At 63.1% G+C, this 65,444-nt stretch overlaps 4 protein-coding genes across 16 annotated transcripts in view; all 4 read left to right on the top strand.

The window, feature by feature from the left end:
• Positions 1-10,577, top strand: part of FAM193B (family with sequence similarity 193 member B) — a 12,297-nt gene extending 1,720 nt beyond the window's left edge. For 2 of the 4 annotated variants that reach the window (XM_073355092.1, XM_073355095.1), the window contains exons 2-9: positions 354-576; positions 932-1,141; positions 2,652-3,021; positions 3,875-4,070; positions 4,450-4,686; positions 5,365-6,382; positions 6,804-6,879; positions 10,079-10,577. In XM_073355092.1, coding sequence (XP_073211193.1) covers positions 354-576; positions 932-1,141; positions 2,652-3,021; positions 3,875-4,070; positions 4,450-4,686; positions 5,365-6,382; positions 6,804-6,879; positions 10,079-10,175 — 2,427 coding nt within the window. In that variant the 3' untranslated portion in view covers positions 10,176-10,577. Of the gene's footprint in view, positions 1-353; positions 577-931; positions 1,142-2,651; positions 3,022-3,874; positions 4,071-4,449; positions 4,687-5,364; positions 6,383-6,803; positions 6,880-7,102; positions 7,169-10,078 lie in introns of all 4 variants that reach the window. The other 2 variants (XR_012160180.1, XM_073355094.1) reach the window with 2 other exon arrangements.
• A 10,307-nt stretch (positions 10,578-20,884) lies between these two features.
• Positions 20,885-33,632, top strand: DDX41 (DEAD-box helicase 41). 3 transcript variants are annotated; one of them, XM_073355096.1, is made up of 17 exons: positions 20,885-21,043; positions 21,129-21,227; positions 23,538-23,697; positions 23,796-23,870; positions 24,280-24,340; positions 25,951-26,087; positions 26,360-26,432; positions 26,623-26,776; positions 26,899-27,035; positions 27,391-27,553; positions 28,093-28,224; positions 28,403-28,474; positions 28,764-28,860; positions 31,079-31,228; positions 32,436-32,507; positions 32,996-33,106; positions 33,496-33,632. In XM_073355096.1, the coding sequence occupies exons 1-17, from the start codon at positions 21,020-21,022 to the stop codon at positions 33,630-33,632; spliced, it is 1,854 nt and encodes a 617-aa protein (XP_073211197.1). In that variant the 5' UTR covers positions 20,885-21,019. The 3 variants fall into 3 exon arrangements, with proteins under 3 accessions (XP_073211197.1, XP_073211198.1, XP_073211199.1); XM_073355097.1 differs by lacking the exons at positions 20,885-21,043; positions 21,129-21,227 and adding an exon at positions 23,067-23,077; XM_073355098.1 differs by lacking the exons at positions 20,885-21,043; positions 21,129-21,227; positions 23,538-23,697 and having other exon boundaries at positions 23,832-23,870; positions 24,280-24,408.
• Positions 33,633-34,432: 800 nt separating this feature from the next.
• Positions 34,433-43,114, top strand: DOK3 (docking protein 3). The gene is made up of 5 exons (XM_073355099.1): positions 34,433-34,495; positions 37,690-37,983; positions 39,210-39,303; positions 40,433-40,605; positions 40,794-43,114. Exons 1-5 carry the CDS (start codon positions 34,439-34,441, stop codon positions 41,649-41,651), a joined length of 1,476 nt encoding a protein of 491 aa, XP_073211200.1. The 5' UTR covers positions 34,433-34,438; the 3' UTR covers positions 41,652-43,114.
• A 5,740-nt stretch (positions 43,115-48,854) lies between these two features.
• PDLIM7 (PDZ and LIM domain 7) overlaps positions 48,855-65,444 on the top strand; it is a 17,083-nt gene continuing 493 nt past the window's right edge. Inside the window, exons 1-9 of one of the 8 annotated variants that reach the window (XM_073355084.1) lie at positions 48,860-48,986; positions 51,176-51,288; positions 60,443-60,594; positions 60,854-60,884; positions 61,842-62,014; positions 63,243-63,263; positions 64,214-64,291; positions 64,609-64,763; positions 65,243-65,279. In XM_073355084.1, the coding sequence (XP_073211185.1) occupies positions 51,184-51,288; positions 60,443-60,594; positions 60,854-60,884; positions 61,842-62,014; positions 63,243-63,263; positions 64,214-64,291; positions 64,609-64,763; positions 65,243-65,279 (752 nt within the window). In that variant the 5' untranslated portion in view covers positions 48,860-48,986; positions 51,176-51,183. Of the gene's footprint in view, positions 48,987-49,082; positions 49,100-50,202; positions 50,384-51,175; positions 51,289-60,442; positions 60,595-60,853; positions 60,885-61,841; positions 62,015-63,242; positions 63,264-64,213; positions 64,764-65,242; positions 65,280-65,444 lie in introns of those variants that run through there. The other 7 variants (XM_073355086.1, XM_073355085.1, XM_073355091.1 and 4 more) reach the window with 7 other exon arrangements.

The following is a 65,444-nucleotide window of genomic DNA, read 5'->3' as shown; positions in this document are numbered from 1 at the left end:
CGGTGCACGGTGCTGCGTTGGCGGGAGAGCTTCTCCTCCAGCACGGCTCCCGTGTTCTTCAGGCGACGGGAGAGCTCTCTTAGAGCGACAGGTGCCGCTGTAAGTGTGTAGCGTAGACCTGCTCTCATCGAAGGCTGATGTGGAGACCAAGGTGGCAGAGTGGGGGAGACACAGGATGGGCCCCCCACGGCCAGGCTCGGTCCTGGCTGGGGGAGGCCCAGCAGGGAGCCCTGCGTGAGTGAGGATAGATTGGGGGCGTGTTGGGACTTGGCTTGGCCCTGGGGAGCCCAGACTAGACCCAGAGTGTTTGGGGATTCGCCTCCTGCTGCTTCATACTGTGAGTTTCTTTCCAGGTCTCATTATCGCACACGTCCTGCAAGTCACAGTCTTGTGGGGGCGGCTCCCACTCCTCATCTTCCTCCTCATCATCTTCCTCCTCCTCGTGCCACGGGAACTCGGGGGACTGGGATCCCAGCTCCTTCCTGTCTGCTCACAAACTGTCGGGCCTCTGGAATTCCCAGCATGCCAACGGAGCCACGCAAGGCAGCCCCTTGGGGGGGCTCCCTGCTGCATTAGGTGAGTCCAGGCCAGCCCAGGACCATATGGGTCCCGGCCTGGCTACTGGCCATCTCTGGGTCCGGGCCTGAGTGGAGTGCTGTGCTGGCTGGCCTCCAGGGGCCCTGCCTTAGAGAGCAGAACCCCTGGGGTTCCCTGGGCTCTGGAAGGGCTGGCTAGGGGGAAAGGGAGCGCATGGCCTTAGTGCCCAGGGTACAAGGGGGGCTGGATCCTCCCTTGCTGCGCCGCGAGGCTGCAGCCGGATGTTGCGGGGAGCGATATGCGCTCTGCTTCGGAGCTGTTCCAGAGTCTCCAGTGCTGGTCCAGGCCAGGCTCTGCACAGGAGAAGCCGTCTCCAGCGCTGACTCCATTTCAGGTGACAAGCACCCCAGCCTCCCGCTGGCTCCGGAGTGCGTCGGCCAGGCTCCCGCTGTGGCACCTGGGCTCAAGGCCTGTCCCTACAGCCACACCGTCCCCCCAGCTTCCAGCGGGGCTGCCCCCGGTTCGCCTCTGCCTACCTCACTCGACTTCTGTACGACGCTTCCCAAGCAGTTCAAGAGCATGTGCCGCAGGCCCACCCCGCCAGGTGTGTACTTGGGGCTCCTTGGCACTGCTCCTTTCCCTCGCCTGCTCTCCCGGGCCAGCCTGCGGCAAAGCCCTTCTCCCATGGGCTCGGGTTGCCTGTGGTGGGGGAGAAGAGCATGGCAGGCCCAAGGCCCTGCCCAAGAAGGGCCTTTTCTCATTGCTGGAGGATGAAGAGTCCTGCAGAGCGTGGAAGCTGCTGGGCCAGGCCCCTTCCCCAGGATGCAGCTGTGTCCTCTGCCTGTGGCTGGGAGAAGCTCGATGGGCTGAGAAAGTCCCCTTGGCATCTCCTTGCCAGCAGGGAGCAGCCATAAGAGCGGCCAGATGGGGTCAGACCAAAGCTCCATCCAGCCCCGTGTCACGTCTGCCAACAGTGGCCAGTGCCAGGTGCCCCAGAGGGAATGAACAGAACAGGGAATCGTCCAGTGATCCATCCCCTGTCGCCCATTCCCAGCTTCTGGCAAACGGGCTAGGAACCCCATCCCTGCCCATCCTGGCTACTAGCCATTGATGGACCTATCCGCCATTAACATTAGTTCTTTTTTGAGCCCTGTTATAGTCTTGGCCTTCACAAAATCCGCTGGCAAAGAGTTCCACAGGTTGACTGCATGTTGTGTAGAAAAAATGCTTCCTTTTGTTTGTTTTAAACCTGCTACCTGTTAATGTCATTGGGTGGCCCCTAGTTCTCGTGTTATGAGAAGAAGTAAATAACACTTCCTTATTTACTTTCTCCACACCAGTCATGATTTTATAGACCTCAATCATATTCCCCTTTAGTAGTCCCTTTTCCAAGCTGAAAAGTCCCAGTCTTATTAATCTCTCCTCACATGGAAGCTGTTTCATCCCCCTCATCATTTTTGTTGCCCTTCTCTGTACCTTTTCCAATTCCAATAGATCTTTTTTGAGATGGGGCGACCACATCTGCATGCAGTATTAAAGATGTGGGTGTTCCATGGATTTATACAGAGGCAACGTGGTATTTTCTGTTTTATTATCTCTCCCTTTCTTAATGATGCCCAACATTCTCTTAGCTGTTTTGACGGCCGCTGCTCATTGAGTGGATGTTTTCAGAGAACTATCCACAAGGACTCCAAGATCCCTTTCTTGAGTGGTAACAGCTAATTTAGACCCCATCATTTTATAGGTATAGTTGGGATGATCTTTTCCAATGTCCATTACTTTGATTTTATCAACATTGAATTTCATCTGCCATTTTGTTGCCCAGTCCTGGCAGCAGTGAGGATGCAGGAGGGTCCTCTGCAGCCCAGCGTGCTGGGCCAGGGTCAGAGCATGGGCCAGGGTGGGCCATGTGCTCTAGGGTCAGGGGTGGTGGAAGGTCCTCGGGGAGGAAGCCCCTGTTCTTTCTGCTCTTCTGCTGGGGCTCAGCAGAGCCTGCTGGGGTCCTGCTGGGCTCTGTGTGCGCATGGGTGCTCCCCTACCTGCCATGCTGGGCTGGGACAGCCTGGTGCCGCTGCGCTCATGCTTGACCCATCTTTGATCCTGCCTGTCTGCAGGTGAGGCCTTCCACTCCTTGGACCATCACCGGCACCCGGACCTTGCCGCTCCTCCCAACAGCCCCACGGGGCTCCCCTCCCAGCCACCGGCGCTGATCTCCACCAAGCAGTCACCCGCCCACCTGAACACCTCACCGCAGGCAGCGCCGGTCCCTGCAGCCAGCCCCCACGCAGCCGCTGCCGAGTCCCCTCCTGCTGGCACCCTCTCGCATGGCCAGGCCTCCTGCAAGAGCCCTCACCTGCCCCCCGCCAATGTGCCGCTTCTGAAGATGCCACCTCCGCTTTCAGGCTGTGCCCACCCCTGCAATGGGCACTGCAGCGGCTCCCTGGTGCCACCAGCTGCCCCGCACCAGCTGCCCAGCACTAACAGGTGAGAAGGTCTCTGCCTGCCTGTGGCTGGTGTGATGGCCCCTGGTGTTCTGAGGGCGCTAGCATGAGCCAGGGGCCCTGCCAGGGCTCAAGTTGCCCTGTCCTCATCCCAAGGAACCAGCCCTTGCAGGGCAGAAGGGCTCCTCACACCACGGCTCTGCAGAGATGGTCTCACTCCAGCACCACACAGCCCTGAGGCTCCAGGGCCTCTCCCTCCATGACAGTCTGCGAGGCAGACGTGGGCTTTGCTGCCTGTCTCTCCTGCAGTTCGGGAATTGATCCCTCTTGGCTCGGAGACCTGGGCCCGCCCAGCATGCTCTTTGTCACGAGCAGGACCAGGAGCCCAAGGACTAGCTGGTCTGCAGCCGTCTGCCCTGGCCCCTTGGAGTGGGCTGGAGCGTTGGGTTCCTCCCTGGGGATGCCTGTTGGCAGGGAGCCCCAGCCCACCTGGGGAGGGTCAGCAGAGAGTGCCGTAGTGGGGTCCGTGGTGGGTGGGGCGTGTAGTGCAGGCAGCTAGGCTCTGGCTGCACCCCCTGGCTCTGGCTCTGGTTTGCTGGCATGCTCGGCAAGTCTTTGCCCTACCAAAGGGCGTGGGGTCCCAGGGAGCAGCGCAGGGGTCTCTTCCCAGCCGATTAAACAAGCCAGTCAGTGTCAGGAGAGTGTCTGGGGGTGGGGACCACCTCCCCTGGGGCCTTCCCTCCCCTGCAAGGTGGCCCCAAGCAGTTCTGGGACATTGGAGGGGACTGCTCCTTTCGGCAGCCCCAGCACCGTCTGAGCTTGGCTCGGCTGCGGCCCCCAGTGCCTCACTGCCCTGGGTCTGCCTTCCAGCTACCTCCCTCCCTCCCTTCCCCCAGGGACCCCATGTGCAAAGGACACAAGTTCCCCAATGGTACCAGCTGCCACCCGCCACAGTCATGCGAGGCGGACGAGGGGCTCGGGGAGGATGAGGACAGCAGCTCCGAGCGCAGCTCCTGCACCTCCTCCTCCACCAACCAGAAAGACGGGAAATTCTGTGACTGCTGCTACTGTGAGTTCTTCGGCCACAACGCGGTAAGTGAGCCATTGAACTGGGCTTGCTGGCCAGGGGCGCTTGGGAGACTGCCATGCCGAGAGCACAGGCAGCTTTGTCCTCCACAGGCCTGACATCAGCCCCTCTTTGCTAGTCCAGCCCTGGAGAGCCACCCGGGAGCAGCCAGTCCGTCTCCATCTGACGCTGCCCCTGCCCCCTGCAGCTCGGCCAGCGCCTCTCAGTCCCAGCGCCCAGGGCCCCGTCTCAGCCCAGCAGCTCTCCTCGGCAAACTAGGAACCATGCTGCCTTCAGCAATGAGCTGTGGGTGGGGCAGCCCCATAAGCAGAGGGTGGGAAGGGGCCTGGGAACAGCATCCATCTGTGCCAGGCAGGACAGTAGTAGCCCAGGTTGTCTCTGCAGCCCCCTGCGGCCCCCACGAGCCGGAACTATGCCGAGATCCGGGAGAAGCTGCGCTCCCGTCTCACCAAGAGGAAGGAGGAGCTCCCACAGAAGCTGGGCCACAGCAGCAGCTCGGGGGAGCCGGCCGTGGATCACCGGGACGTGGACGAGCTCCTGGACTACATCAACAGCTCGGAGCCCAAGCCCCTGAACAGCGCCAAGGCCGCCAAGCGGGCACGGCACAAGCAGAAGAAGAAGGTGAGGACCAGGGGAGGGGAATGTGCTGTTCCAGACCCAGTCCAGCGGGGGTCAGAGCCACCTTGGGTCCCGTTTTTCCCTTGGTAGCGGCCCTGGCCCTGAGCCCCCCCCCGGAATAGCCCAGAGTGTTAGACACACCCCAGAGTTGGGAAAGGCCTTGAGGCCCAGCCCTACCCACCCTACCTGGGAGGCTGGATCAGGGTTGCACCCCCATAGGGCTCTGTCCTCCCCACCTCGGAAGCTTTCCCTGTGCTTAGCGCCCTCCCCAGGGGCCTGTCAGGAACACCTCTGGCTCTTTGCAGGGACCTGGGCACCTCTCCCACGTGGGGTCTCCCCAACATGTGCCTGTCCTAATGGGGCTGAGTGCCGGATCCCAGTGCAGGCCAGGGCCCCTCCTTGTTCTGGGAGCTGGGAATCAGCCACTGGCCTGTGGTGCAGCCTGTGCCAGCCGATAGGTCTCCCCCAGGCCTGAGCTGGTGGGCGGCCGTGCCGGAGCAGGGGCTGTCGTGCCCCCTCCAGAGGGCGTATGGCACCTCAGCTGTGCTTGCTACAGGCTGAGCTGCGCTGTGCAGCAGTGCTTGGGTTTGCCGCCCCACGCCCAGGGCGTGCCAGCCCGCTGGGCTTCTCTCCGGCCCCCTGAGAACCTCTCACCCTGGCCCACCGCCTTGCCTGTTCCAGGAGAAGGAGAAAGCCCAGCTGGAGGCGGAGGCCCAGAAGCGGGTGGCACGTGGCCCTCTGGCTGGCCAGGACAGGGAGCTGGCGGAGGAGAAGCTCCTGGAGTGGCCCCAGCTGGAGCTGGAGCGGGTGAACAGCTTCCTCAGCAGCCGGCTGCAGGAGATCAAGAACACCATTAAGGACTCCATCCGCGCCAGCTTCAGCGTCTACGACCTCAACCTGGACGTTGCTGACTTCCCCAAGAAGGCCGCTGTGCTGGAGCAGAAGACTCTGCTGTCCCACCTTAACGGCTCCTCGGGCCTGCAGGAGATCGATCTGGATCTCTCCCCTCTGAGCCTGGGCTCCTCCAAGAACCACATGCTGCTGCGGAGCGAGCTGGGCCCTCGCTGGGGGGAGGGCCCTGGGGAGGGGCCACCGCAGGCTGAGAACGGGGTGGTGACGCGCCTGAGCGCGGTGCCCAACCTCTCCCGGATGATCTGGGTCCAGTCCCCCCAGCCGACAGACTCTGCCCAGGAGAGCGGCGGGCCTGGCCTGGAGTGCAAGGAGGTGGCGCCGGCCAAGGGTCCAGAGCCACAGGAGCTGGCACCGGCGGGGGGCAGGCAGAGGAGGAACAAGCGACAGAGCTGCCAGGCGAGGAAGGGGGAATGCACCGTGGTGCCCGGCGCCCAGGCTGGGCTGGAGAGTCCCAGCTCGAAGGGGCTCGTGCTGGGAGCCAAGCACCCTTCAAAGCCTGGAGCAGTGCCCACTCTGCGGAGGGGGAGTGGCTGTGTGGAGCCGCCGGAGAGCGCCAAGGGGCAGGGCTGGGGCTGCGGCGGCTCCAGGCCCGAGAAGGAGAGGAGCAGCGAGTGGAAAGGCCGGAGGGGCGAGGGCAAAGCAGAGCAGCCGGAGCTGGTGCAGCCACCTCCCCTTGCCGCTGGGGACCAGCAGCCCCTGCACCCCGCCACCCTGGGCAGCTCCCCCCAGCCCAAGGGCAAGAGCAGGAAGAGCAGGAGCAGGATGGAGAAATCGAACACGTCCATCGGTGAGTCCCCTGTGCGGTCCCTCTGCTCAGCAGTGACCTTGTCCCAGCTCCGGCCTGTCATCCTGCGCAGCTGAGCGCTGTGGTGAGCGCGAAGCTCTCTTGTCGACTCGGCACGGTGCACGGGGGGAGTGGGGGGGTGGGCTCAGGTCGGTGTGGCTGTGTCGCCCCCCCTAGGCCACGGAGCTGTGCTGCCATAGGGTGGCTCTAGTGGAGACCAGTCAGTGGTGGTGTACCCTGGCTCTGCCCCCCTGCCCTGCACCCCATGGTGTCTATCCATTGCTCTTTGCTCCAAGCAGGCTCTGTGCTGGGCGGCAGCGCGGGCCCCTGGTGCTGAGGGGGGTGTTCTTGGGGCGTGCGGTCCTTGGCGCTGACCCTGCTCCGCCTGGAGCGCTTTGCTGACTGTGTCCCACCGCTTTGCCAGATGACGTGTTCCTGCCCAAAGACGTGGATGGGGCAGAGATGGACGAGACGGACCGAGAAGTAGAGTACTTCAAGAGGTGAGACCAGCCTGCAGCTCTCTGCGAGAGTGGGGCTGTGGGGGTGCCAGGAGGGGCATGTGTGTATCATCCTGGTGGGGGAGGGGCACTCCTGCCCTCTGGGACTCCATGTGTGGGGAGGGTCCCAGAGGCCAGGCTCCAGCCCGAGAGGCTCAGCTGTGCCATGCTGGAGGCATACCCAGAGGAGTGTTCGAAGAGCTAACCCCATTCTCCCTTCCTGCAGATGAAGCCCTTTACGTCTCGTCCGACCCTCAGTGGACATGGAGACCAGCTGATCCCCATCCACTTTGTAATAGCCCCCCCCTTGGTATCAACCCTCCCCCCTTTTGTTGTCTTTTCTCCAGACTAAACGCCGAGTTTTTTAACCGTTCCTCACAGGGCAGGGCTTCTAAACCTTTGATCATTTTTGTTGCTCTCAACTGGACTGTCTCCAGTTTGCTCACATCTTCTCTAAAGTGTAGCACCCAGAACTGGGCACTGCAGCTGGGGCCTCACCAGCGCTGAGTAGAGCGGGACAGTGACCTCCCCTGGCTTACGTACGACACTCCTGTTAGTACACCCCAGAATGATATTAGCCTTTTCTGCAACTTCATCCCATTGCTGTGATCCACTATAGCCTGCAGATCCTTGGCAGCAGGACTACTGTGTAGCCAGTTATTCCCTATTGTGTAGCTGGGCATTTGATTTTCCTTCGTAAGTGAAGTACTGTGCACTTGTCTTTAGTGAATTTGATCTTGTGATTTCAGACCAATTCCTAATTTGTAAAAGCGTTGTGAATTCAAATGCGAATCCTGACCCCCAAAGTGTTTGCAGCCCCTCCCAGCGTGGTGTCAGCCACACACTGTATGTGCACGCTCTCCACTCTGTTATCCAAGTCATGAATGAAAATAATGAATAGTACCAGACCCAGGGCTGACCCACACGGGACCCCACTAGAAACGCCCTCCCAGTTTGACAGCAAACCATTGATAACTCCTCTTTGAGCCCAGTCTTTTAGCCAGTTGTGCATCCACCTTCTAGTAATTCCATCTCGCCCGAACTTCCCCAGTTTGCTTCTGAGAATGTCATGCGGGACTGTGTCACAAGCCCTGCTAAAATCAAGACCTCACGTCTGCGGCTTCCCCCATCCGCTAGGCCAGTGACCCTGTCAAAGAAGAAGATGAGGTGGGTTCTTGACAAATCCACGCTGGCTGTTCCTTATAACCTGTTATCCTCAGGTGCTCACAAACAGATTGTGTAATAGTTTGTTCCAGTATCTTTCCAAGTATTGAAGTTAGGCTGACTGGTCTGTACTTTCCCAGGGCCTCTTTGTTCCCTTTTTGGAAGAGAGGTGTTGTGTTTGCTCATCTCCAGTCTTCTGGGCCCTCGCCTGTCCTCCAGGTATTCTTGAAGATACAGGAATTGCGAATGGTTCCGAGATGGCTTAGGCAGTGTTACCCGCACAAAATTCTTTGTCACTTGCACACTTTAGGACATCCCACCTCTACCTAGTTCCTAGGGATCAAGGCATAACCTGGTTCATTTAAGCACCCCAACCCTTTCCCAGTTCCTAGGGCTCCAGGCAAAAGGCACCAGACTTTACACCTCCATCGGCTCCGGGCTCTACTCCTCCGGGCTCAGAGCAAACACCCATTCCCTGTGGGCTCAGGGCTTAATCTTTGCGGGTTTACAGGGTCTTTTACCAGTGAAAGAGCCTCTCACAGTAATATCCTACTTAACCTCTATTTATTAACAATCACCAAAACCATGCACATGCTACACATACAGTGCTTGCCACTCCCATTAAGACAGAAGAACTTTTCTTGATGGCCAGCCAGGATCAGGTCCATCTCGGGGACTCCAGTTTCTGCACGGTGTCATTGGCAGTGTTGAGTCTGGCAGCTCTGATCTTTGGGGCTGTGTCCTGGAGTTGGTTCTGCAAAACTTCCTTTTGGACCTCAGTTTATATAGTGAAACTTGAGTCCTGCTTAGCTGTACCTTAACCAATCATTTTACTAAAACATTACTAAACAATCCTAACACTGTAACAAAAATCGCTAACCAATCCTACCCCACCACCTAAATTAATTTACACAGAGCAAAATTAATTACGTAGCAGACAGAAACAATCGAAGAACCAGACAGAGCTCATACAGACAAACAATAGGGAAGTGGGGACCATAAAGATAAAATAATAAAGAACTGAGGATTTCACAACCACAACTATTGATAAGTGGTTTCTTGACAGACAGATGTTATCAAACTAGGTTTTCTTTAACCATCTTAAGATCTGTTTCTTTACCTGGTGATAGTGGAGGCCATTAGGAAAGGATCTCCTCCTTAACATCCTGATATTACATTGTTTTAATGTCATTTAGATGGAATGTGAGGATGTGACTTCCTGCTTCTTAGCTCATGGCTACTGCTCTCTTAATCTGGCTGCAGATAAAGGCCTTAGGCCTGAGCATATGGCTCTAAGAAAAGGCTTTATCTATACACTAGCTCCTTAAGAACCCTGGGGTGAATTTCCTCAGACCCTGCTGACTCAACTATGTTCAGCTTGTCTAATGATTCTCTAACCTGTTCTGTCCTTGCCTGGGCTTGCGTTCCGCCCCCTTGCTGTGTTAGCAAGTGTCTGGTCGTCATTAACCTTTTTAACGAGAAGCAAAGCAGGCGGCAAACACCTCCACCTCGTGAAGTCGTCAGTTCTGAGCTCCTCCCGGGGCCCTAGGAGAGGACCTAGGCTTTCCTTCTTCTTTCTCTTGCCCCAGTGTATTTATAGAACCGCTTAAGCCTTGTCTGTCCCTTGCCAGGTGTAACTGATTTTGTCGCCGCGTGCTCGTGCTGTTCTTTTGTACTTCTCAGCACTTGGTTCAGGTTTCCACTGATGTAGGATTCCTTTTTGATCTTCAGGTCATTAAAGGGCTCCTCATGGCCTCTGACCGTTTTCCCTGTCTCTCCTTTACTCAGGCTGGTTGGCAGTTGTGCTTTTAATATTGCCCCTGTGAGAAACTGCCTCCTCTCCTGGGCTCCTTTATTCCTGGGCTTTTCTTCCAAGGGACCTAGCCTGCTCTGGCTAGGGTGGGGAGGGTAGAATCCCTGGCTTGGGTGGTGCTGTGGGGCGGGGGGTGGATGGGTTGGGCAGTGGGTGTGCAGGGGGCAGGGAGCGGTCACTGTCTCTGCTCTTTCCCTGATTCTCTCTCTCTCTCCCCTCCCCCAGGTTCTGTCTGGATTCTGCTAAGCAAACTCGGCAGAAAGTGGCCGTGAACTGGACCAACTTCACCCTGAAGAAAACCACTTCAAGTGCAGCTCAGTGAGGTGTGGGGGGAGCCCCAGTGTGTGCAAGGGGCCCTGTGCCTACCCCCCAGCACCCACAGACACTCGCCTCACTGTGCCCCTCCCCCTGCTGGGGGGCTCCTTTTGTTTTCTCTGTGGGTTCCTCTTCCTGTGAATGTGGAACCCCTTCCCCCCAGGCCTGTCAGGCCTGCACCTCCCCAGCCAGTCACAGCTCTCGGCGGGGAGGGGGGGGCGGGGGACTCCCTAGCTTAGGCAGCCCCCTCCCCCGCCCAGTCCCTCTAGGGGATTTTCTCTTCTCCCAGCACTCCGTTGGTGATGTGCAGGGAGCCTGCCAGCGCCAGTGGGCAGCCCCCCCGTGCCAGCCTGGCGTGCAGCCGGGGGAAAGGACCATGCTGGACCTAATAAAGAACTTTTTAATTTTTTATTTTATTTAAAAAACCCAACTTTTTTTGTTGTTTTTTCCTGGCTTCCTGGGACACCCTAAGCCCCCTCCCCCCCCCCCAGCTCAGCTGCCCTGCCAGCCTGTCACAGGAGATACCCAGCTTCCTGTAGCAAACAGGCCGTCCAAGCTCCCTGGGGGGTCCAGCTGACCCACTGTGTCCCAGCCAAGCTGAGGGTTTGGGCCCTAGGCAGCAGCTGCAACTTCCACTCTGCCTAGGGGCTGATTTCACTCCTCTCCTGACCCTTCCGCCTCCCATCGCTACCCAGCCGCAGGCCCTGAGCTCTTCCCTGGGTGGGAGGGGCACCTTGCACCTGCTGGGGGAAGCCTCATTGGCACCATAATGAGCACATTGCAGCATCCCATGAGCCCAGCAGCACCTGCAGAGGGGCCGGGGCCTCCCAGTCTGCAGGCGCTGCTCTCCCAGCAGTGTGGGTGCCTGCAGCAGCCCTCTGCACCCCCTTTGCACCAGTCCATGTGCTCTCTGCTCTTGGGTTCCCAAAGGGCCATGCCTGGCTGGGGGCAGAGTGCACCCAGAGCAGCACTTCTGGGAGCCAGGGGAGGGATGTGATTGGTAGTAGCTGGGCTGTGCCTCGCTCTCCCTCTGGCCAGCCCTATGGCCGAGCGGACCTGTGCACGTCAGGCTGCCGGGCCTGCTCAGGGGGCAATGCCTGTGCCCCGCGCCAAGTACAGGGTGAGGTCCTGATGGGCGTGCTGCCCAGCCCAGCCCTGCTTTGGATTGAGGGGGATCGAAAGCAGGGCGTGGGTGCCTCAGCTCATGGAGCCTGGGGTAAGGGATGCCCAGGACAGGAGCTGGGGGCTTTCTCTGCCCCAGGGAGCAGCATGTGCACTCCACCTCCCCTCCCAGCTTGGGCCAAGCAGCACTGGGGCTGGGAGGAAAGAGGACGCCAGGCAGCCCAGCGGGGTCGAACACAGCCTGAGCTCTGCCACCTGCTCCATGCTGGATCTTCCTGCCCTGTGCAGATAACACCAGATTGGCTCCACCCTCGGCTCTGTGGCTCACAGGGTTCTGGTGCATCCCTGGCCCGCCGGGCCCCTGCTTGTACCATAATCCCAGCCTAACCCTGGTGTGACAGGTGTGGGAGCCACGGCGGGCCGGGGGCTCTGGCTGACAGAGCAGCGCTTCCTAGTCTGTTCTCAGGGTGTGTGCTGAAGGGCAGAGGGATGGACAGGCAGTGGGTCCCCTTCTCCGCACATGTGCCCGGCGTTCCCCACACCAACCTAACCCCTTAGGGAGCTACAACGGAAACAAACTGCCAATCTCTGGACCACGATTTCTGGTGCTACCCGGTCCCCCAGCCTGCAGGTGGCTGGGAAGGTGCCGCTGGCCTTGCCCCGCCTGCAAAGGGAGCGTGCTGTGCAGCCAGCCACGGCCAGACTGGCTTCTCTGGTTTTTTTAATTATTTACTTTTGATACTGTGAAAATCTTTCATGCTGAAAGATAAAATGCCGTTTGGACACAGAGCAGGTGTGTGTGCTGTGTGATTAGCGGGTGGCTGGAGGGGGCAGGCCCCGAGCCAGCAGCGTGTCCCAGGTCCAGCCGGGCCCTGGCAGTGATTCTGATCAGCAGCAGCCCGAGGATGCCTTGGCCGTGACATCATGGCCCCCTCGTGGCACTGTGGGGGGGGGTAGATTGTGCCAGACGCTCCCCTGCTCTCCCCTGCCCCTGGCCATCTGCCCCTCTGAGTGCCTGGCTGCCGTTAAACCCAGCTGTCCCATGCTGACCTCTGCTGGCAGGGACTGCATGGCGGGGCCCCCCCGGGGATTGTAGGGGGAATGGGTCAGTGCAGAGAGGCAAACACTTAGCCCTGCCTTGAGGGCAGGGGACTGGACTAATGGCCTCTCGAGGTCCCGTTCTGTCCCACGGTTCTGTGAGAGGGCCCCACGCTAGGCCAAGCAGCGGGGCAGCTTCCCGCATGGCCACGGGAGCACCGCCTAGCAGCTGTGGCAGTAAGGGTGGCCTTCCCAGCGCTCCCATTGATGGCTCTGGCACTGACCCAGCCTGGCTGGCACAGGCAGGAGACTCCCTAGCCTGGTATCATGGGCTGGGCCATGTGCCCCTGCCAGACCCCCTGGCTGCTGCAGGCAACGTGATCAGGCACCTCTCACCCAGCATGCCAGCCCGCCCCAGGGTGCAGGGGGGCCAGGCTGGGACATGGAGTTACACTGGCCCCCGCATTCAGGCAACCTCTGCTAGGATGTTGCCTGACCTCTGGTCAGGTCAGCCCTTGGGTGGGAGATGGGGAGCTGCAGGAAGTGCTGCTCCAGCAGGAGGCTTCCCTCTGCAGGGCTCTGTGCTGGGGGGCTGCTGGCCGGTAAGAAAGGCGGCTCTCAGGAGGTGCGGCCCAGCCACGCTTCAGGGCAGGTCATTCTGCCGCCTTCAGCCCCCTCTGCAGCTTCAGCTGCACAAGAGTCACACCCTAAAGGCCTTTGTGCCGGCCCCTGGAGGCCATGCTTCAGTACTGGCCAGGGAGGGTGACCTCGAGTAGGGGGTGGGAATCCACCTCTGTGGAGAAAGGGAATCCTTGGGCCAGGAGATCTGATAAAGTACCCAGTGAGGGGGCTACGGCAGGGGGCAGGGCCACTGCTCTCAGCCTGTCCTAACCCTACAACAGGCAGGCTGTCAATGACAGGGGGAAGCAGCGAGTTCACAAATGGTAAAAGGACATATTTGTTCTTTCAGTGAACGATTAGCCATGGGAACTCTCTGCCACATGATGGCAGTGAGGCCAAGAATTCAGCAGGATCCAAAAGGGGCTCGGATGTTTCCATGGAAAACAAGATCCAGAGATATGAGTAAATATGGAAACCAAATGAGTGCTTGGAAAGGAGAGGAACCTTCTGCTTTAGGGCATGAGCCAACCCTAACTTGGAGCGTTAGAGGAAGTGCCCCGAGTACAGTTCCCCATCGCTGCCATCTGCGGGGCTCTAACTTCTGAACCAGCTGGGGTGGGCCACCACTGGCGGCAGGAGACAGAGCCAGGTGCAGCCCTGCTCTGAGCCAGCCTGGCCGTGCCGGTGCTGCAGCGTGGGTGGGGAAGGCCAGCGTGAACAGCTGCCCCAAAGGTGGCTGGTCGATGGGAGGGCCGTGTACTGACGCCCAGCACCAGAGTCTCTCCGCCTCTCCCACAGCAGGGAGCTGGCGTTTGAGGATGAGGGCCTGGCCAAGAGGAGAGCTGGCAGATGTGGCAGAGCCGGGGGTTGGTGGGTAAGAACCGAGGGAAGGTGGGTGGGGAGGAGCAGCCTAGGCAGCCGCCCCGAGAGAGAACCCACAAATTATAGGGGGAGGGGCAGCAAAATAGCCCCCTCCCCGTTTGCCAAAGCAGGTGTCAAACCGTGCCCAAAGAGCTAGATGCTGCATGTGCCCCGGGCGCCTCAGCCAGGGCCACTGCTGGGGGGCGACGGCCCCGTGCGTGGCAGCTTCCCGGCCATGGGGTGGCCCGTGCTGCCTGGGCCATGCACAGGGTTTGAGGTCCAGGTCTGCAAGGAGGGTCTGTTTGCCATAGTCAGACCCACCCTGCAGCCTGAAGGTGCCAGTCTGCTGCAGCGGCGACCAGCCGCGCCCCGGAAAGGCCTGCCAGGAGCAGGGATAAAGCTGCTGTAACTTGCATTTTGGATCAGCAGCCAGCCAGGCGCACAGGCAGGTCAGTCCTGCCGCTGTGGTGCTAATGCCCAACAAACACCAGGCGGGCTCGTGGGCAATTCAGGGTCTGGAGGGCAGAGATCGGGGTCTGGAGGGAAGCTGGGGGCAGGGTCGGGGGGGCAGAGATCAGGATGGGGGGTGGAGATTGGGGGAAGCTGGGGGTGGGGTGGGGATCAGGGTCTGGGGGGCAGAGATCAGGGTCTGGGGCGGAAGCTGGGGGCAGAGATTGGGGTGGGGGGTGGAGATCGGGGGAAGCTGGGGGCAGGGTCTGGGGGACAGATCGGGGTGGGGGTGGAGATTGGGGGAAGCTGAGGGTGGGGTGGGTATCAGGGTCTGGGGGGCAGAGATTGGGGTCTGGGGCGGAAGCTGGGGATCAGGGTCTGGGGGAAAGCTGGGGGCAGGGTCGGGGGGCAGAGATCAGGGTTGGGGTGCAGAGATCGGGGTCTGGGGGACAGAGATTGGGGTGGGGAGTGGAGATCGGGGGAAGCTGGGGGCAGGGTCGGGGGGGCAGAGATCGGGGGAAGCTGGCAGTGGGGTGGGGGGGTGGAGATCAGGGTCTGGGGGGAAGCTGGGGGCAGGGTCGGGGGGGCACAGATTGGGGTTGGGGGGGCAGAGATCAGGGGAAGCTGGGGGTGGGGTGGGGGGGTGGAGATCAGGGTCGGGGGGAAGTTGGGGGGAGGGGCAGGGTCGGGGGGGCAGAGATCGGGGTCTGCGGGTCAGAGATTGGGGTGGGGGGTGGAGATCGGGGGAAGCTGGGGGCAGGGTAGCTGGGGGGCAGAGATCAGGGTTGGGGGTGCAGAGATCGGGGTCTGGGGGACAGAGATTGGGGTGGGGGTGGAGATTGGGGGAAGCTGGGAGTGGGGTGGAGATCAGGGGCTGGGGGGCAGAGATTGGGGTGGGGGTGGAGATTGGGGGAAGCTGGGGGTGGGGGGCAGAGATTGGGGTCTGGGGGGAAGCTGGCTGTGGGGAGGGGGTGCAGAGATCGGGATCTGGGGGGCAGAGATTGGGGTGAGGGGTGGAGATTGCGGGAAGCTGTGGGGTGGGGGGCAGAGATCAGGGTCTGGGGGGAAGCTGGCTGTGGGGAGGGGGTGCAGAGATCGGGGTCTGGGGGGCAGAGATTGGGGTGGGGGGTTGGGGATCAGGGTCTGGGGTGGGGTGGGGGGCAGAGATTGGGGTCTGGGGGGAAGCTGGCTGTGGGGTGGGGGTGCAGAGATCGAGGTCTGGGGGGCAGAGATTGGGGTGGGGGGTTGGGGATCAGGGTCTGGGGGGCAGAGATTGGGGTGAGGGGTGGAGATTGGGGGAAGCTGGGAGTGGGGGGCAGAGATCAGGGTCTGGGCGGGAAGCTGGCTGTGGGGAGGGGGTTGGGGATCAGGGTCTGGGGGGCAGAGATTGGGGTGGGGTGGGGGGCAGAGATTGGGGTCTGGGGGGGAAGCTGGCTGTGGGGTGGGGGGCAGAGATCGGGGTCTGGGGGGCAGAGATTGGGGTGGGGTGGGGGGTTGGGGATCAGGGTCTGGGGGGCAGAGATTGGGGTGGGGGGCAGAGATTGGGGTCTGGGGGGGAAGCTGGCTGTGGGGTGGGGGGTTGGGGATCAGGGTCTGGGGTCTGGGGGGCAGAGATTGGGGTGGGGGGTTGGGGATCGGGGTCTGGGGGCAGAGATTGGGGTGGGGTGGGGGGCAGAGATTGGGGTCTGGGGGGAAGCTGGCTGTGGGGTGGGGGGTTGGGGATCAGGGTCTGGGGGGCAGAGATTGGGGTGGGGTGGGGGGCAGAGATCGGGGTCTGGGGGGGAAGCTGGCTGTGGGGTGGGGGGTTGGGGATCAGGGTCTGGGGGGCAGAGATTGGGGTGGGGTGGGGGGGCAGAGATCGGGGTCTGGGGGGGAAGCTGGCTGTGGGGTGGGGGGTTGGGGATCAGGGTCTGGGGGGCAGAGATTGGGGTGGGGTGGGGGGCAGAGATTGGGGTCTGGGGGGGAAGCTGGCTGTGGGGTGGAGGGTTGGGGATCAGGGTCTGGGGGGCAGAGATCGGGGTCTGGGGGGCAGAGATTGGGGTGGGGGGTTGGGGATCAGGGTCTGGGGGGCAGAGATTGGGGTGGGGTGGGGGGCAGAGATCGGGGTCTGGGGGGGAAGCTGGCTGTGGGGAGGGGGTGCAGAGATCGGGGTCTGGGGGGCAGAGATTGGGGTGGGGTGGGGGGCAGAGATCGGGGTCTGGGGGGGAAGCTGGCTGTGGGGTGGGGGGCAGAGATTGGGGTCTGGGGGGGAAGCTGGCTGTGGGGTGGGGGGTTGGGGATCAGGGTCTGGGGGGCAGAGATTGGGGTGGGGTGGGGGGCAGAGATCGGGGTCTGGGGGGGAAGCTGGCTGTGGGGAGGGGGTGCAGAGATCGGGGTCTGGGGGGCAGAGATTGGGGTGGGGGGCAGAGATCGGGGTCTGGGGGGAAGCTGGCTGTGGGGTTGGGGGTTGGGGATCAGGGTCTGGGGGGCAGAGATCGGGGTCTGGGGGGGAAGCTGGCTGTGGGCTGGGGGGCAGAGATCGGGGCTGGGGGGCAGAGATTGGGGTCTGGGGGGGAAGCTGGCTGTGGGGTGGGGGGCAGAGATTGGGGTCTGGGGGGGAAGCTGGCTGTGGGGTGGGGGTGCAGAGATCGAGGTCTGGGGGGCAGAGATTGGGGTGGGGGGTTGGGGATCAGGGTCTGGGGGGCAGAGATTGGGGTGAGGGGTGGAGATTGGGGGAAGCTGGGAGTGGGGGGCAGAGATCAGGGTCTGGGCGGGAAGCTGGCTGTGGGGAGGGGGTTGGGGATCAGGGTCTGGGGGGCAGAGATTGGGGTGGGGGGCAGAGATTGGGGTCTGGGGGGGAAGCTGGCTGTGGGGTGGGGGGTTGGGGATCAGGGTCTGGGGGGCAGAGATTGGGGTGGGGTGGGGGGTTGGGGATCCGGGTCTGGGGGGCAGAGATTGGGGTGGGGTGGGGGGCAGAGATCGGGGTCTGGGGGGGAAGCTGGCTGTGGGCTGGGGGGCAGAGATCGGGGTCTGGGGGGCAGAGATTGGGGTGGGGGGTTGGGGATCAGGGTCTGGGGGCAGAGATTGGGGTGGGGTGGGGGGCAGAGATTGGGGTCTGGGGGGGAAGCTGGCTGTGGGGAGGGGGTGCAGAGATCGGGGTGGGGTGGGGGGCAGAGATTGGGGTCTGGGGGGGAAGCTGGCTGTGGGGTGGGGGTTGGGGATCAGGGTCTGGGGGGCAGAGATTGGGGTGGGGTGGGGGGCAGAGATCGGGGTCTGGGGGGGAAGCTGGCTGTGGGGTGGGGGGCAGAGATCGGGGTCTGGGGGGCAGAGATTGGGGTGGGGTGGGGGGCAGAGATCGGGGTCTGGGGGGGAAGCTGGCTGTGGGCTGGGGGACAGAGATCGGGGCTGGGGGGCAGAGATTGGGGTCTGGGGGGGAAGCTGGCTGTGGGGTGGGGGGCAGAGATTGGGGTCTGGGGGGGAAGCTGGCTGTGGGGAGGGGGTGCAGAGTTTGGGGTGGGGTGGGGGGCAGAGATCGGGGTCTGGGCGGGAAGCTGGCTGTGGGGTGGGGGGCAGAGATCGGGGTCTGGGGGGCAGGGGTTGGGGATCAGGGTCTGGGGGGCAGAGATTGGGGTGGGGGGCAGAGATTGGGGTCTGGGGGGGAAGCTGGCTGTGGGGTGGAGGGTTGGGGATCAGGGTCTGGGGGGCAGAGATCGGGGTCTGGGGGGCAGAGATTGGGGTGGGGGGTTGGGGATCAGGGTCTGGGGGCAGAGATTGGGGTGGGGTGGGGGGCAGAGATTGGGGTCTGGGGGGGAAGCTGGCTGTGGGGAGGGGGTGCAGAGATCGGGGTGGGGTGGGGGGCAGAGATTGGGGTCTGGGGGGGAAGCTGGCTGTGGGGTGGGGGGTTGGGGATCAGGGTCTGGGGGGCAGAGATTGGGGTGGGGTGGGGGGCAGAGATCGGGGTCTGGGGGGAAGCTGGCTGTGGGGTTGGGGGTTGGGGATCAGGGTCTGAGGGGCAGAGATTGGGGTCTGGGGGGCAGAGATTGGGGTGGGGAGGGGGTGCAGAGATCGGGGTCTGGGGGGGAAGCTGGCTGTGGGCTGGGGGGCAGAGATCGGGGCTGGGGGGCAGAGATTGGGGTCTGGGGGGGAAGCTGGCTGTGGGGTGGGGGGCAGAGATTGGGGTCTGGGGGGGAAGCTGGCTGTGGGCTGGGGGGCAGAGATTGGGGTGGGGGGCAGAGATCGGGGTCTGGGGGGGAAGCTGGCTGTGGGGTGGGGGGCAGAGATCGGGGTCTGGGGGGGAAGCTGGCTGTGGGCTGGGGGGCAGAGATCGGGGCTGGGGGGCAGAGATTGGGGTGGGGGGTTGGGGATCGGGGTGGGGGGGGAAGCTGGGGCGGGGGTGGGGTCTGGGGGGCAGAGATCGGGGTCTGGGGGGGAAGCTGGCTGTGGGGTGGGGGGCAGAGATCGGGGTCTGGGGGGGAAGCTGGCTGTGGGCTGGGGGGCAGAGATTGGGGTGGGGTGGGGGGCAGAGATCGGGGTCTGGGGGGAAGCTGGCTGTGGGGTGGGGGGTTGGGGATCAGGGTCTGAGGGGCAGAGATTGGGGTGGGGGGCAGAGATCGGGGCTGGGGGGCAGAGATTGGGGTGGGGTGGGGGGCAGAGATCGGGGTCTGGGGGGAAGCTGGCTGTGGGGTGGGGGGAGAGATCGGGGCTGGGGGGCAGAGATCGGGGTCTGGGGGGGAATCTGGCTGTGGGGTGGGGGGCAGAGATCGGGGCTGGGGGGCAGAGATTGGGGTCTGGGGGGGAAGCTGGCTGTGGGGTGGGGGGCAGAGATTGGGGTCTGGGGGGGAAGCTGGCTGTGGGCTGGGGGGCAGAGATTGGGGTCTGGGGGGGAAGCTGGCTGTGGGCTGGGGGGCAGAGATCGGGGCTGGGGGGCAGAGATCGGGGTCTGGGGGGGAAGCTGGCTGTGGGGTGGGGGGCAGAGATCGGTTCTGGGGGGCAGAGATCGGGGTCTGGGGGGGAAGCTGGCTGTGGGGTGGGGGGTTGGGGATCAGGGTCTGAGGGGCAGAGATCGGGGTGGGGTGGGGGGCAGAGATCGGGGTCTGGGGGGGAAGCTGGCTGTGGGGTGGGGGGCAGAGATCGGGGTGGGGGCAGAGATCGGGGTCTGGGGGGAAGCTGGCTGTGGGGTGGGGGGTTGGGGATCAGGGTCTGAGGGGCAGAGATCGGGGCTGGGGGGCAGAGATCGGGGTCTGGGGGGGAAGCTGGCTGTGGGGTGGGGGGCAGAGATCGGGGCTGGGGGGCAGAGATCGGGGTCTGGGGGGGAAGCTGGCTGTGGGCTGGGGGGCAGAGATCGGGGCTGGGGGGCAGAGATTGGGGTGGGGGGCAGAGATCGGGGCTGGGGGGCAGAGATCGGGGTCTGGGGGGAAGCTGGCTGTGGGCTGGGGGGCAGAGATCGGGGCTGGGGGGCAGAGATCAGGGTCTGGGGGGGAAGCTGGCTGTGGGCTGGGGGGCAGAGATCGGGGCTGGGGGGCAGAGATTGGGGTGGGGTGGGGGGTTGGGGATCGGGGTGGGGGGGGAAGCTGGGGCGGGGGCGGGGTCTGGGGGGCAGAGATCGGGGCTGGGGGGCAGAGATCGGGGTCTGGGGGGGAAGCTGGCTGTGGGGTGGGGGGCAGAGATCGGGGTGGGGGGCAGAGATCGGGGTCTGGGGGGGAAGCTGGCTGTGGGGTGGGGGGCAGAGATTGGGGTCTGGGGGGGAAGCTGGCTGTGGGCTGGGGGGCAGAGATCGGGCTGGGGGGCAGAGATCGGGGTCTGGGGGGAAGCTGGCTGTGGGGTGGGGGGCAGAGATTGGGGTGGGGGGCAGAGATTGGGGTCTGGGGGGGAAGCTGGCTGTGGGGTGGGGGGCAGAGATCGGGGTCTGGGGGGGAAGCTGGCTGTGGGGAGGGGGGCAGAGATTGGGGTCTGGGGGGGAAGCTGGCTGTGGGGTGGGGGGCAGAGATCGGGGTGGGGGGCAGAGATTGGGGTCTGGGGGGGAAGCTGGCTGTGGGGTGGGGGGCAGAGATCGGGGTCTGGGGGGGAAGCTGGCTGTGGGCTGGGGGGCAGAGATCGGGGTCTGGGGGGCAGAGATTGGGGTGGGGGGTTGGGGATCGGGGTGGGGGGGGAAGCTGGGGCGGGGGCGGGGTCTGGGGGGCAGAGATCGGGGTCTGGGGGGGAAGCTGGCTGTGGGCTGGGGGGCAGAGATCGGGCTGGGGGGCAGAGATCGGGGTCTGGGGGGCAGAGATTGGGGTGGGGGGTTGGGGATCGGGGTGGGGGGGGAAGCTGGGGCGGGGGCGGGGTCTGGGGGGCAGAGATCGGGGTCTGGGGGGGAAGCTGGCTGTGGGCTGGGGGGCAGAGATCGGGGCTGGGGGGCAGAGATTGGGGTGGGGTGGGGGGTTGGGGATCGGGGTGGGGGGGGGAAGCTGGGGCGGGGGCGGGGTCTGGGGGGGCGGAGACCGGGGGCGGGGTCTGGAGGGAAGCGGGGGGCGGAGACCGGGGGCTTGCGGCGGGGGCGGGACACGTGGTGCAGGGGGCGGGGCCCAGCGCGCGGCGGCCGGGCTGCTCCGCCCACGAGCCCTGCGCGGACCGCTCCGCAAGCGACTCACTAAGTTTGTCCTTCGGCGCAGCCCGTCCTGCGCGTCGCCCCTCACGTGGTACGTCTGCGGGGCGTTGCTGAGCGACAGGGCCCGCCCCAGGCCCAGCGCCGACGCTCGTGGGCGACGCGCGTTTCGCGGGCGAGTCCGCGGGGACCGGACCATGGAGGTCGGAAGCGACCGGAAGGTGAGAGCCCCTCCCCCCCCGCGCCCCCGCCCCCGCCCCCGCCCGGGGGCCGCGGCCCGTGACGTGACCTTGTGTCTCCCCGCAGCGGCCGCGCGAGGAGCCGGCGGAGGGGTCGGGCCCGTCCGGGGAGGAGGATGACGGATACGTGCCCTACGTGCCGGTCAAGCAGCGGAAGCAGGAGATGGTGACGGCGGGGCCGGGGGCGGCGGGGGGAGGGGGGCGGGGGCGGCGGGGGGGAAGCAGGAGATGGTGACGGCGGGGGCCGGCGGGGGGAGGGGATCGGGGCCGGTGGGGGGGAGGGGATCGGGGCCGAGGGGATCGGGGCCGGCGGGGGCCGGGGGCGGTGGGGGGGGCGGGATCGGGGCCGGTGGGGGGGAAGCAGGAGATGGTGACGGCGGGGGCCGGCGGGGGGAGGGGATCGGGGCCGGCGGGGGCCGGGGGCGGTGGGGGGGGCGGGATCGGGGCCGGTGGGGGGGAAGCAGGAGATGGTGACGGCGGGGGCCGGCGGGGGGAGGGGATCGGGGCCGGTGGGGGGGAGGGGATCGGGGCCGAGGGGATCGGGGCCGGTGGGGGGGAAGCAGGAGATGGTGACGGCGGGGGCGGGGGCCGGGGGCGGTGGGGGGGAGGGGATCGGGGCCGGTGGGGGGGAAGCAGGAGATGGTGACGGCGGGGGCGGGGGCCGGGGGCGGTGGGGGGGAGGGGATCGGGGCCGAGGGGATCGGGGCCGGCGGGGGGGAAGCAGGAGATGGTGACGGCGGGGGCGGGGGCCGGGGGCGGTGGGGGGGAGGGGATCGGGGCCGAGGGGATCGGGGCCGGTGGGGGGGAAGCAGGAGATGGTGACGGCGGGGGCCGGCGGGGGGAGGGGATCGGGGCCGGTGGGGGGGAGGGGATCGGGGCCGAGGGGATCGGGGCCGGCGGGGGCCGGGGGCGGTGGGGGGGAGGGGATCGGGGCCGGTGGGGGGGAAGCAGGAGATGGTGACGGCGGGGGCGGGGGCCGGGGGCGGTGGGGGGGAGGGGATCGGGGCCGAGGGGATCGGGGCCGGTGGGGGGGAAGCAGGAGATGGTGACGGCGGGGGCCGGCGGGGGGAGGGGATCGGGGCCGGTGGGGGGGAGGGGATCGGGGCCGAGGGGATCGGGGCCGGCGGGGGCCGGGGGCGGTGGGGGGGAGGGGATCGGGGCCGGTGGGGGGGAAGCAGGAGATGGTGACGGCGGGGGCCGGGGGCGGTGGGGGGGAGGGGATCGGGGCCGAGGGGATCGGGGCCGGTGGGGGGGAAGCAGGAGATGGTGACGGCGGGGGCCGGCGGGGGGAGGGGATCGGGGCCGGCGGGTCCGGGGGCGGTGGGGGGGAGGGGATCGGGGCCGAGGGGATCGGGGCCGGTGGGGGGGAAGCAGGAGATGGTGACGGCGGGGGCGGGGGCCGGGGGCGGTGGGGGGGAGGGGATCGGGGCCGAGGGGATCGGGGCCGGCGGGGGGGAAGCAGGAGATGGTGACGGCGGGGGCCGGCGGGGGGAGGGGATCGGGGCCGGCGGGTCCGGGGGCGGTGGGGGGGAGGGGATCGGGGCCGAGGGGATCGGGGCCGGTGGGGGGGAAGCAGGAGATGGTGACGGCGGGGGCGGGGGCCGGGGGCGGTGGGGGGGAGGGGATCGGGGCCGAGGGGATCGGGGCCGGCGGGGGGGAAGCAGGAGATGGTGACGGCGGGGGCCGGCGGGGGGAGGGGATCGGGGCCGAGGGGATCGGGGCCGGTGGGGGGGAAGCAGGAGATGGTGACGGCGGGGGCGGGGGCCGGGGGCGGTGGGGGGGAGGGGATCGGGGCCGAGGGGATCGGGGCCGGTGGGGGGGAAGCAGGAGATGGTGACGGCGGGGGCCGGCGGGGGGAGGGGATCGGGGACGGCGGGGGCCGGGGCCGGCGGGGGGAGGGGAGGGGATCGGGGCCGAGGGGATCGGGGCCGGTGGGGGGGAAGCAGGAGATGGTGACGGTGGGGGCCGGCGGGGGGAGGGAGGGGATCGGGGCCGGTGGGGGGGAAGCAGGAGATGGTGACGGTGGCGGGAGGGGGCCGGGGGGGGGGGCTGGGTGTGGGGGGCCCGGGCTGGGGGAGGGCCAGGCGGGGCGGGAGGGGAGGGGCTGTTGTCACCCCCCCCACCCTCCCCCCCCCGTTGCCGTGGTGCTCCTGGCCCCAGTCCTGGCTTGTGAGCACTCTGGGCATGGGCCCCGGGGGGCTGCCCACAAGAGGTGGGGCTGGTAGGTTCAATTCCACCCCCCGAGCAGAGCCCCTGTGGCCCTGGGCAGGTCACTGGGGCTGTCATGGGGACGGCATCATGGTCCCCCAGGGCAGATTGCGGGGGGCCCTGTGGGTGGATAAAGGGGGGGTCTCCTCCCCCCAAGACTATCGTTCCTCTCCTTGCTGGCAAGGGCACAACGGGGCCCGTGAGCTCCGTCTCCTGTAACGGGGCCCTTGTGGCTGCTGCGTGCTCTGACTGCTCTGTGTTCCCGCAGCTGCAGAAGCTGCTGCAGATGCGCAGGAAGGGGGTGCTGGAGGAGGAGCAGCGGGACAGTAGCAGTGAGCACCGGGGTGATGAAGATGATATTCCTCTGGGCCCCCAGTCCAACATCAGCCTCCTGGACCAGCACCAGCACCTTAAAGAGAAGGCGGAAGGTAGGGTTGGCAGGAGGAGGAGGGGGTCCCTTAGGGTGGCTTGTGGCCGGGGAGTAATCTGTGGGCAGCACATAACTCCCTTTCTCAACCCTCCACAGCGCGCAAGGAGTCAGCCAAGGAGAAGCAGCTGAAGGAGGAGGAAAAGATCCTGGAGAGCGTGGCAGAGGGTCGAGGTGGGTCGTGCTGGGATTGAGGGCTGTGGGGGAAGTGGAGTTGGCTGTGAGGTGACATTCACTCTGGTTCCCTGCCTGTTGCTGGCGAAGCGACAGAGGGAAAAGGTGACGGTGCTCATGCTGTCCTCATGTGGAAGCCCAGCCAACTGGTGTGGGGTTCAACAGTCCCAGCCTCTCCCTAGCTCCTGCTGCTCTCCCTGGAGAGAGCGAGTCAGCGAGTCGGTGTTGCTGACCCAGCGGGGCCCCACATGCACAGAGAGGGACAATTCCCTGCCACTTCACTCCTGTTCTGGCTCCCCCAAACGTCCTTTGTCCTGACTGCCTCACTGCTAAACCTCTAGTTAAAGCCACGTGCCCAGCTGACCTCTCAAGAGCTGACACTGATCCTCCAGTCTCTGTTTTTGTGCAGCTTTGATGTCTGTGAAGGAGATGGCAAAGGGCATCACCTATGACGATCCGATTAAAACCAGGTGCGCTCCATGGGGATACATTGGCTGTCGGATTGCAGCGGCTTTGTGCAAGCTGAAAGAAACTCGAGGTGGTGTGAACTAGTGGTTTGAGTCCTCGACTGGGCATTGGGAGCCTTGGTTTTATTTTTGGAACTGGCAGCTGGGTTCTTCGACAAGCCATTTCCTCTGTCCCTCACTTTCTCCATCTGTAAAATTCGGGTGGTGACCCTGATTTCTTTTGTAGCAGGCTGTGAGGTCCCTGGCTGACAGTGCTATAGAAGAGCTAGGTATTGTCGCTTACTGCACTTCAGGGCACACTGGGGATCCTTCTGGTTCATAGTGGTAGCAAATGCTCCTGCAAACTGCTAGCCTTGGGCTAAATGCTGAGCCTTAGGGGGAGCCCCAGTGAAGGAAGCAGGAACCGAATCTCCCCACATACCAGCGCCATGGAACCTGCCTTCTTTGCTGGAGCCAGCTTTAGAGGTTCCCCCCGGGCCTTAGTTGTGACCCTGAAGATGCATGGCCTCCGAATTCTCTCTCACTGCGTACTTGTGCTCCACACTGACCTGTCATTTCAAAAAAGCTAGGCCATGCGATTCCAGAGCAAATCTCTGAAGTGTGACTGATGAATCTGCTTGAATCTGCAGAGAGCCTGAAAGCGTAGCTTGGGGAGTTCTGACCTGCCCCAGTCAGTTCATTCGGGTTCCCATGGACTCCACAGTTCTTTGGCTGTGAAAGCTGGCATTTTCCCAAGATGCCCTGGGATTCACCCTTCTGCTGTAGCCAGGTGCCCAGCATGGTGTGGTACTGTTTACTGTGTGTATTATGGTAACACACAGGGGGCTCGGTTGTGGCTCAGGGCCCCATTGTGCTAGGCTCTATCCACAAACAAGTTTTTGTGTCTGTTGGGCCCTGCTTGCAGCTGATCCTTGCTCCGCAGCCATCCTCAGCTGTGCGCACAGTTCCATGGGTCGGAGCAGCAGGGCTGGGGACTCGGAGTGAGAGCTGGGGCCCGGTCTCCAGCTGGGGAATTGGGAAGGCAGACGTGTGTGCTGGCGAGCTAGGCAGCCTAGAGAGCAACGCAGCAGCTGAGGCCTAGATAGGCTGCTGAGGGCTACAGCTCCTTCCCTGGCCTGTGGGGGGACCAGGCCCCACGGGGGGTATAACAGAAACATGGCCATGGGAAATACTCCTCAATAACTTGTACCCTGAGCCTCACTGGGAGCGAAGGATGTTCCAGCCTTGGCCATGGAATTAGGGGTTGATGCTGCAGAGTGGAGCAGTTGCTTTCATTGTACCCCAGCGCACATGGGAGCCGGAGCACCAGACGGTACCTGGCTATTCTGCTGGGTGGCTGACAGTTCAGTTACTCTGCTCTGGAAGTGGGCCCTGTGGGTGGGCTCTGTCCCCTCTTCATGGATGGCCCCAGCTTTTGCATTAGTGCCATTGGAGCCTGGAATCCTGGGGGGCTTGGGGCTCTGTCTGGGGGATCAACGAGTACGTAGCTGGGCCAGTCCGCCTGCTGCCTGCCCAAGCAAAGCAGTGTTGAGCTCTGGGTGCGTCAGTGAGTGCAGCTCAGTCAGTCTGGTTTTCCTGTTCCTTGCTGAACCTCCTCCCCGCCCTCTCCGCAGCTGGAAGGCACCGCATTACATCCTGGGCATGTCGGAGGCACGGCACGACCGGGTGCGCAGAAAGTACCACATCCTGGTGGAGGGCGAGGGCATCCCCCCACCCATCAAGAGCTTCAAGGAAATGAAGTTCCCGGCAGGTGATTTGGGGCAGGGAGGAGTTGTTGTGGGGGAGGCACCTTGGTGTGTAGTACCTGGAGGTCATAGATCCAATTCAGGGATCACAACCAGCCCCCCCCCTCCGCCCCAGCTGCCGGTCTGGAGGCAGGGCCTGGGGGGGTGGGGAGGGGAGGAGGTGGCACTGATGAAACAAATGCTATTGGCAACTGGATGGAGGGGAGGTGGGTCACAGCCCTATGTCCGGCCACTCTTGTGCTACTAACACCCCTCTCCCCGCACATTCTGTTCGCAGCTATCCTGAGGGGCCTGAAGAAAAAGGGAATCCAGCAGCCGACTCCCATCCAGATCCAGGGCATCCCCACCATGTGAGTGCTGCCTTCCCCAGCTCTGGGAGCGCGGCCAGCAGGGTGAGACGGACACCCTGCCCCGGTGATACACCGTCCGCCTCCTCCCTGGCAGGGCACAGCCCTGGCTGGGAACACGCAGGGGCTGGTGCAGGGCTCCTCACTGCTTTGGAGTCTCTTCCCGCTGACCCGCTCCCCGTGTCTCCTGCAGCCTGTCTGGCAGGGATATGATTGGCATCGCATTCACTGGCTCAGGGAAAACTCTGGTGTTCACGCTCCCCGTCATCATGTTCTGCCTGGAGCAGGAGAAACGGCTGCCATTCTCCAAGAGAGAGGGACCCTATGGGCTCATCATCTGCCCCTCTGTAAGTGTGCTTGGCTCACGTGGGCAGGTCTGAGCCAGGGGCTTGCTGGGGTGATGTCGGATCGGGCATCAGCCAAGAGAGGCGGGCGCAGTGGGGATTAATGGACTCTCCTCTCTCTGTAGAGGGAGCTGGCCAGGCAGACCCACGGCATCCTTGAGTACTACTGCCACCTGCTGCATGAGGACAGCCTGCCCCTGCTGCGCTGCGCTCTCTGCATCGGGGGCATGTCCGTCAAGGAGCAGATGGAGACGATCAAACAGTAAGTCCTGCTCCGGAGGACCTGCGGGCAGTCCTCTTCCCTCCCTGTGTGGGCACCCCCAGGAGGATTGTATGCAGCAGCCTGTCTCACTGGGCACTGCATCTCCTCAGGCCTGCTTGGGTGCCAGGGTTCTGAGCCTGCAGCCTCGGGACCCTGCAGGAGGGGATCAGTCTGAGGCGAAGGTGAGAAGGCTGGGGTGGGGGCTGGGCAGGGTGCCTGCCAGCAACATGAGGCTGAGGGGTGTGGTGTGGGGTGCTGGGTCCCTGGCGAGGTGGGCAGCTCGCGGGGCCCTTCCTCCCCTGCAGCCAGATTGTGCAGGAGCCCTGATGCCTGCCTGCCCTGCCCTGCCCTGCAGCGGTGTGCATATGATGGTGGCTACCCCGGGCCGCCTCATGGACCTGCTGCAGAAGAAGATGGTGAGCCTGGACATCTGTCGCTACCTGGCCCTGGATGAGGCCGACAGGATGATCGACATGGGCTTTGAAGGAGACATCCGCACCATCTTCTCTTACTTCAAGGTAGCTGGTGGGTAGGGGAGGTGTGGGTGCAGGGCAGCCGGTGCCCTGAAGGGTTTAATTCCCTTGTTCCCAGTCCCTGGCCTGGCCCACTCAGGAGCCTGGAGGTGCGTGTTGCCAGCACAGCTCCCCACCTGCTGGGGGCGCTACGCCCAGCTCCTGGCCCAGGCCTCACTGGCTGCTGTGGAGCACGAGGGTCCTGGCTGGCAGGGCTAATGGCTTCCTTGTCAGGCCCCAGCTGCTGCTGCCCCGGCCTGCCTCCTGCAGCTTTTCACTGTGGGTAACAGCTCTGACCTCCCAGCTTGGCACTGTATTTCTGCCCTGTCTCATGCCTGCTGTCCCATGTGCCCCTCTGTTGGGGCTCTGGTCGCACCGTGTGTTGCCCCAGCCCTGCTGGCACAAAGCTGTTCTCCAAGGGCCCCTGTGTAGGGAGTCTGGGGTGCCTGCCAGCACCCACTGGCTGTTGCTGAGATCAGCTCACCCCATTCGTTGTACTGGCTGAATGGCCGTGCTAACCTCCCTGCCCTTGGCTCTCGGTCCAGGGCCAGAGGCAGACCCTTCTCTTCAGTGCCACCATGCCCAAGAAGATCCAGAACTTTGCCAAGAGTGCCCTGGTGAAGCCCATCACCATCAATGTGGGGCGAGCTGGAGCTGCCAGCCTGGATGTTATACAGGTGAGCTCCTGAATGCTCTGTGCTGGACCCCAGCGTGGCTGGGTCCCGGTGGTCCTGCCAGAATCCACTGTCTGCCAGAGGGGTTTGCTCTGGGCCCTGCGACCTGTGCCCTCCCGGGCCTGTGCGTATTCTCCCAGCTCCTGCCCCTCTCTGACTGGAGCCCTGTGTTTGTGCACAGGAAGTGGAGTACGTGAAGGAGGAAGCCAAGATGGTGTACCTGCTTGAGTGCCTGCAGAAGACCCCGCCGCCCGTGAGTACTGCACACCTGCTGCCCCAGCAGCTTGTCGGGGGAGGGAGGGACTGTAGCTGCTCCTTCTGATGGAATGCAGCCCTGATGCAGGCCAGCTCTTCCTGGCCCTGTGCCCCACCACAGGGTAGGGGACGAACAAGACCGTGCCCAGGTGCTTCGGGGTCCACAGCACTCCATGCTGTGCCCAGGCTCTCAGCTGCAAACCCTCCAACCAGCGGGTCCGCTGTGACGGGGCTGGTCAGTCCTGTGCAGTGCGGGGGTCTCTGTGCTGATGCTGGCCCTCTGGCAGGTGCTGATCTTTGCAGAGAAGAAGGCTGACGTTGACGCGATCCACGAGTACCTGCTGCTCAAGGGCGTGGAAGCGGTGGCCATACACGGAGGGAAAGGTCAGTGAGAGCTGCTCCTATGCCCCGGGTCACACGGGTAGCCGTCCCAGCATGCACTGCTTTGAGTATCCCAGGCTGAGCACAGGGTGGAAGCCTCAATCAGATTGGCTGTGTTTGATGCCAGTCAGGTGCATCCCCAGGGGATTGGTAGCCAGGGCCCTGAAGCGCTGGTGCAGGGGCTGGAAAAGTCTTGGATGGGAGGTGTAAACAGCTTGTCACTAAGAAGGATGCTGGTGACTGGACCCCTGCGGATGGATCCTTCCCCGTGCAAAGGCTCCCCCAGAGTGGGGTGTTCGACAGCCTGGCTGGCACAGGCTCCCCCAGAGACAGTTAGATCAGGCCTTGTCAGAGGAAGTCATTTCCCAGCTGTGAGGGTCATAGGGCTTTTAGCAGGGGAGCTGATGGACTCACCATTGCTTGGAGTCTGGAAGGTGAGACTAGTTGGCTTAAAAAGTTACGCTTGAATCCAGCTTCTGGGGGAAATCCCCCAGCCTGCATGCCTGGAGTGTTGGGTTGTATGGTCATCGCGGTCCTTTCTGGCCATGGACTCTGAATTGCCCTGTTCCCATACCTCCCCATGGCCCATGAAGGGGGTGAGTTGCATGCATGGCCCTCAGCGTGCTCAGAACCCTGCCCCTCTGCATTAAGATAATGACTAATCCAGTCTCAGGTTTCAGGGCTTCAACTGGTCACCTGTGGGGGTCAGGCAGGAGATTTTTCAGTTGGTGCACAATTGCCTAGATGTACTCTGGGGTTTTCTCACCTTCCTCTGGGGTGCCAGGGATCGGCCACAGCTGGAGACAGGGCACCTCTCAGGTGGACCAGACCAGTGGGTCTTGCTGACATGCTTAGGGTTTGAGCTCGAGAAGGAATTTCTCTCTAGGTCAGATTGGCTGGGAACCAAGGGCTTCTTCACCTTCCTCTGCAGCGTGGGGCATGGCCTGCCACATGGGCAAATCTCACCAAGTCACTTCCCAGCTGCTGCAGGGACCTCGGGCACTGCTGACACCTTGCTGTCTCCTCTTCTCCGCCTGTGGCTCACGGCTGAGTCTTAAAGCATTTCAGTCCTCGGGGCACTTGTCCTTGGGCTCCATAGAGGGGTGTCTGTGAAATGCTCTGGCCTGTGAGACGCAGGAGGACAGACCGGATGACCCAATGGTCCCTTCTCTGAAACTCTGCAGCGCCAGCTTGACAACGAGAACCACTTCTCTCGGTGCAATGCCTTCCTGTCAGATGCTTGCATGGGTGGGATCAGAGCTCAGCCTCTCTCCCGGTGCTGCTTTTTCATAGATCGTTTTACCATCTTGCCCATCATTTAGTTGTGTTCTCCAGGGGCCCAGCTCACCCTACCCACATGTGCACCAGCTACGGGAGAGCTCATAGCTAGCTCTCTGGGCCTTGTAGCTGCACTGGTCTCCAGGCTGGGCCGCTTGCCAGCCTGCAACCTTGGTGCTTGCTTGGGCACCCTGCCCCCGTAACAGCTCACTCCATGGCCTCATGCTGGGAGCATGCCATGGAATCCAGCTGACTGTCCCAATGGGAGCTGGGGAGCAGGAGGCAGATGCAGGCGGGGCCTGGCAGGGCAGGGGTAGGAAGGCAAAGCATTAGGGCCCCTGGCAGTAGAAATGGTGCAGCCCAGAGTGTGAGAGGGCAGGGTGGGATCCCTGCTCAAAGCTAGCAGTTCTGGCTCTCAGCAGATTCAAGCAGGTAGTGCTGCACTAGCCTAGCCTCTGTTCGCATTCCCCAGCCGGTTGCCACAGCCCTACAGGTAGAAACGTAGTGGCTTTGAACGAAAGCAGGGGCTGTGGGGCCCTGAGATGGCTTCTGAGGAATGCCTGTAGGGCAGTGCTGTGAAGGGACTAGGCAGTCCAGTTCCCAGGCCTCTGCTGTGAATCTAGCCCCAGCTCCCTAACGTGACGAGCTGTTCTGGACTCAGCTCCATGTGCCATGGGCCACGGCCAGGCAGGTCACCACACCAGGGGCAGGACCGAGGAGATGAGTGAGCCTTCCTCGGACCGGCTGCTCCCTCGGGCCCCCATGGAACCCTGCTGTGGTGTCTGACCCACAGGGCCCCCTGCCTCTGGCGCATGGGGGAGAGGTCTGACTAGTACTTGGCATATCGCTCTGTCCATGCCCCTAGTCTGAGGTGGGTTTGGGGGCGGGGCCCTGAGCTGGCAGAGCGGGGCCCGTGCTAACCCTCTGTGCTGGGCCCTTCCAGACCAGGAGGAGCGGACGAAGGCCATCGAGGCCTTCCGGGACGGGAAGAAGGACGTCCTGGTTGCTACCGACGTAGCCTCCAAGGGCTTGGATTTCCCAGCCATCCAGCACGTCATCAACTACGACATGCCAGAGGAGATCGAGAACTACGGTAGGGCAGAGGGCCCAAGGACAGGGGGAGGGAGGTGAGCCAGGCAGAGGTGTTACCCACACAAAATTCTCTGTTGTTCGCATGTTCGAGGGCACTCACCTTTATGCAGTTCCTAGGGCTCCAGGTGAAAGGCCCAGGGCTCTAGCTCTGTGCAAACACCCATTCCCTGTGGACTCGGGGCTTAATCTTTGCAGGTTTACAGGGTCTTTTACCAGTGAAAGAGCCTCTCACAGTAATATCCTACTTAACCTCTATTTATTAACAATCACCAAAACCATGCACATGCTACACATACAGTGCTTGCCACTCCCATTAAGACAGAAGAACTTTTCTTGATGGCCAGCCAGGATCAGGTCCATCTCGGGGACTCCAGTTTCTGCACGGTGTCATTGGCAGTGTTGAGTCTGGCAGCTCTGATCTTTGGGGCTGTGTCCTGGAGTTGGTTCTGCAAAACTTCCTTTTGGACCTCAGTTTATATAGTGAAACTTGAGTCCTGCTTAGCTGTACCTTAACCAATCATTTTACTAAAACATTACTAAACAATCCTAACACTGTAACAAAAATCGCTAACCAATCCTACCCCACCACCTAAATTAATTTACACAGAGCAAAATTAATTACGTAGCAGACAGAAACAATCGAAGAACCAGACAGAGCTCATACAGACAAACAATAGGGAAGTGGGTACCATAATGATAAAACAAGAAGAAATGAGGATTTCACAATCCCAACTATTGATAAGTGGTTTCTTCCCAGGCAGGTGCCATCAAACTAAGTTTTCTTTAACCATCTTAAGATCTGTTTCTTTATCTGGTGATGGGGGTACTATTAGGCCAGGATCTCCCTTTTAACAGCCTGATATGACATTGCTTTAATGTAATTTAGATGGAAAGGTGAGGATGTGACTCCTGCTTCTTAGCTCATGGCTGCTGGTTTTTTTAACCTGGCTGCAGACAAAGGCCTTAGGCTTTAGGCCTTGCAATATGGCTACAGACAAAGGCCTTACAGAGGGTGAACCAGGCAGATTGCTTTGCTCTGTTCAGGGATGGGAGGACAGGTCCTTGGGCATGTCCCTGCAGTGGCTGGTCTCCTTGGGAAAGGCAGCATCCTTGGGGTGGGGAGGTCCCCCGTCTGGGTGCTCAGCTGGATTCCTGCCTGGCTCTCTGCGGTCAGTGGCCTGGGTCTGACTCTCTGTTTCTCCCCATAGTTCACCGAATTGGGCGTACGGGCCGCTCGGGGAACACCGGCATCGCCACCACCTTCATCAACAAGGCCTGTGGTGAGGGGCACGCGGGAGCGGGGCTGTGGCTGGCTGCTGTGCCCTTTGGGTTCGCAGCAATTGGGCTGAGCTGGGCCAGGAGTGTCTCTGCCCTGCCCTGGGAGCTTGCCCCTGGGCTGGGCTCAACACTTAAAGGGGAAACCTCAAGGAACACCTACGTGTTGCAGGGAGTGGGCTGGGGCTCCCTAGGGGGTGCTCCCTAGCACAGGCCTGTGCGGCCCAAGGAGCAGGGCGGGTGACTCAGTAGAGCGGGCTGCTGTCCCTATGCCCGTGCTTGTGGGTGCTGTGCTGCCCTGTGGGGTTTGCTGGTGCTTACGGACTCCTTTTGTCCCCAGCTTGGCTGATTTTCCCCCCCCCCTCCCCGCGCGCAGTCTCCCCTGGATTGAGCATTGCCCTCTGTCCTGCTGGTGCCCAGATCCAGTGGGCCCTTGTGGCGGGGCAGAGCTGCCCCAGGCCAGGCTCGGTTCTCATGTTCCTCTCTGCCCCAGATGAGTCCGTGCTCATGGACTTGAAGGCGCTGCTGTTGGAGGCCAAGCAGAAGGTGCCCCCGGTGCTGCAGGTGCTGCACTGTGGGGACGAGACCATGCTGGATATTGGAGGTGAGGGGTCGGCGGCTCCCAGCTGCCCTAGGGGGCGGGGCGGGGGTTGCCACAGCACTGTTGCCTGCATGGTGGTGCAGACGTGGAGGGGGCAGGGCACTCTGGACCCTGCACTGCCCGGCTGGCAGGCCACTCCTGAGGCAAAGCACCCAGAGCTGGCACGTCCAGGCCCCAGCGCTCCCTTTGGTTGGAGCGCTAGTCTGGGTCTCGAGAGGTCAGTTCCCTGCTCTGCCATGGTCTGGGGCTCAGCTCCCCATGTGATGGGCTGGCCCTGCCTCTGCGGGGTGCTGGGCTGGGGCTGCTTCCCCCTGTGCTGTAGGGTGTGCGCACAGTCCTGTCCCCACCCCACCCCCGGCAAGCTGCCTCTGACCCCACTCCCTCCATTGCAGGTGAGAGGGGCTGTGCCTTCTGTGGGGGCCTGGGCCACCGCATCACCGACTGCCCCAAGCTGGAAGCCATGCAGACCAAGCAAGTCAGCAACATCGGCCGCAAGGACTATCTGGCACACAGCTCCATGGACTTCTAGCCCAGGCCCCTGGGCTGCGCTGCTGCCTGTGGTGTGTGCTTGCTGGGCCAGGCAGGAGAGTTCCCCGGAGCCCAGCAGCCTTGGCAGCTGGCCCCGCTTCTTCCCAAGAGCATGTCCATGTCCCTTCCCTCTGGGCTCAGGCATGTCGTAAGGTGCCTGTTGTGTGGGCCGTGGTCAGTGCTGCTCGGCCAGGCCCCGTGGTTCCCTGCTCGGAGAGGAAGCATCGGCGCTATGCTGCAATGGCCCGTTACGTCAGCCAGTGTCAACATGCAGGCATCGGGCAAGCTGGGCCCCCAGCCGCTCGCAGGCTCTGCAAAGCCCCTGAGCACAGGGGAGCCATGGCCAGAAGCAGGAGCCGTCACGCGGGGCTGGGGCCAGTGGCATCTGCCGAAGGCCTGGGGTTCTCAGGGGCGGCTGTGCTGGCCCCTGGGTTGTGGCTCACCGCACGCAAGTTGCTCTGGGCTGGAAGAGCCCTGAGGCATGGCTGACCCTCGGCTGCGGGCCAGCCCGGTGTCGTCGCTGGCTGCGGAGGAGCTGGGCAGCGGGGCACCGTCTCCAGGCTTGACTGTCTGAACTCAGCAGCCCCGTGCAGGCTGCTGCTGCCTCTGCCATGCTCATTCTGCCCCACTGGTCTCCCTGGGGGACGTTGCTCCCCCGCGCTGCCTGCCCCTCACCCCACACACCACAAAGGGGAAGTTAGCGAGAAAGGAAGTCTCCCCGCGCACTCACTCCACTTCAGCGGCCACCACTCCCCATTACCGGCACCGCTGCCTTCTGCACACAGCCCTGCCAGGCCGGCTGGGCCCATGGAGACCCCTATGAAGGCCGGGATCCTCTATGTCCAGCACTTGAAATTTGGAAAGGTAAAGGGGGGAGGGGCTGAGAGTGCTGGGCACAGGAGTGCAGGGAGAGGGGGGGTTGGTCTTCAGTCCCAACAAAGCGGAGCGGGAGTGGCCCCAGGTCACCGCCCCACAACTGACCATGCTGTGTCTGATCTCAACCCCTGCTGGCCCCAAGGCACCAACTCCAGGCTTTGGGGTAGGGGGGCTCACCCAGGCAGCCTCCCTGTGTTCCTGAGCCACACCTGTCCCAGCTATAAGCTGCGTCATGAGAGTAACTCTCACTGAAATGTTAATAAACAGACTTAAAACAAAATCCAGAGCTTTGGGGGGTGGGGAGTTTGAACAGGAGTCCCCCTTGCTATGTGCTGGGGGGAGTGCGGCACTGTCTACGGGGGGGAGGCTTGGGGCCCCTGCCTCTATGCCAACAGAACTGGGGGTTGTGATTGCTGAACTCTGGGAGATAGAGCTGGCGGGAGACAAAGGGGTCACCTTGCCCTCTGCCCCTTTGCGCTGTCTCTGGGGAAAGGTTGGCTGCTGCCGTGGGTTCCTGGGGGCTTGGTGCTGACTGCTGTCTGAGGCTGGGGCAGGTGGGTCATGCTGGGCGCAGGGGCAGATTTCAGGTCAGGTCCCCAGAAGTCTCATTCTCCAATGAAAAGGAGTACTTGTGGCACCTTAGAGACTAACCAATTTATTTGAGCATAAGTTTTCGTGAGCTACAGCTCCCTTGAAGTGAGCTGTAGCTCACGAAAGCTTGTGCTCAAATAAATTGGTTAGTCTCTAAGGTGCCGCAAGTCCTCCTTTTCTTTTTGCGAATACAGACTAACACGGCTGTTACTCTGAAACCTGTCATTCTCCAATGAGTGGCTGCAGGATCCCACCTGGGCAGCTTCACCAATGTGCCTTGGCCCTGCTTGGGGGGGCACCTAGTGGCTACCGGGGGGACTGTGGGCACAGCTTGTTCCAGGCTTTGGGAACCGGGAGTCCTCTCTGCAAGGCAGCATCTGAGCTGTGTGGTAGGATTGCCATGTGCTTGGCTGCCCAGGCCCATGCAGGGTTTGTCCTTGGTCCCTCCCCGGGGGAGGGCTGGGGCTGTGGAATATGCAGCGAGCTCCCTGGTTGCCTGGGAAAGCAGGTCCCAGGAATACGCCTGCCCCATGGAGCACTGTGGGGAGGTTTGGGACAGGCTGGGGCACGTCCCTTGGGCTGCAGGAACGCTGCACTGCCAGCCTGGCCCTTCGGCTCTGAGAGCATGCAGCACCTTGAAGGTAACAGCAGAGGCAGGGCCCTGACTGGGCAGCTTTGGCTGGGCCCCTGTCTGTGCTAACTGATGATGGGCCCCTCAGCTGTGCTCTCTGCCCCCACCCCAGCTGTGCCCAGTAGGGTGCCCCACATGCGTGAGCTGAACAAAGAGCGGGGAAATTCCCCCCTTTGGGAACGGGGGGGGGACTCTGTGTGCACATGGGAACTGCTTGCATGGGTATAGACGCCCGTGGGAGAAAAGTGTAGGGTTTGAATGATTAAAAGCAAGGCTGCTTTGGGGACAGCTCATTCTATTACAATGAGCAAACACAGTTTGGCTGGGAACCAAATTCCTCCCTGGGGGGCCCCTGCTGTTTTGTTTTATATGTAGTGCACTTCTCCCCCCCTCCCCGCTTTGAAAAAAGCACTCTGCTCCCCTGCTGGGCCGGTATTTATGGCCTGGTGGGTGCTGCGAGCCAGGCTCATCTGCCTCTATCCCTTAGACTCTGCTGGGCCAGGCCCATGGACCCAGCTGCTGCCACACTGTTCTGTCCCGCACCCCTGGAGGTGGGGGTGCTCCCTCTCTCTCTCCCCTGCTGTGCTCTGGCAGGCCAGGTGCTGGCTGATGCAGACCCTCCCCAGGGAGGATGTGGCTGCTGCTGGCTCCGGGGCCTGGGCTCATGCAGCAGATGTGGGGCAGCTATCGAGAAAACAAATGGCTCAAAATGGCTTAATTTGCATCAAGCTCTGGGCTAAAAACAGCCCCAGCAGCCCAGCTCGGTCCAGGGCCAAGTTGTAGCTCTGGAGAGGGCAGCTAGTGGGTACAGCAGGGAGCCCAGAATCAGGACTTGGGGCCTATCCCACCCCATCGCTGGCTCGCTGCATGGCCCCGCCTGGGTCAGGGAAGCCAATCTGGCTGTGCTGGGGGTGGCTGTCCTGGCTAGCCACTAGGCTGAGGCTCGGAAGCCTGTGGAATTGCCTCTTCCCTCACATCCCGCCCCTTGGTGCTCGTGACCCTGAGGTTCCAGGTACCTGCCCGAGGAGTATCAGCTCCTCATGCAGAGTAAGATCAGGGTGTCTTTGCGGGAGTGGGCCGTCGTCCTGCACCTAGGGTCTGGGAAGGCGCCAGATGTCAGCAGGGCACGTGCCCAGTGGGCCCTCCCCGAACCCTTCTGTCTCCTGCAGGTTACTTCACTTAGGACAGAAAAATCACGTGCGCAGTTACCAGCTGGGGATTAAGGGACTAGGTGGTAATACACTGAAAAGGGACAGGCCTAGCAGGGATCATAAGGTGACTGAGAGTCCCCGGTGTGATGCAGCTGGGCAAAAGGCTGCTGTTGCTCTGGGTGTATTAACAGCAGACAGGAGGTGACTGTCCCACTCGGCGGGGCCGCGTGAGACTGGAGCGCTGTGTCCAGTTGTGGGAGCCGCACTCGAGGGAAGATGTGGACAAATTGGAGAGACCAGAGGCAGCAGAGCAACAAACGTGATGGAAGGTTTAGAAAATCTGCCCTGTGAGGAATGATTTAAAAAACTGGGCGTGTTTAGTTCAGAGAAAAGCAACCGAGGGGCACCAATCTGGGGAGGGCTTTTCTAAAGGGTGCTATCTGCTGAGGCAGGGTGAAGAGCAATGGGCTTCAGACTGAGGGTAGGAAGCAGGAGAAACTGCCTGACTCTCCAGGAAGGTCAGCGCTGGGCCAGGGGGCCAGGCCAGGATGTGGTATTCCCGGCGTGGGAGAGTTTTAAGACCATTTTGGACAAACCCATCGGGGGGGCCCAGTTGACTGAGTCCTGCCCCGGTGCGGAGGCCTGGACTTGTGGCCCTCTGGCAGTCCCCTCCAGCCCCTCATCTCTGCCAGCCCCACCCTGTTCTCTGCCGCCTCCCGTGGGCACCAGGGGCCATTTGCATTGCTTTGTGGGCAAATAGGGCTGTGCTGGGAGCCCCTGGGGTGAGTCGTGCCCTATCTGCCCCCCAGAAGTCCTGGAGGAAGGTGTGGGCCCAGCTCTTTGCCAACAGCCCCTGTGGCATTGCCCGGCTGGAGACATGCGAAGTGCGGAATGACGGCTCTGGTCCAGAGAAGGCATCCCTGCGGAGGTGTGAGCGCCGGGTCATCCGGCTCGCAGACTGTGTCTCTGTGGGGCCCGCAGACGGCCACAGCTGCCCCAAGGGCACGGCTGCCTTCTCCCTGAACACCATGGAGAAGAGCTACATGCTGGCAGCCGAGCAGCGGGATGGGTGGATAGCACAGCTCGGCCAGCTGGCCTTCCAGGTACTGCCCCCACCACCCCTGGGTACCGCTCCTCAGCACCGGGGCTGACCCACCTAGGCTCCCTGGGCAGCGCCAGGAGACCCGGGGGGAGGGGGTCTGCTGGGGTGGGGCTGCCATAAACCAAAGCAACACCCCTGCGCTGGCATGGCTCCATCGGCAAGGACCTCCCAGATGCCATCATGGCCTCGCCTGCACTGCCTCCTCCCCCTGGGTGCTGGCATGGCCCTGCCAACCTCACCCACTCCCCCTGGCTGCTGGTATGGCCCCTGTGTCACGGAGTCCCCGGCCGATGCTCTGGAACTGCTCCCCATGAAGCCAGGCAGGACTCTGGGGAAGTCTCCTTTCTGGGAGCAGCCTGTCTGCAGGACACACAGCTCACCCGGCTTCCACCTTCCCGGGTCTGACCTCGGAGCATTCAGCCTCCTCTGCCCCTCCCTGCGCTTCCCCCAGCAAGTCTGCCCAGGCGGAGTCTTGGGGAAGCCAGGGGGTCCTGCCCCCCAACTCCGCAGTCAGACGGGACTCTCAGCCAGCCAGTAACACAGAAGGTTTATTAGACGACAGGAACATGGTCTAAAACAGAGCTTGCAGGTGCAGAGAACAGGACCCCTCAGCTGGGTCCATTTTGGGGGGCAGTGAGCCAGACAACCCCGTCTGCCCTTCACTCCTCGTCCCCAGCCAGCCCCAAACTGAAACTCCCTCCAGCCCCCCCTCCTCTGGGCTTTGTCCCTTTCCCGGGCCAGGAGGTCACCGGATTCCTTTGTTCTCCAACCCTTTAGCTCTCACCTTGCAGGGGGGAAGGGCCCAGGCCATTAGTGGCCAGGAAACAGGGTGTCGGCCATTCTCTGTGTCCCGATCCCTGCACACACCTGCCCTCTAGGGCTCTGCAATGATCAGACACCCTTACCCCACCACCTAGAGACTTAAGAACTGCCTAGGGGAAACTGAGGCACCCCCACATTATTCAGAGGAAACATTAAGAACAGTCCCACTTCGTCACAGCCTGCCCCTCCCCCTGGGTGCTGGCACACCCCACCTCCTCCCCCGGGGCGCTGGCATGGCCCCTGGCTCCTCCCCTGGGTGCTGGCATGGCCTCTGCCCCAGGGGATCTGAGTTGGCTGCACCCTGTTGCCCATATTTGGGTGCCAGGAGGGTACAGCCCCTGTGTCCATGGGCGGGGAAGGGCAGGTGCCCTGGGGGGCTGCAGCTGCTCTGCTCTCTGCTTTCAGTGCACTAACGAGCCAGCACCTGGCAGCACCAGGGACCCCCCTGGACCTGATCTCCACGTGGAGGAAAACACCCTCTACTCATCCTGGCAGGACTGTACGTACAGCCTGGCACCGTGTGGGTCAGGCACAGGGACCCCAGGCGAGGGGGAGGGGCAGGGACCAGAGGATCCCACCCAGTCGGCTGGAGGGAGGCTGGAATTGGGGGCCTTGGAATAGAGGGGGAGGGTCTTCCTGCATGGGGTGCCTGGGGAGAGCAGAATGGCTGGAGATGTGGCTGGGGGCCGCTTGGGGCCAGGCAGTGACTTTGGTGGGGCGATGCAGTGGGGCCGGGCAGTGAGTGGGGAAATACAGTGGGGCCAGGCAGTGACTCTGGCAGGCAGGAAGGGGGACGCAGTGGGGCCAGGCAGTGACTCTGGCAGGCGGAAAGGGGGAATGCAGTGGGGCTGGGCAGTGACTCTGGTGAGCAGGGGGCAACACAGTGGGGCCAGATAGTGACTCTGGCAGGCGGGAAGGGGGACGCAGTGGGGCCGGGCAGTGACTCAGGTGGAAGGGGGAATGCAGTGGGGCTGGGCAGTGACTCTGGTGAGCAGGGGGGAACACAGTGGGGCCAGACAGTGACTCTGGCAGGCGGGAAGGGGGACGCAGTGGGGCCGGGCAGTGACCCTGGTGAGCAGGGGGGAACACAGTGGGGCCGGGCAGTGACTCTGGCAGGCAGGAAGGGGGACGCAGTGGGGCCGGGCAGTGACTCTGGCAGGCAGGAAGGGGGACGCAGTGGGGCCGGGCAGTGACTCAGGTGGAAGGGGGAATGCAGTGGGGCTGGGCAGTGACTCTGGTGAGCAGGAGGGAACACAGTGGGGCCAGACAGTGACTCTGGCAGGCGGGAAGGGGGACGCAGTGGGGCCGGGCAGTGACTCTGGTGAGCAGGGGGGAACACAGTGGGGCCGGGCAGTGACTCTGGCAGGCAGGAAGGGGGACGCAGTGGGGCCGGGCAGTGGCTTGGGCAGAAGGTGGGATGCAGTGGGGCCGGGCAGTGACTCAGGTGGAAGGGGGAATGCAGTGGGGCTGGGCAGTGACTCTGGTGAGCAGGGGGGAACACAGTGGGGCCGGGCAGTGACTCTGGCAGGCAGGAAGGGGGACGCAGTGGGGCCGGGCAGTGGCTTGGGCAGAAGGTGGGATGCAGTGGGGCCGGGCAGTGACTCGTGTGTGGGTTTGTGTCCCTGCAGTGAACGAGTTCCTGGTGCTGGTGCACAAGACGGATGCCTCCGCCAGGTGCGGCCTGAGTGGGCACTACCTGCTGGCCGCCTTGCCCAAGGGACTTGTGCTGAAGACCCCCCAGTCCCGCCAGTCCCTCCTCACCTGGCCCTACCCCTTCCTGCGCAAATTCGGCCACGACAAGGTACTGGGCTGCCTCCCGCAGGGGCCACCTCTGCCCTTGCAGTGCCAGGGCCGCAGGAGCACCGGGGCAGGCCCAGCCCTGCCGCCTGCCTGCTCCAAGCCTGCGTGGGCCCCTTGGGAGACCCGAGCTCTCCGGGCAGGCGTCCATGGCCCAGCACCCCAGGTAACGCTGCTGTCTGCTCCCTGCAGGCCCTGTTCTCCTTCGAGGCAGGCCGCCGCTGCGACTCGGGCGAGGGCATCTTCACCTTGGCCACCAGCCGGGCCGCTGAGCTGTGCAACCTCGTCTCCGCAGCCATCGCCCGCCAGAGCAGCAGCCTCCTGGGCAGGAGCAGCCCCCAAGCGCCGGAGCCTCTGGGCTCCAGGCAGGGAATGGAGCCCAGGCTGCGGAGCTCCCAGAACCTGGAGGAAGCGCTGCCCCCCTGGGCCCTGGAGGGTGCAGGGAGGCCGTCCCTCCCTGCGGGGCTTTGTCCAGAGAGTGGACAGGCCCTGCCCCGCACCCTGGAGTTGGGGGGCTGTGCAGGGGCAGGAGCTGAGAGCCCCATCGTCTATGCCTCCATCCACAGAGGCCTGCAGCCCCCGCTCGAGCCCTGGGGAGAGGCCAAGGTGGAGCCGGGAGTGGCCAGGGCGTTCTGCGGGCAGGGACTCCGGCTTTCGGAGCATCTCTACGAGAACCTCTACACCCTGGGCCGCTCCTGCTCCGTGGAGGGGGAGGGGTCCTCACTCCTGGGCTCCAGGGGCTCCCCGGAAGGGAGCAGCACCAACCTGACCCCCATCTACGACAACAGCTGCATGGTGTCCAAGCGCTGGAGCAGCCCCCTGGCTCCCAGCACGGGGCCCAGCCCCTCCCTGGAGGCCCAGTACAGGCGGCTGCTGGATCAGGAGGGGCAGGAGCGGGGCGAGGAGGAGGAGGGGGAGGAAGATGCTCTAGTCAGCTCCCTCCCGCAGGCCACAGTTAACAGTGGCTTCAGGAAGCTAGTCACCCTCCTAAGCCAAGAGGTAGCCCCCAAGGTGCCTGGCAAGAGCTCCAGCAGCCTGGACAGGGCCTAGCCCCCCTGCTGGGCAGCTCTGGGCACAGGCTGGCGGTGAGGGGGGCACGCAGCCGGCATCTCCCCCTACGCTGAGATTCACCCTAGCCCTGAGCACACGGCTGGGTCAGCCAAGGGCAGCCCCCAGCTCTCCCCTGCCCTGCCTGAGCCCGAACCCCGGGAGAGAAGGCTGGCCCAGGACTCCTGGGTTACTCAGGCAGGTGCCTGGGTGAGGCTCAGTCATTCCAGCGGGATGGTGGCTGCTCCCAAGCCTGGCATAGGCTGACTCTGCCCTTGGCACCTGGGCCCCTCCGCAGGGACAGGGACAGATTCTGCACAGGCCCTTCGAAGGTGTGGGAGGGAGGGATGGAGCCAGTGTGGCCTCATGCGCCCTGTGCTGAGGGCATGCCAGGGCTGGGGTGGCTGGGGCTGGGTCGCATGAACGGGCTGTGCCCGGTGGGTGATGGGGAGAGGTACCCTGCCGGGAGGGTGGGTCACATGGCAGCTGCCTGGCACAGGCTCCCCAGAGGTGCTCAAACGGCAGGGGAAGGTCTGAGCGTGGCTGGGGGCAACGCTGGCTGCTGCAGGTCAGGGGAGGCAGCCGAGGCTCCCTGTTCTCACCACTCCGCTGCCCCGCAGCTGGCAGCCAGTGCACTCCAGGCGGGCTAGGAGCAGGCAGGTGCTGCTGACACTAACGCTGCCGTGGAGCGTGGAGCGCAGCCCAATGGCCCGCCCCGCCCCGCCCCAGGTCCTGTCTGCCACCACTTCCGAGGGAGCGAACAGAACAGGGTGCGTGTGAGCAATTCGCACCCTGGACTCCAGCCCCGGGAGCTGGCAGTCAGAGGTTAGGGACACCTGGAGTGTGGGGTTTGGTCCCTGCCCATCCTGGCTAACAGCCTTTGATGGACCTGTCTGCCATGAATTTACCTAGTTCTTTTTTCAACCCTGGTATAGTTTTGGCCTTCACAACATCCTCTGGCAAAGAGTTCCCCAGGCTGACTGTGCGTTGTGTGAAGAAGTACTTCCTTTTGTTTGTTTTAAACCTGCTGCCTGTTAATTTCCTTGGGTATCCCCTGGTTCTTGTGTTATGAGAAGTAAATAACATGTCCCTAGTCACTCTCTCCACCCTAGCCATGATTTATAGACCTCTCTCATCTCCCCCTGAGTCCTCTCTTTTCCAAGCTGAGCAGTCCCAGTCTTATTAACCTCTCCCATGGCAGCTGTTCCAGATCCACAGAGGAGGTGTCCTGGGTGCCTCTGGCTGGCTCCTTGCAGAGGATGGGCCCCGGCCTTCAGCTGCCAGGATAGAGAGTGTCCGCCATTGTCTGGGCCCAGGCAGCATGACCCCTGCCCTCTGGGGTCTCTGCAAGGATCACGCACCCTTGTCCCAGCACCGAGATACTTGTGCAACACAGAGGGGAAACTGAGGCACACACCATGTTTATTCAAAACATTAAAAAAGCTTCCCCTTTGTCACAGGAGGGCATTTCTGGGGGCCAGGGTAGGGTGGGAGGGATCCCGCCTTGTGCTGCACCTCCCCCAGCAGCTCGGGACCCCACCCAGGCTCCGTGCCATGTGGGTCCCACCTGCTGGTGGCTTCCCGCACCAGGCGCTGTGGAGCCAGCAGGGTTCATCCTGGGGTGGGCGGCTCCCCGCCTGGTGGGTTCCGCTCAGCCCAGGAGGACGCGGGCCCTGCTGCAGGCAGCAGTGCAGCACTGGCATCTCCGCAGCGGGGCTGGGCTGGGCACCCAGCTGCCTGGGCTGTTGCCGGGCATCACAAGCACAAGCCTTCTCCAGCCGCTAGCTCCGAGCAGGCGGGAGCTGCTCCCTGAAACTTGAGCGTGGCTCAGGAGCAGCCGGAGCCGGGCCCACCCCCTGTGGCACCCGGAAGCTGGGCCCCTTATGCCCAGCAGAAGGAGGCAGCTGCCCAGTTTGCCCGCCGGGTTCTGCAGCTCTTGAAGTGGGAGGGGGTTGCTGGGGGCCAGCTGGAGCCCCTGCAGGACGGAGGGCTGCACAGAAGGGGGCTGCTGCCTGGCAGGGATTCGGCCAGGCCTGGCCAGGGAGGTGAAGGGGCCGAGCCGCGTCGACAGGGATGGTGGGGGCAGCTGCCCGGCAGCCGCCCTCGCTCAGGGGATGTGGGCCCTGTGCCGTGAGCACGCAGGAGCCGTGGGGGCACGCAGGGCCTGGGCCCAGCTCTGGCCTGCAGAGCCGCCAGCCGCTGGCAAGACTCCCGGTCAAGCTGAGCCCAGCCAGGTGGGTGCCTTGCCCCCGGGAGCTGTGCTGGGCCACGCCGCTGTGGGGGGCAGGCAGCACCGAGCGCTCTGCCCGGGCACTGCTGGCAGTGTCGGGTTGCCATGGGCTGGGGGCTGCTCTGAAGCGGCTCCCTGGGGTGATGCAAGGGCTCCCCGTCCGCTCCGTGGAGGGGGCTTGCTGGGGGTTCTCCTGGGGCCTGGTTTCTAGAAGAGGTTGCTGGCCACAGCAGGGTTGGTACCGACAGGGGCTAGTGCAGCTGCTTCCTGAGGTGCTCTGTGGCTCACAAAGGGCCTCTCGCTGGCACTCTGGATCCCACCAGGGCCAGGGCCCGGGCAGGGGGCAGCCCGGGCAGGGGGCGGCCCAGGCGGGTCCAGTGTCTGGGGCAGGGCCTGGTGCTGGGCCCAGGGGGTGGGCATTTCCTCTCCGCCCTCGGGGGTTAGCTAGGGAGGGGAGCTGCGCAGCAAAAAGGGGTTTCCTGGGGGACGGCGGATTCATTGAACACCAAATACTTAGTGGCGACCTATCGGGTTTGTTGAACTCCCTGTGACCCCCAGACCGGACTCCAACAGTGGATCCTCATGCCCTGGCTCCTGGAGGGCTGCAGGGCCAGGGAGCCTGGTTGTTCAGGGTCTGCAGCTCCTGGGCCAACCCTGGGGTCTGGCACAATGGGGCTTCCTGCGCCCCCCAGAATGGAAATTCTGACTCCTGACCAGCTGACCCCCCTTTGGTGCTGACTGGCCCCTCGCCCAGCCGGGCCATGGCTCTGGGCAGGGCCGGACATATGCCTTCCTGCCCTAGGGTTGCCAACTTTCTACTCACACAAAACTGAACACTTTTGCCCCGCCCCTTCTCCGAGCCCTGCACCCACTCACTCTATTCCCCCATCCCTGTCGCTTGCTCTCCCCCACCACGCACTCATTTTCACTGGGCTGGCTCAGGGGGCTGGGGTGCGGGAGGGGGTGAGGGCTCTGCCTGGGGGTGCAGGTTTTGGGGTTGGTCCAGTAATGAGGGGTTCAGGATGCAGGAGGGGGCAGGGGGATGGGGAGCGGGGGCGTTGAGGGCTCAGGCTGGGGGTGCAGGCTCTGATGTGAGGCTGGGGATGAGGGGTTGGGGGTGCAGAAGGGTGCTCCGGGCTGGGACCAAGGGTTTGGGAGTGCAGGAGGTGGCTCCAGGCTGGGGAAGGGGGTTGGAGCATGGTGGCGGGGGGCTCAGGAGTGCAGGCTTTAGGCAGCGCCTACGTCAAGCAGCTCCCAGAAGCAGCGGCATGTTCCCCCCTCTGGCTCCTACATGGCAGTACGGCCAGTTGGGTCTACTACATGCTTCCCCATCCAAAGGCGCCGCCCCCGCAGCTCCCATTGGCCGCAGTTCCCGGCCAATGGAAGCTGCATGGTGGTGCTTGGGGCGGGAGCAGCATGCGGAGCCCCCTGGCTGTCCCTACGTGTAGGAGCCGGAGAGAAGACATGCTGGCTGTTTCCCAGGAGCCGCACCGCGCGGAGGCTAGCAGGGAGCCTGCCAGCCCCACTGCGCGGCACCGGCAACCGGACAGTCACTGACCAGAGCTGCCAGGATCCCTTTTCGACTGGGTGTTTTGCTTGAAAACCAGACACCTGGTCGCCCTTCCTCTCACTGCCAAATAATGGGGTGGGGCCCCTGGGCTTTGGGAGTCCTCAGTGAGTGACAGGTGCACTGGGGGGCCATGCCCCGGGTCTCTGCAGTCCTCTCTGCCCCCCCACATCTGGTGCAGGGGTGTCAGCTGCTGGGAGGCAGGAGCTGTGCAGTTGCCCTGCTGCATGGGAAGCTGCTAAAGGCAGCAGGTTCTGACAGCTCAGCTGCACCAAGGGAACAGGCCGAGGCTCAGCACAGGACTTCATGGGCCGCACCGCCGCCAGCAGCAAATGCTCCCTCCCCAGCGGCCCCTGGCAAAGCTCCCTGCTCCGCACAGCTCGTTGGGTTCTTGTTCTCTGGCAGCTCCTGGGGGCAGCCAGGCTGGGCTCTGGTTCCAGGGCTTCCCTCGGGGGGCTCCTGGGCCTGTTCCAATGCAGCACGCAGCCTCTGGGCAGGCAGGTGTTGGGCACATGGTACAATCCCCCCTCCTCAGCAGGGGCGCAGGAGCCCAGCCAAGGATAGGGGGGACTATGTCCGCTCAGAGCGGGCCCAGCGCTGGGGTCTGAAACATCAGTCCCCAAGGAGCTGCCCAGGACCCCAGGTGGTAAACAGGGGGAGTGGGCTGGGGCTGGGTGGCAGAAACAAGCCCACACCATCACTCAGAACAGGCATGTGCACAGCTGGGGCCTTCCCTAGGCTGCTGCTGTGATTGCGGCTCATCGGATGAGCTGAGGGGCTAATGAGCAGAGGGTGCTGGCTTGGCTAGCCGGGGCCGCAGGTGAGCCCTGGCTTGTGTAAGCATGTTGGGTTTAGAAAGGTGAGAGCAGCTTTTCAGATCAGGCTGTGGAGTTCCTGGGAGCCTGTGCAAGCACTGTGATCCCGCATGCCACTTTCCGCCCCGCGGCTGGCACACCTGTGCGGCAAGCCCGCCACGCGCCCCTCAACACCTTGGCCCCTGTTCCCTCTTCTGCCATGGAGCCAACATGCAGCACTGCCAGCAAGGTCCTGCCCCTGGCCCCGGGTTATGAGAGCGGGCGTCGCCTTTCCCAGTGTGGGACCACAGGCCCCCGTTAGGTCGGGGTGACCTCTGGCTTTAAATGGAGTCCGGAGATTAGCGTGAATAACAGGGGCAGAGCATGGAACCAAAGAGAGTGAAATCAGGAGACAGCCGAGTTCTGGGGCTAAGCTTGGAGTGACCCTTCGAATGCCTACGTGCTCCAAGGTGAGCACTGGGCGAAAGTAACAGACACCAGCCCTGGGTAGATGGGCCCTGGGGCAGCAAACCTTTGACTTAGGAACCTTAGGAAACTCCTTCAGCAGGGCTGGCCTAAGGGCTGGTAAATGGTACCAACCTCACTGGTTTGTTACAGGGTATCAAAGAGTAAATTGGGAAGAAAGGTCGCTCCTGAGACCAGACCAACCAACTCCCTGGCATTAGCCCTTTTGTAAGGAGCTTCATCAAATGCTTAGCCATGTTTTGTTACTGATGGGCTGTAGTCAGTCGCTTGGCATTGAGGCTTTGAGGCATGTGTACAAATACCAGTCGGTCTTTGGATTTATGCCACAAATGTATGTCGTGGTAATGCCCTGCCTAGCTGACAATCATGCCAACACCTGGCCCTTTGGGCACTCTAAGTGCCAGAGTAGAGCCCTTACTCAGGAGCAGATGGTTATTTCCAGATTCACATTTTTGGTTGATCACCTTTAGGCTTAAGAAATGCAAAAGGCTTGAGGGAGAAGGGTGATGCCTCATGGGGTGGGGGTTAATGACAAGAATTAGATTAGTTATTAGCAGTGAGTAGAGGGGTCTGCACAAAGTGGAGGGAAGGTCTCTCCCCAGCTTTGGTCAAACGCTTAGGGCTCGCCATGCGCCCCCAGAGACCTGGCTCCAGGGTGGATTTTGTCCTTCCTTTGTTTTTGCCGGACCTGCTACTTCTTGTAACCCCCTCCCCCCTTTGAAACACTGGTTATTATGGTGCCGGATGGTGTGAGAGGGAGCCTGGGGCCAGCGCTGGGAGGTGACTGGGCAGCGTTAATTGGAAAATGAAAACTTAGTTTTGGAAGAAACTTTGAAATTTCCGAGTTGCTCCATTTTGAAAGGTTCGAAATGAAGCTACTCTTCGAAATGATGGGTGAATTAGTTATATTACATGTAGTGAAATATTTTGCCTTCAGGCAGTGTTTTCCAGTAAATGAAAAATATGTCATATTTTGATAAATGTGGCTTTTTTCTCTTTGCAAAAATATCAACGATTTTTGGCAAAAACACATGCTTTTGAGAAATGGCCATTTTCCCAAGAGAATGTCTTATTTGCAAGCTCTGCCCAGCTCTAGCTCAAGAGGGGAGTGAAAGGAAGGGGCGGTGCAGAGAGCTTCAGGCACAAGAAGAGAGGGGCTGTTCCAGGAGGAACAGGTTTAATGGGCAGCAGGTTTTAAACAAATCAAAGGAAGTTCTTCTTCACTCAGCGCACAGTCAACCTGGGGAACTCCTTGCCTATAGAAGGCTAGGACTATAACAGGGTTTAAAAGAGAACTGGATAAATTCATGGAGGTTAAGTCCATTTATGGCTATTAGCCAGGATGGGGAAGGAATGGTGTCCCTCGCCTCTGTTTGTCAGAGGGTGGAGATGGACGGCAGGAGAGAGATCACTAGATTATGACCTGGTAGGTTCACTCCCTCTGGGGCACCTGGCATTGGCCGCTGTCGGCAGACAGGACACTGGGCTGGATGGACCTTTGGCCTGACCCAGTGTGGCCGTTCTTATGTTCTTATGAGGGAAAGGAGGGGCACAGAACGGGGGGCTCAAGAGGGGCATAGGGAGAGGAACTGAGATTTGCGGCAGAACTGTTTCGGGCTTGAAGCTGAATCTTGCACTGGATGTGGGAAAAGGGGGGTGATGAACTGGCAAGGAAGGTGCAGCAGCCAAGGAGAGAGCTGTCCCTGCTGCCAGAACTCAGGGGGAGGGGCTGGTGTGAGCCAGGATGGTGCCCTTGGTACTGACGCTGCCCTGCCGGGCCCCGTCAGCTCATGCACCATGCACGGGACGAAAGCCCCCTCCCGCCGCAGCCCCTTCCCAGCCCTTAACTCTGCGAGGGGAGAAAGTGCCTGAGTTTGCAGGGAGCCTGGTTCTGCTGCCTCCCAGGCCTTAAGTCTGAAGCCCCCTGAGGGTAGGGCTGGGGCAGGAGGCAGGGGCCGGGCTAGGGCAGGAGGGCGGGGCCTGTTGGCCGTGCAGACCCCTCCCCCGGGGGAGCCTGCCCCCGCCCCGCGGCGCGGCCCGCAGGCGGCGCGTTGTCCCTGCAGCGCCCCGGTCTGGGCACCAGGGGGAGCCCAGCCGCGGAAGGCTCAGTAGCCCCGCGCAGGCGCAAAAGGTGCACGGAGGCTGCGCTGATTGGCGGACGGGGCGGAATCGCCCCGCCCCCGGGGGGTATACAAGAAACTGGGCGGGCGGGGCTGCGGCCAGAGTCAGTCTGCCCCGCCCGGAGCCGGCGGCGCGAGCAGGTGAGGGGGGGGGCCGGGGCGCGGGGGGGCGCGGGGGGGGCCGGGGGCGCGAGCAGGTGAGGGGGGGGGGCCGGGGCGCGCCGGGGCGCGGGGGGGGCCGGCGGCGCGAGCAGGTGAGGGGGGGGGGCCGGGGCGCGGGGGGGGGGCCGGGGCGCGGGGGGGGGCCCGCCCGGCTGGGGCGGGGCGGTTTGGGGCCCGGGGGGGGGGGCGCGGCCGCTTCCCTTCCAGGGGCCGCGTCGCCGGCCGGGGCCAGGGCGCCTCGCAGCGCGGGGACCGGCGGCCCTGGCCGGGGTCCGTCCCGGGGCGGGCCGGGCGAGCGGCCTGCGGGGCTCTGCCGGGCCGGCGGCGGCAGCTCCCGGAGCCCGCGCTGGCACCCCGGCGGCTCGCGGACCCGCAGCCCCCCCCCCCCGCCCCCCCCCGGCTCCGGCCCCCCCCCCGCCCCCCCCGGCTCCGGCCCCCCCCCCGCCCCCCCCGGCTCCGGCCCCCCCCCGCCCCCGGCGGTGCCCGCGGGAGCCAGTCGCTGCGCCCCGCTGGTCCCCGGGGCCCTGAGCCGCTGCCCCGGCAGGTTGTTCTGGGCCCCGGTCGCCTCCCGCGGCTGAGGGCCGCTGCAGCTCCTGGCCGGGGTCCCCCTTCCTGGTGCTTGGGGGAAGGAGCCTTTTATTCTCGCCCCGCTTGTCTGGCTCCGGCTTTGGGGCCGCTGCCCGTCCTGGCACCGGGACACACGCGGGCGCGCGTCCCAGCCTGCCTGGCCCGGCGAGCCGGGTGCCTGGAGTCTGGCAGGAAGCCACAGCTCGGGTCTGGCGGAGGCGGGCCGCGGGAGCCCTGTTCGGGGGGCGCTGCCTTGGCTGGCCGTGTTCCCCGGGGGTAGCGTCAGAACAGGGCTGGGAATGGCTGCGCAGCTCCTCCGGTGCGGCAGGGACATCCCCACCCCACCCCATCGCATCCTCCCCACGCATCCCAGCGCTCAGAGCCGGGCTCCCGCCGCAGCCTGTGGCAAAGGGCCCCGCTCAGGCATGTTGTCCTGTTGGCTCAGCCCAGGAAGTGGGGAGGGTTCAGGCTCCCCACCTCTTCCCTGCCCAGCACATTCCTCCCCCAGTCCCGTGGAGATAAGTTTTAAGCTGCAGCGGAGCTCCTTGGAGGGGGAGGAAGTGGGGCCTGCTGGCGAGGGGGTCTCTGGGGATGGTGGGCTCTGGAGTGGGGGGAGCGGATCGGGTCTGAGCCCAGGTGGCTGCTGTCCTGCCCCAAGGCAGCTCCTGTGGGGGTGAGGGATCCCAGCCCAGAGCTGGTTTTGTCTGCTTGCTTTATTGGCCAGCACAGGGAATGTCTGACATGAAGCAATTGCTCTGGAGTATCCCTCCCAGCCCCCAGCCCGGATGAGCAGCCAGAGGAGCATGCCGGTATCATCTTACATGCCTTATATAGCCTGCAAGCTGCTGGGGAGAGCTTGGGGGAGGGTGGCTGGGATCCTGCCCATCACCTACCCGTGGGGGTGTGGAGCTAGATTTGGGGGCTAAGTCGCCATCCCTTGGTGCTGGCCTCTCCCTGGGTTTGGAGGGAGAGGAGAGGCCGAAGGCCTTGCTCCAGCTTCTGTCAGATGAGGTTGGTGGTGACTCCTGGAATTGAGCAGGGTTGGGGCTGGCCCCAGCCCCCTGGCTGGCAGCTGTGTAGGGACAGGCTGTCCTGCAGGGATTCCCTTTCCTGTGCAAACGGGCAGATGGGGTTGCTCTTCTCAGCTGGCTGCTGGGGTGAAGTCTGTCTCCCCTGTGTGTCGCCAGTGATTGGGGCTAGTGAGTGTCAAGCAGACCCCCTGGCAGTGCTGACTTGACCAACAAAAAGGTTTCCAAACCCTGCTGTCACTGCCAGAGTCCCGAGTAGCTTGTGGCTTGGTGAGTACCATGGGCACCTGGCTGTAGGGGCAGTGGCTTTGCACTTTGTAGGTGGCCCCCTCTGACTCTGGGCCGAATGCTGAGGGGGGGTTGGATCCTCTCCCTGTGATGGCTTGACCTAGCTTGGGATCTTCTCTAGCAGTGTCACTGGGGAATCTCCCCCGTGTTCCCCCGGAGTAGCCATGGGGGCAGTGTGTCAGTAGATGGTTGGGACTGGCCCTCAGAGGCAGAGCTGGCCCCAAGAGCACCCTGGCCCCCTTCTCTGCTCTCCTCACTCTTAACTGCCTGAATCTTCTCTTCTAGCTTCAGAAATGAGCAGCATGGACTCCTATAAAGTGATGCTGGATGGGCCGGCACCCTGGGGATTCAGGCTGCAGGGGGGCAAGGACTTCAATATGCCCCTCTCCATCTCCAGGGTAAGAACTGTGGCAAAAACCTCTGGCCCAGCCATGCTGTGACTCCCCACCCCCACCCCGGCCTGGAGCTCCCCTCCTGGAGCCTGTTGCCTGGTCTCTTCCCTTCGTGCCTATGTTCTGGTGTCCTCAACAAGAGCAGTGACTCTGGGCATCCTGCCAGTGGGTCGGGGTCTTGGTGTGGTGGTTTCCATGCCAAGCTGATGTTGAGGGGCTCCTTCTTGCTTGGATGTGAGTCAGTTGCTCCCAGCTGGGCCAGCCTGGTGCTCAGGGGCAGGGTGCTGCTGTGGGATGAACTCTCCCCAGTCTGCCTGGGGTCTGGACTCTGTTCCTGGGGCAGGCCCAGGCCTTGAGACAACCTGCTGAAGTGCTGTAAGGCGCTGTGCCTGTTCATTCTCAGCTGCTTCCTGGGGACTGTCCTGCAGAGCCACCTCCTCTCCTGGCTCTTGGCAGTCTCCTTCGGCAGTCTGCCACAGGTCACACTTGGAGAGTCCAGGTGCTCTGCCCTGGGTTCCCTCTCCCAGCCTCTGAACCCTGGATCTGTACCCAGCAGCATTGGGTGCTGACTTCAGGCTAGCTCCTAGCTGTATGCTTGCCCCACTGGGAGGGTGCTGTGCTCTGTGCAGCCCTATGTTACTGAGACAGCCCTCCTGCACTAATTCCTGGGCTGGGGATCAGGGGGCTGCCAGTGAACTCCAAGGTGGGTGAGACCACCCCTCTACAGCCATGTGCTCTGTGCCTTAGAGCCATTGGGGTGAGCAGCTGGCATTGGGGTGGCAGTATCTGGAAGAAACACCTTTGGATATTGGTTCAATTCCTAGTGGCCAGGTGCCCCATCCCACCCTGTTTTGTTGGAAGCCATGAGGAGGCCAAGGACTGCACCCCCATGTGGCCCAGGCTGGCATGGAGCGCTACAGGGAGCTGACATTGTAATGGCTGCGAATCGGCACCTAGCACAAACTGCACCCCTGCCTTGCCATTCAAGGCTCTTCGGGCCAGCTCCTTGTGCCCAGTCCCTCTGGGTTGGGAGGGGTTCCACGGCCTTGCAAGCTGCCCCCCATGGGGTCCCAGTCCTGCCTAGGCACAGGATGCTCATGAACCTCTCACTGGATCGTTGGCAGATGGCCCTTGCCGTGGAATTGCCTTATAAGCCTTGGAATGTGCTGCAATGCTGGTGGATGGAGGCTTTCCCAACATGCTGGAGGCAGGAGCAGGCTGTGTGAGGGCTCCCTCCTGCGTATGCCGGACAGCCCGTGTGTACAGCAGCAAGCCTGTTGTCAGGGTGAGGAGGGGTCTCTGACTGGGCCTCTGCTGACCCAGCCCTGTGGGGAGCTCACTGGCAGCCCACTGGACCCTGCGGGCGCTCGGGAGGCTCCTTGCAGAGACAGCCTCAACTCGTATTCTAGACCAATGTCTCTTGGCTAGCTGCCTGCACTAAACAGGGCCTGTCTAGGCAGAGGGGTCTGCAGAGGACCAGAGCTGTGCGGCTGTGGTGGCCCCTGAGCCCCCTCCCCACACAGCCCCCCCACTGTCTGTTCCAAGGGCCCTATGCTCAGTGGTGAGCACAGCCTGACTCCGCGCCTATGAATGCCTGGGGGGAGGGGCCATGTCCTGGGGAAGAGGGTTTCCTGAGCGAGCCCCCGCTGTTCCAAGGGGCCAAAGGGCCACAAAGGCAAAGCTGCAGGGATCTCCTCTTCCAGCCAGCTCAGAGGCTAGTTCCCAGCTTGTGGGCAGCCAGCCCCAGGGTTTGGGTTTGGGCCCTGCAGAGTGTGGTGCTGATGGAGGTGCAGCTTCCTTCTGGGACACGTTAATCCCGGGCCAGGTGCTGGGGCCAGGTGGGGTCTTTGGCAAACTCCCCGGGCTGGGGGTGTGCTGCTCAGGAAGGCTGGGTAGTGCACGTGGGTACCATCACACAGGTCTTGTTTGCTGCCCAGCCAGTGGAAGGGAGAGCCCAGCAGAGCTGACTGCAAGGGACTAATGTAGACGAGAGCAGGCACCCTGTGATGTGGTTGTAGCTGGCACTCCACCGCCTGTGGGATAAGGAGCAAAGCTAATGTGTGGGGGTGGCAGGGGCCAGCTAGACGCTTCTGCGGTCACCAAGAGGCCCCCTTCACTCCAGAACCCCTCTCCTGTGCACGCAGCCCTGGCTCCCCGCGTGGGTGGCTGGGTCACCCCCGCCAAGGGCTGCAAGTCTCTGGCGCGGTACTGGGGTCTGTGGCTATCTGAGAGCAGCAAGGAGTGCAAGTGGAGGTTGTGGGGTGCACCTGCAGGTCTCTAGGGACTGGGAACCCCTCCCCCATCATGGATCTGCAGGGTTATGCTGTGGGCCCTGCTTTGCAACAGGCTCTGGGAGGAACCCTCCAGTGGCCAGACCCCAGAGCAGGGGTCTCTCCCTCCAGGGGGAGCCTTGTGGCTTCACTGCCTCCTGAGACTGAACCTCTCTGGGCCTGCAGCCCCTGCTTTGCACCGGGCGCTCTGGGCAGCACCTGCAGCTGAGACGGACCCTGGGGAGACTTGCCTGCTCTTCTGAATTAATGCACCTCCCCTGGCATTGGTGTGCACACCGTGCTGTCACAACCGTTGGGTTTGTTAACTGGACGTGGCCTAGGGAGTCTGCAGACATGAAGGGCAAAGCAGAGGCCACTCTGGCCAGCCCAGAGCCGAGACAAGCTGTAGGGAACCCCTCACTTCAAGCTCCATCTGTCCAAGCTGGGGTCTGACCAAGGAGGTCAGATGGAGGGGGAGCCCTGACTCTGTTCAGCACCCACTACTTATCCCCCATTTCACAGCCCTCAGTCCTCTGATCTCAAGCTGGGGGTGTGTGGTGTAGGGGAGTCCATCTCCCTCTGGGTTGTTGGTTGTGAGGTGTCAGTGTCCTGGCCCCTGGATTTGCTGTTGTCTTCTCAACTGACCCGTGGTGTGGGATTAAGGCTCAGACAGCTGGGGGACACCCTCACCAATGTGTCTCAGCCTGTCCAGAGAGCAAACTGTCCCCTTCCACTCACTGGGGAGCACTGCTGCACTCAGGGGAAACAGAGGCACACACAGGCCTCATAAAAACATTACCAAATATTCCCACTCATCACCCCAGGAAAGGAATCCTTGCCGATGAGGCAGAGCCCCAGATGGGTGCATGCAGAGGCATATGGCCTGGTGGACAGGTAGAGAAGAGCTACTGAGGTGCTGAAGGCAGCTCCCACCCCTTCTTCTGAGACATCCCTGCTCCTCGCCCTCAATGCTGTAGTGTTGGTACCACCCCAGTGCCCTGCTCCTTCTCTCTGGCTGCCAGCTGGCCCAAGAGGTGGCCTCTGCTTGCACTGACAGGTCCTCTCCAGACCAGCTCCATTGGTTAGCTTGGGAGTGCGGCTGAAGCGGAGACTAGAGCAGTGGCCAGCTTCTTCCGTGGCCCCTCAGTGCTGCCTACTGGCCACCAGCCCCTGTGCCCCCTGTCCTTCAGAGTTCCCCTTGCCTGTACCCAGGACTGGTGCTCCTGGGCCAGGGGGACTTTTTCCACCTCTTGTGGAGAAGCATGACCCCCTTACCCCACCCTCTGCTGAAGGGTTGGTGCACCTTGTGTCGGTGGGGGCCCTCTTGGAGCCATCTGTGGCCCATGCAACAAGAAGCTCTGCTTTCTCCCTGGGTGCCAGCTTGCTCTGCTCTGTTGCTGATGCCCTGTCCCTCAGTTTCATGCCCCTTCCCCTGGGTTCTGTGACAAAGTGAGCCCAGCATTCCTGCTTCTCCCACCTGGCAGCTTGTTGCTGGGCTGGTTGCCCTTCGCAGGCCACCTGTAACTGAGCCGGTGCCCTGCCAGACCAGTGACTCCCCAGGCATGGTGTGCTCCCTGCGGGAGGCTGGGCTGCTGAGCAGCCTTTCACCATCCCTGCACAGTGCGTGGTGGTGGTGGGGTGCAGCCCTGGGGCAGGGGCTGAAGATGTTGCACTGGGGGTGCTGATGGCCCAGCCTGTGGGGACCAGAGAACACCCTCCCCCAGCACTCGTCCCCATGGGCCATGAGGCCTCCAGTGGCCTGGGGTTCGAGGCTTGTCTGGGCTCACTGACTCACCTGCAGCTTGGCTCTGTGAGGGCCTTGCCTGTGGCGACTTCACTCCTTGCAGTGGGTGGGCTCTGGAGCAGGGCTGCTGCAGCAGTAGCTCTGGCATGAAGGGAGGTGGCTGGTGCCTCTCCTGACCCAACTCCTGGGGCCTGCTGGGTCAGCGCTGAAGGGGAGAGGCTGAGGGAGGGAAATAGGGAGCTGAGCACTTGCTTGATGGGCTTTAGGGCTGCAGGGAGGAGGTGGGTGGCTCGTTATGCTCCCCAGTTAATGAGCAGGGGCTCTGGTTCCCCTCAGGCCAGGTGTGGGTGACTCCACTGACATGGGGGGCAGCAATAAGTGGGTCACAGCCTGGGATCTGCCTGGTGGCCCCATGCTTATATGGTGCTCGTACTCCACGACGACATCTCCTCCCTCGAGGCAGGTTGGGGGGTGGCTGAGGTGAGAGGCCAGAGTGTCCTCAGACCTGGGCACTTCTCCATGTGCATGTGTGCACTGGGTGAGAGAAGGGAGCAGGTGGGGTCCTCTGTGCTGGCCGCCTCAGCTGTTCCCAGGCAGTGCTAGGGAAGGGAAGGAGAGATAGGATAAAAATATGCCCTTGCTGTCAGCAGGGTGGGTGTGCCAGGGCCTTGGGACACTCCTGGCACAGCGGTCCCATGACCCAGGTGACTTTCCTGGGCTGGAGAGCCAAGGCGGGGTGGGGGGGAGAGAATCCTGGGACTCCTCCACCCCCCCACCATGGTTCATTCAGAACTAGGTGCACGTGGCCATCTTGGGCGTCTCCCACGTGGGCAGAGCTGGTCGTGGCTGCAGGCGCAAAGTGTCCTGGGCGCTCAGCATGTGCAGAACAGGGACCCTCTGCCTGGGGAAGGTCATGGAAGAGAGGCGCTGGCAGCGTGGGGAGTGCAGCTGTGTTGGGGAACTCACCCCACTAGGCAGGCAATGGAAGACTAAGACTTCCCCCAGCATTGTAGCCTGGACAGAGTGCTAAGCCTGGCTACCAGGGCCTCCCCTTGCTGTGGCCCCTCCAGCACAGCTGTGCTGCGTGGGGAGCTTGCTAAAAACTTTCTGCCTGGACTGGAGAGGTGGGAGCTCTGTGTGTAGTTGGGGAGGGTCCTGGCTAGCTTGCCCTGCTCTCAGCAGGAGCAGGGACCTTCCACCTCCCCAGCCCAGCCTGGGCTATGCTCTCCCTGAGCCAGCCCAGCCCTGGAGCCAGCTGCTGTCCTGGGCACTGTGGGAGACCCTTCTCCTGTGGCTGGCAGCTGTTTGGCTCTCACCCCAGGCAGCCAAGGCAGGCTTGTGCCCGTGTTGTCCAGCAGGGTCCCTTCCTCGCCACCTTGGAGGTCCTCATGCTCGAGTGCAGTCTGGTTTCCAAAGCCCTGCATGGGTCTCTACCAAGCTCCCCCATGGGCTGAGGCTGGAGAGCTCTGAGTGGGGGCTGGGAAGGGCTGGTGGGCGACCCTGTGACCATCTTGCCCAGGGTTGGGCTGATGCCTTCAAGCCACTTCTCTGGCCCAGCACAGGCAGCTCCTGTTGGGCTGGGACACGGCTTCCCTCAGGGTGCCCCGACATCCCACTCCTGCCACCAGTGGCCCCAATGCTTACTCCTGGCAGCAGGGGAATGGTGCTGGGGTTTGGCCCCCCTGCTCAGGCTGGGCCTGGTGTCCAGTGCAGCACATGGCTCTGCCAGCATGTGGGGTTGTGCAGGAACTGCCCCCTGTGCCGCCTTGAGGACAGGGCATCCTCTCCTGTCCCTGTGCAGAGAGGGCAAGGGGGGGAGAGGGGTCTGGTTGGCAGGTGGGATTTTCCAGCCCTTGGCGTGGCACCAGTGGCCTATCTGAGTCCTTTATGTTCATGTTGAGCTGGACTTGAGGAAATATTTGGTCCGAATGCAGGGCCCTTGAGCTTCCCACCCCAGAGGAGCAGGAATGGCTCCGGGCCCGTGTATCGCCACTTGTCTCCATGCCAGCATGCTGGAGCTGTGATGGGGTCACACTGGGGCAGAAGGGCATGGCAAGTGCTGTGCACCAGCTCCTAGCACCCTGCAGCTGGCAGGCTTGGTGCCCTGGGAGGGGAGCCCCTGCCCCGCCCATCCGGGCAGCTGAGGCAACGGGAAGGGGAGGGTGTGGCTTGGAGGCTTTTCTGCTGCTGGGCTGGAAGAGTCGCTGCAGAAGCAGGTGGCTGGTCTCATTGCCATAGTGCCTTTCTGAGACACTTGTGCATGCATCCGACTGCCCCACGGTCTCTGGGGCAAGGAGGAAGCGGGGCCTGCTTTAGTGGTGTCCCCCTGTCCTCCACCCTGGCTGTCCGCTGTGCGGAGTGCACCAGCTCCAGGCTCTGCTCTAGACTCTCGGGGGGAGGCGCTGAGCCGGTGCCCTGCTTTTGGGGGTTTGTGTGACTGCAGCCTGGCTGGTTCTGGAGGCCCCTGCGGGTGAAGCCGGGCGGGCCGCTCGCCCAGCCCCTGAGCCGGGCCCTGTGCAGGGCTGGGAGTAGAGGAAATGTTGCCGGTGCTGAAGCAGTGTTAATGTCTCCCTGCGCCAGGCTGGGTATTGCAGCCCCATGGCTGGGGATGAGGTAATGTCTCTGCCTGCTGCCGGAGGAAGAGGAATGGGATCAGCACAGCAGGAGAGAAGCTTCCTGGGGTCTGCCTGGCCCCTCCCGCCCAGACACAGCCTAGGAAATGCCTGTGGTTTCCAGTTCTGCGGGGGAGCGAGTGACGCATGGGATGTGTTAGGGAAGGCTCTGACTCGCTTCCATGGCCCGACCCTGGCCAGTGCTATGGCGTCTAGCGCAATGCCTGCCCGCACTGGGGCTGGTTCCTTTGCTGGGGGGGCTGCGCTTCCCAGGCAGAGCGCCGGTGGGCCTGCGGGACGGGAGGGTAGGCGGGAGGTGCCTGGTTTTCCCCAGTGAGGCCTGCACACACAGCCTCTGCCCTGGGAGCGTGGGACCCTGCAGCTGGCACCAGCTGGGGAAGGTGCATGCCCCCTCCTGCCCTGGCCCTTGCTACAGGCCTAGCGGGGCGGAAGAGGAGGGGAGAACAGCATGATGGGCTCGAAGGGACTGAGTCCCCAAAATTTGTTCTGTGGCCTGCCTCCTCCATTCCTTGTGTGGGGTGGGCGGGGGGATGCAGTCTCCCCTCCTTGAGACACCGGGTTGTGCAGGGAGCCATGAGCGGCCCTTAGGGGAAGGGGCAGCCTGCCCCGGGGTAATGCCTCCAGCCCCTCTGCTGCCCCCTCCCCCGCTGTGTGCAGGGACACCGGTGCTCCCGCAGACCTGGAACTGCGCTGCCTCCCTGTCCCTGCCGGCGGAGCGGCACTCGGGCTCCCTGGGAGCGGGCACGAGGGCTGCTAGTGCTAGGCCCAGAGCCTGTGCTGCCCACCCTGGAGGTGGAGCCAAACTCCAGCTTCTCCCAGCCCTGCTGCCCTGACACTTGTTCCTGAACCTAAAAGGTGCCGACACTTGGCACCTGGGACCCCTAGGGACTGGTTTTTTCCGTTCAGAAAGCTGTGGGCTGTGTGGGTAGCCAGAGGTCTCACCCAGGGGGTGTGACTCGCATCTGCACTGGGTTGGGTACATGCCCCGAACTGACCAGCTGAACACACTAATTGCAGATGTTGCTTGTTCTGCCCATCTGAGGTCTCGGGGTCAGACCACATCCCACAGCCTTAAAACCCGAACACCAGCTTCCCTCTTTGTGCCTGTGGTGAGGGGAAGGTCTTTGTATTCACGTTCCGGAGCATGGATGCTTTCGTTAATGGTGACTTGCAAAGGGGTCTTAAAACCCCCGGGGGCTGTGCTGCAAACACGTAGTCAGTGTATTAAATGCCTGGATCGGTGCTTGTTGTGAGGCATCACATGGGTGCCGGAGCTGGGACTTGCAGCTTTCCCTGGGATTTCCAGGGGTGGACAGTTACTCCTGTAAGGAAGGCCTTCTAGCAGAGATGCTCAGAGCAGTGGGAGAGCAGACTTCAGAGTTGCCTTGGCACTCCATTTTCAACCCGGGTCCCCGGCAGCTCGGGAGTCAGGCTGTTACAGCCGCTCTGCTGCTGTGTCAGGAGTGCGGGGTGCAGTGCCGAAAGCTCATCTCCCACTGAGAGTCCCTCACTGAGAACAGGCTGCAGCAGCCTGTGCTGGGTGTGACAGCCCTGTCAGTTACAGCAGATGTGACACGCAGGGGCTGGAATTAAGGCTTAGAGCTGTTGAACGAACACTTGGAGGGTTGGCTGAGTCTAGCGGGTTCTTGTCCTGGAGATCCCTGGCGGGGCTGTAGGAGGGGAAGCAGCTCAATTCCAGATCCAAAGCAGCCCTCAGAAGCTGGATCCAGGGCCTGCCTAGCCCAATCCCAGTGCTGCAGCCTCCCCAGCTGTAGGCATTGCCCTGGTCAGTGTGGGGGTTACATTGGTGGGGGGGAAGGAGCCCAATCAAGAGCTATGCATTAGCAGCAAGGGCAGGATCAGGAGGCAAAGCAGCCCTGCACTGGACTGAGTAGAGTTGGCAGCTGGGCATCTCCTGACATGGTGGAGGGGCACGGGGCGGGCTGCGAGAGCACCGCTCTCGCCAGCCCAGATGCATGCCTGTTACCCAGCCCCAAAACATCACTACCTCTGGGGTGGAAGACAGCTGCTCTTAGTGCACAGCCAGGCCCCCGTAGGCCTGGGAATACAGGGCGCTGTGTCCCGCTGGAAGAGTTTGGGGAAGCTGGCCCTGGCTGGCTGCGGAGTTGACAGCTCCCCTCTGGTGCAGTCAGGCTCTGGGCTGGGGAGCGTCGGGGCACTGGGATCGGTGTGCTCAGGGTGTTGGCCGTAGCCGAATCACAGGACTTCTGAAGCCCCGTGCCGATAGCATCCCCGAGGGCTGTGGGTGGCTCAGCCCTGCCCTGCCCTCCCCCTGCAGCGTCACTCACTGGTGCTTGGGACTGTCCCCCCAGCAGCACTGCTCCCTGCAGTGCCTGTGTCCTTAGCCGCCTCCCTCCTGCACTGTCCCACTCCTGGGAGCGGCTCTGGCTCTTGGGCCCGGTCTGCGGGGGCTCTTGCCACCCGTCCCAGCAGCTCCCATCATTCCTGGGGAGCTTGTGCCATGTGATTGACTCTCTGGCTCTGCCCTGCAGCTGACCCCCGGTGGCAAGGCAGCCCAGGCCGGTGTGGGAGTGGGCGACTGGGTGCTGAGCATCGATGGGGAGAACACCAGAAGCATGACTCACATCGAAGCACAGAACAAGATCCGTGCCTGCGGAGACCAGCTTTCCCTCAGCCTGAGCAGGTAACGCCCATGCTGCTATCTCTCCTGGGACAGGGACCCACACAGCCCCCTCCTTAGCCCCCACCCCAATTCCGATGCCCAAGCCACAGGGGTGGACTGCCTCAGAGCCTCCAGGTTTGTCCCGCACCCCGCAGAGCCCATAAAGAGCCAATGCTTGGTTTGGCAGAGGGGTCTGGCTGGGCCTGGTTTGGGGAGGGGGAAGAGCCCAACCTGAGACAGGTGTGGTCTATTCACCTCAGCTCCATATGTTTTCCTGCAGAGTCCAGTGCCTCCTGGGGAAGCCACACAAGGTATGTGCTGCTCTTATCCCCGTGGGCGCCAGCTCTGCCTTGTGGCGGGTAGGGCTAGGGGTCCCCATTGCTTTGATGGCAGAACTTGTCTGTGGGCCCTTTCTGGAGGCTCTGGAATTAGCCCCAGGCTGCTCTTGGAGGGCACCAGGTGCTGGGGGTCCTGGTGGCAAAGGCATGGTTGGCTGTGGGTCAGGGCAGATGCCAGTCACCCCACTCCAGAATGTAGGAGGGGTGTAACTGGGCACTGTGACCTCTGACACCTCCCTCCAAAAGGCCCTCCGCAGCAGGTCAATGGGCGTCCCACAGGTGCCTGGCCATGCACCTCCCAGCGCAGATCCTGCTGGGAACCAGGGCTTTGGTCTTGTCTTGCAGGGGCTGGCTCAAAGTGCTGTCCCTCTGAGGGATGGGGGCGGGCAGGGCTGGACCCAGCCATGAAGCTGCCTCTCACTTTCAGTATTTGCACACTGCCTTGGAGTTTCCCTGGCACTGGGCTGGGTGGCTTCTGGGGGGCAGGGCACTGGTGCATGGTGTGGGCAGGTATCATAGTGCAGCGCGTTAGCGGTCTGCCTGTCCGGGCCCTGCATCTGAGTGACTTTGGCCAGGTGTCTCAATCCTTGTCACTAATTCTTTTCAGCTTGCTATTGTGCCCCTCATCCCCATCCGGACCCAGTTCCTGGGCTCACAGCTTCCCGTCATCCCCCGGGCAAGGTGCTGTTCTGTGCCCCTTGCTGGGTGCTAGGTGGGCACATAGCAGCACCTGCTAGAGCCCAGAAGCAGCTGGTGGCTGAGTGCCACCACAGAGCGCTCTAAGGTGCCAGAGGCTGTCACCCTTGGACACCCCTGGGAGGCCAGGCATGGGCCTGGCTTTCTAGCATGGCTGCCCCATGGGTCTGCCAGGTGCTTCTCGCATGCTGCCTGATGTGCAAGCCTGTGTGCTGTGTTTTGTCTCCCGCTCAGGATTCATTCCCCTGCTCTCAGCCCCCGAAATATAACTTCGTTCCTAGTACTACCCTCAACAAAACGGCACGGCCCTTTGGGGCCAGTCCCACGCCCAACTCGCTGCCTGGGCTGGTGACGAAACCTGTGACGTACTCGGCCCCCGCGCCCGCCTCCACCCCCCAGCACAATGGGTATGTTGCTGTCCATCACGCTGCACTGCAGGCCGGGCCTGGTCGCTCCCGCCCGGAGGCCCTGCCTGCGTCTGGCCGTGCTGTGCCCTTGCATGTCGGATGCCTCGTGTGCATGTGGTGAGAGCCCCGCAAGCCAGGGCTGCTCGCTGGCGGGGCTGGACGGGCACCCCCTCTGGGGAGCAGCACCCAAAGCTGTGGGCCGCATCTACAGGGCTGGTGTTTCAGTGACCCCTGGTGGCTGGTTCCGGTATAGAACTGCAAAAAGCAGCAGCCCCCCCCCCCCCCCCCTCCTTCCACACACCTAGTTCACGCAGAGACTGGCTGACCTGCCTCGCTGGCCCTGCGCTCCTCCCTCTCCCCTTGCTGATGTGGGCTGGGCTCTCTTTGGGGGGGGCATGTGGGTTCTGGCTTCCAGACCTCTCTGAGGAGCCTTGGGGCATGTTCAGCAGAGCCCAGCCTGGAGCCTTCCTGCCAGCTGACTCTGGGCTATTGCTGGTGTCCCCTGCACCTGGCCAGCTGCTGGCAGGGTACCTGGGACTCCCCAGGCGTGGGCTCTCCTGCCCATCTGGGCAGGGCAGTGGCTGGGCAGTGGAGCCGCAGGCAGGGGCTGACCCCACCCCAAAAGGGGACAGGCTGTTCTGTTGAGCTTGGCGGCGTTTTTGTGCCGCCTCCAGAAGCATGTGTCTGGCCGGTCTCTCCTGGGCATGCTGAGGGTGGGGGTGCCACAGGGTACCCCCATGACTGAGCTGCCAGAGCTGGTGTGGGGAACTCTGGGGGCCGCTGAGCGTGGCCCTCATCTCTGCACTGTGCAGTTACTTCGCCAAGCTGGGATCCTTTCCCATGTTCCCCAGGGAGCCTGGGCTGCAGAAAGCTGGCCGGCCAGCCCCTCCCTATCTGAGAGCAGCCTAATCCTGGGGCCCTGACCCAGCCTGGAATAGCGTGGGCTGGGGAGCGCCCTTGGACTAGGTGCCCCAGAGAACCCCCTTGCCAGGTCTGGTCTGTAGCGGGGAATGTGCTGTGATCTACTGCTGACTCTGCCCTCTGGGGCACCCTCTCCTCTGGCCTGCTCTGGGGCAGATGGCAGCCAGAGCTGGCCCGGGTGGGGTCTGGGTGTAGGGAGAGTTGGACCTCTGTCTCGCTCTGCACGTTTCTCTTGTGGATGCAGTGGGTCTAATCTCTTTCTTCCCTCCTTTCCTCTTCTTCCTCTCTCTCCTCCCCGACTCCGCAGGTGCAGAACCCTGACAAGTCAGTAAGCCTTTTTCCTCTGCTCCTAATCCCCTGCATGCCCCGCCCCTCCCCTCCCCCCAGAACGCTGGGCTGGCGAGCACCCACATGCCCCCCCCCATCGTTGGGCTTGTGCCCACTCCCCTCTGGTCTCTAGAACCATCTTGCTGCCTTGCTGTGTTCCTCCTCTCCGCTCGGGGAGGTGCCTGTGCCCTGCTGGGGAAAGGAGCGGGACCTATGGGCTGTGTTCCCCTATAGCCATCCTCTCCCCCAGGCATGGCTCGGGAGCCCTTGGTTCAGCCCCAAGTGCCATGCTGGGGTGTGGCTGGGCGCTGGCCCTGTGCAGGGGCAGGGGTCCTGGCCGAGGGGGTTGCTCCTTGCCCAAAGGACGAGATTTCAGGCCCAGCTTGAGTGCTGGGGGCAGTGAACTGTAGCTAAGGGGAACAGCCCTATCCAGCAACCTCACATACTGCCCAGGCTCAGCCTGCTGCCCTCCCCAGAGCTGGTGCCCAGACGAATGCTTTGACCTTGAGTGGGGAGCTGACATGGAGCCAGGCAGAGCAGCTGCCTCCTCTGGGAGCATGGTGCTGGCTCAGGGGAGGGCCTGGCTGGGGCAGTCACAGGGCAGGGGGCTTTCTGGCCACTGCTAGCTTTGGAATCCTGATGCTGTTCAACCCCTCTGCAGCGAGGGGCAGGGGTCTGCAGAGAGCAGCTGGGTGTCATGGCCGGTGGTTGTGGGGGCAGGAGGGTATCCCTGCCCAGGCACGTGCTCTGTAACCTGTGGGCGGTGGAGCAGCCTGTGCCCTGGAGAGCTCATGGCCCACCATGGAGCAGGCTCCTGGGGCTTGGCTCCCTCAGCACCATGGCTGCCAGCAGAGCCTTTCCTGGTCCCGTGGGGGCTCACTCGGCTCTTCCTCCGTGCTGGGATTGTCGCCTGACTCACTCATGCTCTTATTGCCTCTCTCCTGGCCCCAGGGTCGGTGCCGGCCCCAGCCCACCAGAGGGGAAAACTCAGCCCCGTGGAGACCTGGGCCGCTCCTATGTGGAGGATGAGTAAGGGCGGGGAATCTGTGTCTGTTGCTAGTTGGCATGTTGTGCTGTTGTGTTCCTGGGCCCTGAGCTGCTTGCCCCCGAGGGAAGGTGTCAGCGGGCTGCCAGGCCAGCAAGGAGGCACGCACAGGGATGTGGCTCGTGTCCGAGTGATGTGTTGGGGGTGCTGTGCCCCGGGGGGTGGGGTGCCCCAACCCCTGTTGTGGGTTACCGTGTGGGAGGGACACTCGGGGTTTGGCTGGCAGGCCCTCCCTGTCCTGCGTGATGTGGGGTGTGCCGTGCGCGCTGGCTGAGCGCCCTGCCCTTCTGTCTGCGCACAGGCACGCTCTGCGGCTAATGAGCCCCCCAGTCGGCCTGCCCAATGACTCCAGCAAAAAGCGGCTGATTGAGGATACGGAGGACTGGCAGCCTCGTACTGGCACCACCCAGTCCCGCTCCTTCCACATCCTGGCCCAGCTCACGGGCACAGAGTTCAGTAAGTGCCTCCCTCTGGGTCCTGGCACGTGCGGGCTGATGGACAGGACACCAGGCGTGGGTTGGCCAGCAGCCCTGCTCTGACGCTGGGACTGGACAGGCCTGGCATCCTTCTTGGCCGGGGGCCTTGGGGTGGCTGGTGGCCTGCAGGGCACGGAGTAGCCGGTCTCCCTACAGAGCTGGTGCAGATGGCTCTTGGGCAGCCCGCTCCCAGCAGCGTGCCAGGTATTTTTCCCACTGTGTGCTCTGTGGGCCTGCCCCAGACCAGTCCCTGCTGCTCACGGAGTCTGGCTAACTCCGCGGGCGCCTTGTGTTGCCTCAGTCTAGCCCTTGCAGCACAGCTGGCTGGGGCAGGAGCGGCCTGCAGGCTCCGCGGGAGCCAGTTGCTGGGGCCAAGAGATGGTGCTTGTGCGCTTCCTCCTTCCCCCCCTCAGGGCGTCTCCAACTGTTACTCTCTCTCTTCTCTCCTGCTGCTCTCAGTGCAAGATCCAGATGATGAGCATGTTAGAAAAGCCAGGTAAGGACTGTGGGCACCAGGGTTTCCACATGGGTGCCTGTCTGGGGGTGTCCCTGCTGCCCTGGACTCTGCCACTCCTGGCCTTGAGGTTAAACCAGCCTCCCTGCTGGCAGGCCCCTGGCCTGGCCTTTGCCATCTGCAGGCCCTTGTGCTGCCTTTAGCCTC

This window comes from Lepidochelys kempii, chromosome 8 (assembly GCF_965140265.1).
Source record: "Lepidochelys kempii isolate rLepKem1 chromosome 8, rLepKem1.hap2, whole genome shotgun sequence".
In the NCBI taxonomy this organism is placed as follows: domain Eukaryota; kingdom Metazoa; phylum Chordata; order Testudines; family Cheloniidae; genus Lepidochelys; species Lepidochelys kempii.
Note: the sequence above shows the minus strand (reverse complement) of the source record. Positions and strands in the feature narration are given on the sequence as shown.

Excerpts from the sequence above, each read along its gene's own strand:
- DDX41 (XM_073355096.1), top strand. The coding sequence starts at position 21,020 with ATGGAGGTCGGAAGCGACCGGAAG. Across the intron at positions 24,341-25,950 it reads GACGATCCGATTAAAACCAG|CTGGAAGGCACCGCATTACA; the intron begins GTGCGCTCCATG and ends CCCTCTCCGCAG. Across the intron at positions 28,475-28,763 it reads TGCAGAAGACCCCGCCGCCC|GTGCTGATCTTTGCAGAGAA; the intron begins GTGAGTACTGCA and ends GCCCTCTGGCAG.
- DOK3 (XM_073355099.1), top strand. The coding sequence starts at position 34,439 with ATGGAGACCCCTATGAAGGCCGGGATCCTCTATGTCCAGCACTTGAAA. Across the intron at positions 34,496-37,689 it reads AGCACTTGAAATTTGGAAAG|AAGTCCTGGAGGAAGGTGTG; the intron begins GTAAAGGGGGGA and ends TCTGCCCCCCAG. Across the intron at positions 39,304-40,432 it reads CTACTCATCCTGGCAGGACT|TGAACGAGTTCCTGGTGCTG; the intron begins GTACGTACAGCC and ends GTGTCCCTGCAG.